The sequence below is a fragment of the Myxine glutinosa genome, unplaced genomic scaffold (genome assembly GCF_964187855.1).
Source record: "Myxine glutinosa unplaced genomic scaffold, kmMyxGlut1.1 SCAFFOLD_2222, whole genome shotgun sequence".
Lineage (NCBI taxonomy): Eukaryota > Metazoa > Chordata > Myxini > Myxiniformes > Myxinidae > Myxine > Myxine glutinosa.
In genome coordinates this window covers 11,392-77,325 of record NW_027618317.1, presented here as the reverse complement: position 1 = coordinate 77,325, position 65,934 = coordinate 11,392, and the positions used below count along the sequence as shown (strand labels likewise).

The 65,934-nt window shown below is 47.7% G+C and overlaps 1 protein-coding gene across 2 annotated transcripts; it reads left to right on the top strand.

The window, feature by feature from the left end:
* The first annotated feature begins 16,158 nt into the window (after positions 1-16,158).
* On the top strand, positions 16,159-47,733 carry LOC144889281 (uncharacterized). Of its 2 annotated transcripts, none has more exons than XR_013621682.1 (4): positions 16,159-16,362; positions 20,091-20,190; positions 44,661-44,804; positions 46,866-47,733. XR_013621682.1 is itself a non-coding variant. In XM_078769358.1 (4 exons), the coding sequence occupies exons 1-4, from the start codon at positions 19,675-19,677 to the stop codon at positions 46,889-46,891; spliced, it is 303 nt and encodes a 100-aa protein (XP_078625484.1). In that variant the 5' UTR covers positions 19,648-19,674; the 3' UTR covers positions 46,892-47,733. The 2 variants fall into 2 exon arrangements, 1 of the variants encoding a protein (XP_078625484.1); XM_078769358.1 differs by lacking the exon at positions 16,159-16,362 and adding an exon at positions 19,648-19,707.
* The last annotated feature ends 18,201 nt before the right edge of the window (positions 47,734-65,934 follow it).

Here is a 65,934-nt window from a genome sequence, read left to right as displayed (position 1 = left end):
AAGGTGTGGAGGTTGAAAGAGGTGACAGTAAGGGAGGCATTAAAAGAGAGGCTGAGTAGGGTCGAGGATGATGTGGTTGAGCTTGAAAGTGGTTGGATGTCAATGAAAGCTAGTCTGTTGGGAGCCGTTGGTGAGGTATGTGGATGGACAAAAGGACCACCAAGGCACTCGGAAACATGGTGGTGGGATGATGAAGTTGGAAAGACGATTGACAAGAAGAGGAAGAAGTTCAAGGAGTGGCAGAAGGCGAAGGGTACGGGAGCAGAAACAGCTGAGCATGAAAGTTATAAGGCAGCCAGGAAGGCTGCAAAGAAAGAGGTAGCAAAGGCGCAGGAGGCATGTAGGAAAATGTTCGGAGAACGCTTGGATTCGGAAGAGGGTCAGAGAGCGGTATTCAGGATTGCAAAGCAGATAGCGAAAGAGAGGTGTGATGTGATGGGGGTGAGCTGCTTGAAGGATGAAGTGGGACAAATCGTTGTCGACCCAGATGGAATTAAAGGAAGATGGAAAAGATATATGGAAATGCTGTTGAATACAGAGAATGAATGGGATGGCAACATAGAGAGTAACCCAGTTTTAGGACCGGCAGAGAAGATAACTGAGAAGGAAGTTGAGGAAGCGATAAAAGCAATGAAGGGTAGAAAAGCGGGAGGGCCGACGGGAGTTGTGGGAGATATGTTGAAGGCAGCAGGAAGTTGGGGTGTGAAGAGAATGACAGAGATCTGTAATCTGGTGGTGAAAGAAGGCCGCATTCCAGTGGATTGGGAACTGAGTACCCTCGTCCCTCTATACAAGGGGAAATGTGACCCTCTGGAGTGTGGCTCGTACCGAGCGATAAAGTTATTGGAGCATGGAATGAAGGTATTGGAAAGGGTGTTGTAGAGGAGGATAAGGAAGAAAGTGAAGATCGACGAAATGCAGTTTGGATTTATGCCAGGAAGAGGAACGACAGACGCGCTTTTCATTGTGAGGCAGTTGCAGGAGAAGTACATGGAGAAGAGGAAGAAGTTGTTTCTTGGGTTTGTTGATCTGGAGAAAGCATTCGATCGGGTTCCACGCAAAGTATTGACATGGGCATTGAGGAAGTTAGGAGTGGAGGAATGGTTGATCAGAGTAGTGATGGCAATGTACAAAAGAGCACGCACAGCTGTAAGGACGAAGGACGGGAACAGTGGTGAGTTTGAGGTGAAGGTGGGAGTGCATCAGGGGTCGGTACTAAGTCCACTACTATTTGTAGCTGTGATGGAGGTGCTGGCTCAGAACATAAAGGAGGGTTTACCGTGGGAGTTGTTGTATGCAGATGATCTGGTGTTGATTGCGGAAAGTATGGATGGACTGAAGGAAAAGATGAACACGTGGAAGGAATGTATGGAGACAAAAGGTCTGAAGGTGAATATCGGAAAGACGAAGGTGATGGCAAGTGGTAAAGCATGTGGTGAGGTGGAAAGAACTGGGAAGTGGCCCTGTGCTGTGTGTAGGAAGGGTGTCGGAGTGAACTCCATTCAGTGTACAATGTGCGCTGAGTGGGTTCATCAAAAATGTAGTGGTCTGAGAGGGTCATTAACCAGTGTGGCAGCTACATTCAAATGTAAGGTGTGCACAGAGGGAGCTGCAGATGGAGGAAATGTTGAGTTGGATCTTGGAGATGGCGTGAAGCTGGAAGGTGTGAAAACATTTTGCTACCTCGGAGACATGCTGAATGGAGAAGGTGGATCAGACTCGGCAACGGTTGCTCGAGTGAGATGTGCATGGAAGAAGTTTCGGGAATTGAGTGGCGTGCTGATGATGAGGGGAGTGTCGTTGAAGCTGAAGGGAAAGGTGTATGCTGCATGTGTGAGAAGTGTTATGATTTATGGGAGCGAGACATGGGTAATGAACGTAGAGCAGCAACGAAGGTTGGAAAGGGTGGAAATGCGAATGGTTCGACGGATGTGCGGAGTATCGTTGAGAGAGAGGAAGACAAATGATAAATTGCGAAAGATGATGGGAATAGAGCCTGTGATTGATGCTGTGAAGAGGAACAGGTTGAGATGGTTTGGTCATGTGTTGAGGAAGGATGAAAGTGACTGGTTGAGAAGAGTGATGGAAATGAATGTAGAAGGAAGTAGAAGACGGGGAAGACTGAGAAAGACTTGGCTAAAGATGGTGGAAGAAGAAATGCGGGCAAGGGGGTTAACAAGGAGAGATGCAGAAAATAGGGCAAAATGGAGAAGATTGTCATGGGGACCGCAAGGCTAACCCCCGCTCTAGCAGGGAAAATGGCCTTTAAAATGCATGTTGTGTTGTTGTTGTATGTCGGGAAGTTTGCCCGGCAAAAGCTATACCGGGCATGCCCGGGTATCAAGGGCGAGCCTTGGAAAGGTGAGTCTGGACCTGCCCGGGCGTGTTTGGCTGCGGCCTGGCAAGTCGAGGCTGGGCGTGCCCGGGCGCTCTGGACGAGCACTGGAAAGGCGATAGCGGGCATGCCCGGACGCTCTGGGCGAGCCCTGGAAAGGCGATAGCGGGCATGCCCGGACGCTCTGGGCGAGCCCTGGAAAGGCGATAGCGGGCATGCCCGGACGCTCTGGGCGAGCCCTGGAAAGGCGATAGCGGGCATGCCCGGACGCTCTGGGCGAGCCCTGGAAAGGCGAGAGCGGGCATGCCCGGGAAAGACGAGACCGGGCGTGCCCGGGAGGTTCGGGCGTGCCCGGGAACAGTGAGTCCGGGCATGCCCGGGAGAGGCGCGTCTGGCCGTGTTCTGGCCGGTGCAAGGCGAATGTGTGCATCCAGCGGTAACCGCTACAGAATAAGATATAACTATCGAACAGGGGTATTCTATTATTGGCTGACGTGTATGCTTGTGGACTAGTTATGGGACGCCCTTTTGACCTTTACACAGCTCCGGCGGAGGCAGGAGGCGCAGAATAACAATAATAATAATAATGATAAAGCACACAATCAAAAAAAAATACAGTCCTCATATCCGCAACAATATATATAAAACATCTTTCATGATGACAGAGTATTGTGATGCAGTTTCTGATTCAGGAGACCTTAAATCACCAGAAACCATTTAAAAACATTTTATGTGCACAACTTCATGTTGTTGGACTTAAATTATCTAACTTAAATTATATTATCTTAAATAACTTAAATTATCTAAAATATATGCATCTGGCAACTGGACTATGAAATGTTTTTCCCAGAATGCTTTGCCTCCATTCCCTTTGGATTTCCTCTCATCAAAACACAGTTAAATAGTTTATTCAGGACCTGAACCCCATGTTCACCGAGGCAGGTCCATACTTCACTCATATCTCCTCAGGTCCTCCTGATTTGCTAATTTTTATCACTCTTAAATCGGCTGTCTTGTCTTGCAGTACTTTTTTGTATAAATCAAAGATTCCAGGAGCAGCGTTTGAAAAGGAGTAGGTCAGTGAGTGTTGGTACACAGTTGAAATCCCACATCCAATCTTCCTTGTCTGACATTTAAATCGTTGCGATCCATCTTTGCCATGAGGATGTGATGAGGAATATAAAGAGATTTATGCTCAGTTGGAAACTTCAGGTTAACTTTCCCCACCAAGTGAAGTTAGAATTTGTCCTATCAAGGCAAAATCTTCTTCATGGTCGTGTCAACAACATGCATTTTAAAGGCCATTTTCCCTGCTAGAGCGGGGGTTAGCCTTGCAGTCCCCATGACAATCTTCTCCATTTTGCCCTATTTTCTGCATCTCTCCTTGTTAACCCCCTTGCCCGCATTTCTTCTTCCACCATCTTTAGCCAAGTCTTTCTCGGTCTTCCCCGTCCTCTGCTTCCTTCTACATTCATTTCCATCACTCTTCTCAACCAGTCACTTTCATCCTTCCTCAACACATGACCAAACCATCTCAACCTGTTCCTCTTCACAGCATCAATCACAGGCTCTATTCCCATCATCTTTCGCAATTCATCATTTGTCTTCCTCTCTCTCACCGATACTCCGCACATCCGTCGAACCATTCGCATTTCCACCCTTTCCAACCTTCGTTGCTGCTCGACGTTCATTACCCATGTCTCGCTCCCATAAATCACAACACTTCTCACACATGCAGCATACACCTTTCCCTTCAGCTTCAACGACACTCCCCTCATCATCAGCACGCCACTCAGTTCCCGAAACTTCTTCCATGCACATCTCACTCGAGCAACCGTTGCCGAGTCTGACCCACCTTCTCCATTCAGCATGTCTCCGAGGTAGCAAAATGTTTTCACACCTTCCAGCTTCACGCCGTCTCCAAGATCCAACTCAACATTTCCTCCATCTGCAGCTCCCTCTGTGCACACCTTACATTTGAATGTAGCTGCCACACTGGTTAATGACCCTCTCAGACCACTACATTTTTGATGAACCCACTCAGCGCACATTGTACATTGAATGGAGTTCACTCCGACACCCTTCCTACACACAGCACAGGGCCACTTCCCAGTTCTTTCCACCTCACCACATGCTTTACCACTTGCCATCACCTTCGTCTTTCCGATATTCACCTTCAGACCTTTTGTCTCCATACATTCCTTCCACGTGTTCATCTTTTCCTTCAGTCCATCCATACTTTCCGCAATCAACACCAGATCATCTGCATACAACAACTCCCATGGTAAACCCTCCTTTACGTTCTGAGCCAGCACCTCCATCACAGCTACAAATAGTAGTGGACTTAGTACCGACCCCTGATGCACTCCCACCTTCACCTCAAACTCACCACTGTTCCCGTCCTTCGTCCTTACAGCTGTGCGGCTCTTTTGTACATTGCCATCACTACTCTGATCAACCATTCCTCCACTCCTAACATCCTCAATGCCCATGTCAATACTTTGCGTGGAACCCGATCGAATGCTTTCTCCAGATCAACAAACCCAAGAAACAACTTCTTCCTCTTCTCCATGTACTTCTCCTGCAACTGCCTCACAATGAAAAGCGCGTCTGTCGTTCCTCTTCCTGGCATGAATCCAAACTGCATTTCGTCGATCTTCACTTTCTTCCTTATCCTCCTCTACAACACCCTTTCCAATACCTTCATTCCATGCTCCAATAACTTTTTCGCTCGGTACGAGCCACACTCCAGAGGGTCACCTTTCCCCTTGTATAGAGGGACGAAGGTACTCAGTTCCCAATCCACTGGAATGCAGCCTTCTTTCACCACCAGATTACAGATCTCTGTCATTCTCTTCACACCCCAACTTCCTGCTGCCTTCAACATATCTCCCACAACTCCCGTCGGCCCTCCGGCTTTTCTACCCTTCATTGCTTTTATCGCTTCCTCAACTTCCTTCTCAGTTATCTTCTCTGCCGGTCCTAAAACTGGGTTACTCTCTATGTTGCCATCCCATTCATTCTCTGTATTCAACAGCATTTCCATATATCTTTTCCATCTTCCTTTATTTCCATCTGGGTCGACAACGATTTGTCCCACTTCATCCTTCAAGCAACTCACCCCCATCACATCACACCTCTCTTTCGCCATCTGCTTTGCAATCCTGAATACTGCTTTCTGACCCTCTTCCGAATCCAAGCGTTCTCCGAACATTTTCCTACATGCCTCCTGCGCCTTTGCTACCTCTTTCTTTGCAGCCTTCCTGGCTGCCTTATAACTTTCATGCTCTGCTGTTTCTGCTCCCGTACCCTTTGCCTTCTGCCACTCCTTGAACTTCTTCCTCTTCTCGTCAATCCTCTTTCCAACTTCATCATCCCACTTCCAAAATGTTACTTCCAAATGTGCCCTTGGTCCAAACAATCGGCCCTCCAACATGGCCGTCTCATTACTTCCGGCTGTTTCAAAAGAGAGGCTTCATCGGCTCTCCAGATTGTATTTTTCACTCCGTGGGCAGCTGCGACCGGGCATAAATTTGACGAACTGACTTGTTGCAAAGGTGGCATCCTTTGACGGTGCCACGTTGAAAGTCACCGGGGATGGGGGGTTCGGGTCCGGGTTCAGGCTGAAGGCTAGCCCAATAGGAGTGGTCGGCGTTTGCCCAATGATTATGGTTCAAAAATATCGTAAACGTATCGATTGCATACGTTTGATTTGACAATAATTGATTGTCCTTTCTACAGGGGAAGAAGAGGTGAACAATCCAACCCATCCCGACTTTGTCCCGTCACCGTTTCTGCAGCCAGCTGACACAAGTGGACGTGCCGACCAATCTGCCGAGAAGATGCAACGCTGCGGGGGAGCATCCAGGCGGTCAAGTGCTTGTGGTGAGTGTTCTTTGTCACAATTTTAAGGAATGCAGACACGGCACTATGGCTCAGATTAGGCAGTGGCTCAGATTAGCTACAATAATTATGGTAAATTAAAGTGACCTGAAAAAATAACTCTTAGATGCCATTTCCTGGCACTTCGAGGCACACTCTGCAATACAATATTATTATTGGGTTTGTTGGCATGTAGGTATATTAATAGTGCTTTGAATGTCACGAAACAAATGTCAGTGATTGTGACCTTGGCAATGTGGGTGTCGGTGGATTATAGTCAGATTATAATATTGCTTGGGTTTCAGGCCAATACGCAGCTACGTTGTCCCGAGGGCCGAACGGCCGAGGTCAATATTCCGCCCTCGGGACAGCATAACGCGCATTGGCCAAAAACTCGAACAATATTTCCATTCTTATTATGATGGATGAAGGCAATGGTAATGGCTCCAATAATCGCAGACAAGCCTAAACTGCGCCACTCCCTTGTGGGAGTAGGCCTACATGACATGTATATGTGGTCGTGCACAGGCCACGCCCACGCGTGGCCAATATTTAGGGTGAATGTTGTTCGTATGGCGGCCATAGGCCATATTTTAAAACTTCGTTGCACCCACCCCCACCTTGTGTAAACCGACATCCCCAATAATTTCATTAAGTGCACCCATTTGGACCACATTAGGAGGGTTGTCAAGTTGTCGCGGTGTGCGGGGGTTTACGACAATGCGATTAATGTCTGCCGGTGTCAGGGTCCAAACGCGTTTTCTTGAATTCTTAAAATCACACATCACTCTGCCAATAATGGACATAGAGGGTCGTGTGAGGTGTCAAAATGATCAGAGTACTTCCATACAATATGGAAGCTGCAACCCAGCTGTCGGTGACATCTGCGGTTACCTCTGGGTCAAGAAATCTGTAAAAATGGTGAAATGTATATTTTGTCTTACATTTTGATACATCATAAATTGTCTTCATAACACAGAGAATAACGAAGGTATTGGTTTAATGTGTACTCTAAAAGTTTCCCAGTACACTGTGCAAAATAATGATACCACACAAATATATCTGATATTAATATTTCTGAGTTTAATACCGCAAAACCGAAGTGTACCCCCTTATTTTCTTCATGGTATATGCAATATGCATACAACATAAGTTTGGATACAGTCGATGTGATATTGGCAATTACTTCAGGTATAACATCGAGATAAATATCATGATTTTCGCGACTGCATTGCACATTATCAAGACTAAAGAGACCTGAATTAAAGATGCCTTAGATTATTTTGGCCACCTGTGGAATAATACACACAAACACAAAAATACACCATAAATGTTTCATTTGGAGATACAAATGTGTTTCATAATACTAAATGTTTGTCCAACAAAATCAGAATTCACTTGAATGTCCATCATATTTTCTATTCAGTTGAATGCCCATCATGTTCATGATTTAACTGAGATGTCGAGCAAAATAAAAGTTCACTTGAATGTCCATCTTGGTAACTATCCATTTTAATGTCTATCATGTTCACAATTCACTTAAATGTCCACCATACGGTAATTACAATGCATCTGAAAGTCCATCGGTTAGTCGAATCATCTGCTTCTGAATCAGATGTCTCATCACCAGCCAGAGAGTTTGCCGGCTTTGTGCATCTTGGTCCGCATTTACATGCACCAATGCATGGAGACGGACATGCTTTTACACGAGCATCTTGACGATGCACAACTTCTCTGGCATCCACAGCTTATTAACTCGCGGCAGGCATCTGGTACAGGTACGAGGCTCATTAGCTTTGGTACTAACTTCGCGCCATCGATGTGCTATCCACATTCCTCTGGTGGAGGAAGGTCAGGATATGCCTGTCCTGCATGTGTCCAGATCAGGGCTCGATAGGTAGCTCGCATGATGTCAAATGTCAGGGCATCTTTTGTTGGCGGTCGGTAGTCATTTTCTGAATGTTGCCAAATGATATTTCAGGATAAATGATGCAACATTCCCTGAAATATTGTTGTCGTCCTTGTCTTCCTTTCAGGTTGGGCAAGAACAGTGCTGTGGTGAAGTAGCTTGAATGGAGGCCTGATCTCGATTACCTTCGGGGTGATTGATTCGTTTTGGCAGTGCCAGGACCGGTGATGTCCTGGCACCACCTTGCCTGGTGTTCATGCTCATCCACCGATGGAAATGGAAAAATGAAATCCACCTCATTCAGCGGTTTTATACATCATGAATACGTCGAACGTCGATGTTATGATTGTTGCTTGACGTGTGATTCTTGAACAGCGGTTGTTCAAAACATTTTCGTCTTCAAGAAGAATCGAGGAAAAAAGGCATTAACCGAACTGTTACCTTTTCGCTCCGTTACCTTCAAAGTTATAAATGCTTGGGCAATGGGCATTCCGCCCGCCCGCCCGTGTCCATTTTTCTTGTGCTCCCCCCATAGTGTTCCGTCTTCCCCAATATGGTCGCTCCATTGACGAAGGGTCATTTGTTACAGCCTTGTGAAATAGTTTTAAAGCTGCAGTCATTGCAAACAAAATAATTGTACCTTTAACATTTCCCAATGAGAGAGAGCAAAGATTATTCATGAAAAAAGAAATCATTTGTGCAGAGAATGATCAGTTTTTGTTTTTACTCGTATAATAACGTTCTCAGTGACGCAATGAATGTGACATGTGACATGTGACATGGATATGGATATCACCCCAGGTATTTTCTATATGTGGTGTTTGCATTTTGTGAAGAGCTTTACATGAATGAACGAATGAATGATCGAATGATCAATAAATTAGAATTTATTCGAGAATGCCTCCACATATAAAATGGCAAAAGGAAAAGTAGTGTTTCAGGTTATTGGATGAATGTGCAATTGAACGTGAAATAAATAAAAAAATGTAAAAATACTTTTGAGTTTTTTTTAAATTTAATGTTGTACTCAAAAGTGTGGATATATTGGCGAAGGAAGGGTGCTTGATTTATTTATATATACTAGCGTCCAGCGTGCGTGACTCGGCGCGCCCCGCGCGCTTCACCGCACGTCGTATCGGAGGGGTCGGCATCTTTGACCATTTCGGGGTGCTTTGGGTCTTCGGGATGTTTTGGGCCTTCGGGGTCTTTTGGGGTATTGGTGGCCTGAAGGGTCTTGGCGGAATTAACGCAATTAGGAGGGTTAATGTAGAGTGTGGTCATTTTATTTGAAGAAGAAGAAGAAGACTTTTTTTTGTTTGTTTTGTTTTTTTATATACAGAATCGAGGCTCGTGAAAGAGCTAACATTTATCAAACAAAGTATATAAAAAGGGGACCGGTACACAAGATGGGGAGAGAAGGGGAGGAAGCACACAAACACAACATTTGAGAGCAGGGACATCGGGAGATGTGTGGGAGGGAGAGGGCTTGGGGGGAGGCAGGATCGGTATAAAATGCAAGGACACCAAGGACTTTCAGCAAAGAAGTTGGTATTTCAAAAAAGTGGATTTGGGGTGAAATTAGCGGGGGTAGAAAAGATCAAGGTTTTGGATTGGGGAAGATAAGAGATGGTGGCGAACAGCTGTTTTAAAGACCTGGAGGGAGGAGTGCGATTGAAGAGAGTGAGGGAGTTTGTTCCAGAGGCGGGACAAAAGAAGAATGAAGGAGTGAAGGTGAGCGGAGAGTCTTGATTTTGGCAGTTTAACCACAAGAGGGTTGCAGGCAGATCTTGTGCGACCTGTAGGAATATTTGGGGGACAGAGCACAGACAGGGCTGGGGGGTGAGGGGGCGGGCTACGCCGGAGATGAGTCGGTAGAAGACGGAAAGACCACCAACCTGCCTGCGGTGAGTAAGTGAAAGGCCCTCGGAGATGGCGTCATCGCGGGAGATTCCAATGATTCTGAACGCTTTGGTTTCAACAGCGTGAAGATGAGCTAGGTGTGAGGCAGGAGCACCGGCCCAGAGGGGAGAGCAATACTCCATTGAGCTGCGGACGAAAGCCTCGTATGTGGCGAGGAGCTCAGGTGTGCCAAGGAAGGACTTCGCACGACGGAGGATGCCCAGTCGGCGACTGGCTTTGGAGGCCGGCTTGGAAATGTGCTTTTTTTCCAGGAAAGATCATGGCACATAGTGAGACCCAACCCAAAAGCTTGAGTGACAGAACTTCTTGGAGAGGAATATTCAGAAAGTGGATGGGAGGGTTGTCCAGTCGGTCTTTTCGGAGAGACATCGTAAGAGTGTGAGATTTGTTTCGGATTGAAAGACACGTTCCACTTGTTTGCCCAGTCTGTGATTTTGTCCAGGTCTGCAGAGAGCGAGGAGGCTGCAGACTGCCGATCTGAGGGATGAGCAATGGAGCGGCACAACAGAGTGCAGTCGTCAGCAAAGAGTCAGAGAGATCATTGATGAAGACCAGAAAAAGCACAGGGCCCAGAACACTGCTTTGGGGAACTCCAGCCTGAACAGGAAGAGGAGGTGAGAGAAAGCCATTCAGGGCCACACGCTCACTACGACTAGAGAGGAAGTCCATGCGCCAGCCATGCGCGGATATTTCTATGGATACCAAAGGAGGAGAGTTTGGTGAGCGGAGCGGCGTGCCAGACCGTATCGAAGGCACGTCGTATGTCGAGGGAGACGCCTCTGATTTCCCGTTTGGCATTGAGGACCCCTCCCTCCCTCCATCCATTGTTGAGACAGCAGAAGCAGCATGTCCAGAGTGGAGTGACCTGGTCTGGAAGCAAATTGATGACCAGAGATCAAGCCATTGGAGAAGAGGAAACATTTCATATCCGAAGCAATGATGCATTCCAGGACTTTGCTGATAATAATTGGGAGAAGGCTGATTGGTCTGTAGTCGCTAGGATCTGTTTTTGTGCAAAGCGGTGATGTTGGCTGATTTCCAAGCAGATGGCAGTTGACCTTGAGCAAAAGAGAGGGTGAAGAGAACAGAGAGAGGGAGTGAAGGAGCGGAAGAACAGCATTTTCGGACCCGTGGGCTGATGCCGTCAGGTCCAGTTGCAGAATCGGAGTCGAGGGTTGACAGAAACTTTTCCACCTCGTCGGGCGGAAAGGACACGGAGCACCTGGGTACGACTGGGTACAGAGAGGGATGGGTGTGGCGCACAAGATTTAGAGGCAAACACAGAGTTGAGGCATTCAGCTTTTTCACGTGCGGAGGCAGCCGTGTAGCCGTTTGAGCTGAGGGGGGGGGATGGAGGGGGAACAAACACCAGAAACAGATTTGACCAGACGCCACCAGGATTCGGAAGAGGGAGACAGACAAGACAGTTCGGTATTGAGAACGGAGAGATATTGTTTCCTGGCTCTCCTGAGGGTGGACACACACTTGTTTCGGGCTTTGTGAAAGGAAATGACATTTCCTTCCGTTGGATTTGCTTTCCAGGAGACGAAGGCAAGTTGTTTCTGGGCAACAGCCTCACCGCAACATTCCGTGCTGCACCATGGACGGGAGGAAGCGTACGACAACTGAAGACGACATGGCATAAATCTGTGCATGAGAGAGAGAGAGAGAGAGCAATTTACTTTGGAAGAATTCCCAGGATGATGTCAGTTGCTGTCAGAGGTGGTAGAGATGGGAGACCAGTCCAGATGATTGATGGCTGCTTGAAGACCGTGCCAGTTGGCCTGAGTGAAATGCCAGACTCGTCGACGCTGAGCAGAGCTCCCTGAGAATGGTCAGAGAGATGTCCACTTTAACAAGCACATGATCAGAAGAGCCGATTGGAGCAGAAGAAGAGCAGCAGACATTTTCAGGTAAGTTAGTCATAACCAAGTCCAGAAGAGAAGATGCTCCGTTGACTGAGATCCGGGTGGGGAAATTGACAGATTGTGTCAGTCCCAGTGAGTCGCAGAAGTCCTTTGCTGAGGAGCCATGGCTGGTGAGAGAGGTACCCACACCCAGCCAACTGGCATGGTGACAATTTAAATCACCACATATGAGGAAGAGAGACTTGGGATGAGTGCATAGAAGTGGGTCCATATTATCAGACAGCGACATGTAGATGGAGTCATCACCGTTTGGTGGACGGTACAACACACATATGAACAAGAGGTGGGAGCGAAGGGGAAGCCGTAGCCACAGGTATTCCAGGGGGTGAGGTGGAGAGAGTGCAGTGCAGTGCATTGCAGTGCAGGGCGACTGAGGAAGAGAGTTTTTGATAAAGACAGCAACCCCGCCTCCAGGACGAGGCTCAGGTCTATCATACCGGAGGAGGGAGTAACCTGGGAGAGATACCAAGGAATCAGAGACATCATGAAGGAGGAAAGTTTCTGTTAAGCAGATCACGTCTGCTTTGTCAGAAGCAACCTGTATGGAGAGATCGGTCAAGTTTGAACGAAGGCCCCAGATGTTTGAGGTCCATACCGTTCGTTAATGAAGAGGAAGGGGGACCATCGGATACAGAACAGGGGGGACGAGGGGTCGGGTAAGATGTGCAAGAGGTAGGGAGAGCCGTTGAAGGTGTGTCAGAGATTTCAGAATAGCTTGGAGAAAGGGAAGGATGGGGCGGACAGTCTAACTCTAATGACTGACTCTTTCTAGTGGTGGACTCGTGCACTTTGACATCGACGGTGACGAGAGCTACCTGTAGGTCCCGTGATGACATTCTGGGGTGCTCGGAAGCTTATTTCAGCATCTTGCGGTCTGCTCTCGGGCTGAACTTGCCGGGGCGGCATGGCCCGAACAAGTTGGCAGTTGTTTGGAATCTTCTCCACCTGTAGATGATCTTCCGGACAGTCGAATGATTCGTTTCAAATTGTTTGGAGATCTTTTTAAATCCCTTCCCAGACTCGTAGGCATCTATAACCTTCTTTCTGAAGGCCGCAGACAGCTCTTTTGATCTTGGCATGGTGACGCCGCACACTTCAACAACAAAGAGCAAACCAAACGAAATGTCAGATTTAAATAAGACAGGTTCCTCCAAGATCCTCTCCAACGATGTTCTAATCATTTGCACCTCAGCTGGTGCACCTGATTCTAATTTTAGGTATTTGAAGTAGTAATAAATGTAGGGGTGTACTTACTTTTTCCACATGCGAAATTTGCATTTATGTTTATTTAAAATATACAATGGACTACAAAATGTAAATATTTCATGATATTTGTTTTATTATATCATCTTTAAATATCAATATTGTTGAAATGAAGATCAAATAGCTGTATCTAAACTCTCTGGTCACGCACAGTCAGTCATGGCTGTTGTCTACCGCCCTCCCAAACCACACCCATCATTCCTGTCTGACTTCTCCTACTTTCTGACCCAGCTATGTTCCCTCTCCCCCTCAATCGTCGTCGTCCTTGGTGATTTCAATATCCACATGGACCACTGACTTCACTGATTTACTCACCTGCTTTAACCTCACTCAACATGTCAACTTTCCTACCCATAACCGTGGTCACATTTCGGACCTTGTCTGCTCTACTGGATTGATTTTGCACCATCTCTCTGGCTCCGACCTCACCCTCTCTGACCACTTAGCCATCACTATGACCGTCAACGTTCCCACCCCAGCACCAAGGCATTATCGCACGATCAACTTCCGTAAGCTAAACGCTCTTTCACCTACCTCATTGTCATCCACCCTCTCTGAAAAAATGTCCACTTCTCCCTTCGTTGACCTCCACACCCCTTCTGACCTCACTGACTACTACAACCGCACTCTCTCCTGCCTTGACCAACTTGCGCCTATAAAAACCAAAACCGTTTATTTCACCCATTCTGTTCCCTGGTTTACCCCTGAACTCCGCCTGATGAAAACTCGTGCTCACCAACTTGAAAGACTCAGCAATAAAACAGGTCTCACAGTTCACTCCCAAGCCTACAAGGACCACCTACAACACTATAAAGATGCCCTCTCCCGCGCCCGCTCCGCCTACTACTCTCAACTTATCCACTCTGGCTCCGGAAAGCCAAAAGCACTCTTCTCTACAATAAATAAACTCCTCAGCCCCCTGAACACCGCCACCCAGTCATTCACAGTAGACAACTGCATCTCCTTCCTTTCATTCTTCCAACGCAAAATTGAAAACATCTACAACAGCTTGACCACCGCCGCACCTGCCCCCCCTTATCCTGCCATCCCCTGTCTCAATTCTCCCCAGTCTCCCCTACTGACCTCTCTGAACTCCTCATAGGAATGAAAACTGCCACCTGCACTCTTGACCCCATCCCCTCCAGCTTTGTCAAGGCCTCCCTTTGTGCTCTCTCTCTCTCCACTTATCATTGCAACAATAAACTCCTCCCTGTCTACAGGCATCGTCCCACCATCCCTCAAAATTGCTGCTGTTACCCCCATTCTGAAAAAACCTGGACTAAACCCTGACACCCTAAACAACTTCAGACCCATCTCCAACCTACCCTTTGTGTCGAAAGTTTTGGAACACGCTGTAGCCACTCAACTCAAACATCACCTCTCTGCCAATGACCTGTATGAAACATTCCAATCCGGATTCCGCTCCAACCACAGTACTGGAAACTGCTCTCCTCAAAATCACCAACGACCTTCTCCTCTCCTCTGACGCTGGCAACCTCAACATTCTCATCCTCCTCGACCTGAGCGCCGCGCCGCCTTTGACACTATCGATCACACCATCCTCCTCACCCGACTTGAAACCACCTTTAACGTTACCGGCACTGCCCTCTCTTGGATTAAATCATACCTCTCTGACAGACGCCAGTTCATCTCCATCAATAACTGCAAATCCCCCACTGCTCCCCTCCCCCAAGGTGTCCCCCAAGGTTCAGTCCTTGGCCCCCTCCTCTTCATCCTTTACCTGTCCCCCCTCGGTCACTTAATCCGCCGTCATGGTCTCCAATTCCACTGCTACGCCGATGACATCCAGCTTTTCATCTCCACCAAGTCCATCTGCACCGCCACCCACTCTATCCTGACAAATTGCATCACTGAAATAAAATCCTGGCTTCAAATCAACTTCCTCAAACTTAACTATGATAAATCTGAAATAATCATCATTGGCCCAAAAACGCTCATAAAATCCACCCATAACTTTGCCCTCAACATCGACGGTATCCCAGTATCCACGTCCCCTCACATCCGGAATCTTGGCATAATCTTTGACCAATCCCTCTCCTTCGACAAATACACTAAACAGATCACAAAGACAGCCTTCTTTCACCTGAAAAACATCGCCCGTCTCCGTCCATCCCTCTCCTCCACGGCTGCAGAAACCCTCATCCACGCCTTCATCACCTCCCGTCTGGACTACTGCAATAGCCTCCTCTATGGTTCACCCTCAACAATCACCAATAAACTCCAATACATTCAGAACTCCGCTGCCCGTCTACTCACCCATTCCCGGACCCGTGACCACATCACCCCCCCCGATGGCTCCCCATCTCCCAGAGAATCCAGTACAAAATCCTCCTCTTGACCTACAAAGCCCTCCATGACCTGGCCCCATCCCCATCCTACCTGGCTGACCTCCTCTCCAGACACACTCCCACCCCCATCCGGACCAAATTCAGATCCTGGGGGGACAGGGCCTTCTCCATCGCTGCTCCCACCCTCTGGAACTCACTACCTCACACCATCAGAGACTCGTCCTCCTCCTCCTCACTCACCACATTCAAAACATCACTCAAGACCCACCTGTTCAACACTGCATTCAACATTTAACCCACAGCATTTAACCCCTGACTATCTGTTGTCCTTCTCCCTCCTTTTTGCTTTGAATATTTCCCTGTTGATTCTTGTCTTTTTTGCAATTGTTTTTATGTTTTACACTCTGTCAAAGCGTCTTTGGGCTTCCTGAAAAGCGCTATATAAAATAAATGCATTATTATTATTATTATTATTATTATTATTATTATCTATATAATAATACCGTAAGGACTCGACTTTGTTATCCCTTTTACGCCGCACCCAGTGACCCAATGCCCCGGCACTAATGGATTTACGATCTACGAACCGCGCTCTTTGTTTATCACCTACAGCCATACTCGAAAAATCTGAATTAGCCGACGTTGGGGCCCAAAAGCATCCGATTAACGGCCGATACGACGCCATCTTACGACTCCATCGTATTGGCGTCTGCTGGGTGAAGGCGCAACAAGCCGTCCGCTGATTGGACAATCCTGATCATGCATTCCGCCATTTGTGCCGGTGTCGTCGATCGCGCTGTACGCTAACCTCATCAGGTGGGTTTACCATAATGTCTTCCATATACTGTGATTACAACGAAGTGAAACTGATCAGCAGCCCATCAGTATCATATAAAGCAATAAATACCAAGGCTTCAGCTTCTGAAAGCTTAAAACAAAGTGTACTTCGCCGAGTGACGAAACGTAGGCGTAGGCCTCGGCCCTACCTATCCAGTTGTTGTTTCCGTTGTGTAAGGGGGGGAAAAAACAAACATTTTGGCCTCAGACCTTTGAGAGTACGTCGTTCCGTGAACTTTTTGAACGGGCCTCGTATGCCATGCTTCGTCAACGTTGGGTTGTTTTTAAATGATTTGAAGGATTAACTTAAGCACCTTGAATAGAGCAGTTTATTGTTCCTCAAAGACCAGTGTGTAAGTTGACTCAATATGATGGTAACTTTGCAATTCCTGCGTTGTCTCTGAATCAGCTGGCTGAGTCATATTGGCGTAGGGTCGGTCATGATCAGCCCCCCCCCTCCCCCTCCCTTTCGTTTCACCAACTCCTGCATCTGCCACCGTTCATGATTATCAAAGTAGGCTTTACCCTGTTCACGATAAGGTAGAAATCAGAGTTGTATACGAAGAGATAAAAGGATGCCATTGACTTCGAGACGGTACGTGATATTTTCAAAAGTATATCGTAGCGTTGTCATTTAATTAGCTTGCAATAAATACGTTGTTCATATACGCACTCTTCATTCTCATCTTTCTTCCTAACTCTTACTCGGACAAGCAAATCCCCTATGCCATCCATAATGGTACACTCTATCCATACACCACATCCTCCCTTCCGTGGATGTTCCACGGGTTTCGGCTAGTTATTATTATTATTATTATTATTACGTTGAAATACGTTGAAAAAGTCAAAACTTCACATGGGGTGTAGGGGAAGGCGGGGCAAGTTGAGCCAGTTTTTGTTCTTGGAATGTTAGGACTGAACTTACTGATGATCTTGCACAAATGAGTATCTTGCCTTCTAATTTAATCCTTGGGAAACATTTTGTAGCTGGTTCTTACTTTCTATCCCCACACTGAAAGTCACTGTGACATTTTGAAAAAACGGAGGCAAAATGGCTCAACTTGCCCGCCTGAGGGGTAAGTTGATCCAACCTCTGGGGTAAGTTGTACCACATAGGGGTAAGTTGATCATTGCCCCAAATAAAGATAACTAAAGTAGAAAAGCATTGTTTTGCCAGAAAAAAATATTTAATGTTGTAAAATTCTACAACACTGAACGAAATGATTACCTTGTGTTCATGGTTATAGTAATCAGTTACGAACAAATTGAGTCACTCTCATAGAAAAACAAGATTGTCAACTGTGGTAAGAAAAGTCAACTCGATCCACCTGTCACAGTTTCAAGTCACAATAAAAGAAAAGTGTCCCAAATACACCCAGAAAGGCCAACAGTCAGACTGTGGCAATTAAGGCACAATATCTTGCTCATCAATGCCAGCTTCATCATTTGGATCTGCAACTAAAAGTAAAACATGTCAGAAATCAAGTCAATTAAGCTGCCAAACTGACAAGTCACAATAATTGAACACAAGCTGTCCAGAACAACGGGCAGAACTGCCAACGCACTTAGGCTGTGGCAGCTTACGCACGATGTCTTGCAGTTCAAATCCTGCTTCATCCTTTGGGTTTGGAACAAACACTGGGTTGTCAGATCCAACTTTTCCAGCAACTTTCTGCAGGAAGACACCTTCAAACTGAAATTCCTCTCCATTCAGTACATCAACCCGAGCAATGTAATGCACAAATCTTGATTTGCCAGCACATTTGACAACTACAAAGTCACCTTCAATGATATCCTATTCACTGTCCACATCTGATTCGTCATCATACTCAACTTCTGAATCACCATCTGTCTCACTGGAACTAGGGGTGTTTGATCTTGGGGGACATGTCTTTTTCCCATTAGCTTTGAACAAGCATCTCTTTGATTTCTTGGCTGATGGCTTCCGTTTGCGATTTTCAGATAGGGCTGCAAGCTCCTGGCATACTGGGGTGTGGAGATGGTACACCCAGTGTGGTGCAGGCTCGCAATGTATCCAATGACCGGGGTACGGTAATAATATGGTATTCTGTAAGCGCTTTGAGCCTTTGGGGAAAAGCGCATTATAAATGCTAATTATTATTATCTCCACCAACATGAGTTGGCAAGTTGAGCCATGGCTCGATTTGCCCCGTAGGGTCTGGCTCAACTTACCCCAGTCTGAACTTTCTGAGATGTCTCCACATACACACATCTTCTATGCATCCATCGTATTAAAGTCTACGACAAGAATGGAGACACATACCTGGACTAACAATAATTGTCATCTGATATCCATATTATCTCCATGCTGCATATGGAAGAAACGTGAACTTACCTGTTTTACACCTTTTTACTTTTATGGCTGAAAATTGGATTTTTCCCTCTGCAACACTGGTTTCCGTTTCAATTTCAATTTAGAAAACAATATGGCACAACGTGGACTTATGCAATGGGGCATCTATACTATAGATGGCGCCACCACAAAGTCTGACTCATTCATAAATGGCTGGGAGGTGGTGCCTCACTTCAACTTACCCCGATGCTCAACTTGCCCCGCCTTCCCCTACTTACTCTTTCACGTGACTGTACAATGCATTTAGGATCGGAGGCAAGAAATAAATATACCGTACAGTGTTTTTCACCTTTTTATTGGACAAAAACCAATTATGTATATATTTCAACAAGGAGGCTCACTTTCATTTCATCACATGCAGTGTTATTTGTAAAAGTTTATGCATGCCTGCCTGCATAATAAATCTTACGCTTCCATGTAATAAGAATAATAATAATTAGTAATATAATACCGAGTGTTTAGACAATACTCAATAGTCAATACAAATGTGTTCTACTTGTGACTCGGCGCACCTCTCATATATCTAACAGTAACATGTACGCAACTACAAGGATGTAATATTGTAATGACAATATACCATCAGAACAGACAACATGTTGTTGTTGTTCAAGGAATATTATTAATATTATTGTCCAGCAATTTATGTATTTACGATTTTAGTCCAACTCCAATAGCTGATGATTTATTGGCATAAATGTGTTGCTCGATATTAATATTAATATTGTAGCGACCCATTGGTCCCCCAAGCGAGACCAGCAGCAGAATCGCCTTGCTCCAGCCGGTGACGTAACCTTGCTCCAGCCGGTGACGTAACTAGATCAATCACATGGGGGTTAAATGCATGTTCCAAGTGAGCTCCAATCGGTGGAGGCGTCGTGGTGCACCGGGCTAAGGCGGGCCACGATGACGTATCAACGATGAGATCGAGAGCTGCAAGCAAACTGCTAAAGGTTCGAACCCTCGATCCTGGGCCCCCGCAGGTGTTGCGCCGCGGAAAATGAGCCTTCAAGCCAAAGACGTCCGGACGGACGCCCCGGGCACCCGGGCCTCCACCCTTTTGAATCTAAACCAATTAATCAATAATTAATCACTGAAAAGCTAATTAATGCATTTGAAATCGTCCACCGTTCCTTGTCGTGACGTCACATTCAACCGACCGTAAAATGAAATGTTGTTGTTTTTTTGAAAGATATTTAAATAATCTCGTTGACCCTTAAGGACTTATATATATATATATATAAAACCCTTCGGTTTATAATTATATATAAAATCGATGGACCATCCACAGGGTAAAGGAAAGAATAAAAGAAAAAAATATCACTTCCCGTTCCAGATCCAGGAAGTTGACCCCCAGAGGAAGAAGAAGAAGAACAACCACCCTCCGGCTCGTCACTCGTCACTCGTCACTCGTCGTCCTCGGGCACACTGCAACTGTAAGTTGAAGGTGCAGGTAGTTGCACAGTCTCTGTGGTACGCTGCTTGTAGGTGCAGGTAGTTGGACAGTCTCTGTGGTACGCTGCTTGTTGGTTTCGGCAGTTGCACAGTCGCTGTGGTACGCTGCTTGTTGGTGTAGGTAGTTGCACAGTCTCTGTGGTGCGCTGCTTGTTGGTTTCGGCAGTTGCACAGTCTCTGTGGTACGCTGCTTGTAGGTGTAGGTAGTTGCACAGTCTCTGTGGTATGCTGCTTGTATGTGTAGGTAGTTGCACAGTCTCTGTGGTATGCTGCTTGTTGGTGTAGGTAGTTGGACATTCTTTGTGGTATGCTGCTTGTATGTGTAGGTAGTTGCACAGTCTCTGTGGTATGCTGCTTGTAGGTGTAGGTAGTTGCACAGTCGCTGTGTTGTGCTGCTTGTAGGTGTAGGTCGTTGCACAGTCTCTGTGGTATTCTGCTTGTAGGTGTAGGTAGTTGCACAGTCGCTGTGGTATGCTGTTTGTTGGTTTCGGTAGTTGCACAGTCTCTGTGGGATGCTGCTTGTCGGTGTTGGTCGTTGCACAGTCTCTGCGTTATGCTGCTTGTAGGTGGAGGTAGTGGGACAGTCTTTGTCGTATGCTGCTTGTAGGTGTAGGTAGTTGCACAGTCTCTGTGGTATGCTGCTTGTAGGTGTAGGTAGTTGCACAGTCTCTGTGGTATGCTGCTTGAAGGTGTAGGTAGTTGCACAGTCTCTGTTGGATGCTGCTTGTCGGTGAACATAGTTGCACAGTCGCTGTGGTGTGCTGCTTGTAGGTGGAGGTAGTGGGACAGTCTTTGTCGTATGCTGCTTGTAGGTGTACATAGTTGCACAGTCGCTGTGGTATACTGCTTGTAGGTGTAGGTAGTTGCACAGTCTCTGTGGTATGCTGCTTGTAGGTGTAGGTAGTTGCACAGTCTCTGTTGGATGCTGCTTGTCGGTGAACATAGTTGCACAGTCGCTGTGGTGTGCTGCTTGTAGGTGTAGGTCGTTGCACAGTCTCTGTGGTATGCTGCTTGTAGGTGAAGGTAGTTGCACAGTCCTGTGGTATGCTGCTTGTAGGTGTACATAGTTGCACAGTCGCTGTGGTATGCTGCTTGTAGGTGTAGGTAGTTGCACAGTCTGTGTGGTATGCTGCTTGTAGGTGGAGGTAGTTGCACAGTCTCTGTGGTATACTGCTTGTAGGTGTAGGTAGTTGCATAGTCTCTGTGGGATGCTGCTTGTAGGTGCAGGTAGTTGCACAGTCTCTGTGGTACGCTGCTTGTAGGTGTAGGTAGTTGCACAGTCTCTGTGGTGCGCTGCTTGTTGGTTTCGGCAGTTGCACAGTCTCTGTGGTATGCTGCTTGTAGGTGAAGGTAGTTGCACAGTCTCTGTGGTACGCTGCTTGTAGGTGCAGGTAGTTGGACAGTCTCTGTGGTGCGCTGCTTGTAGGTGCAGGTAGTTGCACAGTCTCTGTGGTACGCTGCTTGTAGGTGCAGGTAGTTGCACAGTCTCTGTGGTGCGCTGCTTGTTGGTTTCGGCAGTTGCACAGTCTCTGTGGTACGCTGCTTGTAGGTGCAGGTAGTTGGACAGTCTCTGTGGTACGCTGCTTGTTGGTTTCGGCAGTTGCACAGTCTCTGTGGTACGTTGCTTGTTGGTGTAGGTAGTTGCACAGTCTCTGTGGTGCGCTGCTTGTTGGTTTCGGCAGTTGCACAGTCTCTGTCGTACGCTGCTTGTTGTTGTATCTAGTTGGACAGTCTCTGTGGTATGCTGCTTGAAGGTGGAGGTAGTTGGACAGTGTCTGTGGTATGCTGCTTGTCGGTGTACATAGCTGCACAGTCGCTGTGGTATGCTGCTTGTAGGTGCAGGTAGTTGCACAGTCTCTGTGGTGCGCTGCTTGTAGGTGCAGGTAGTTGCACAGTCTCTGTGGTACGCTGCTTGTAGGTGCAGGTAGTTGCACAGTCTCTGTGGTGCGCTGCTTGTTGGTTTCGGCAGTTGCACAGTCTCTGTGGTACGCTGCTTGTAGGTGCAGGTAGTTGGACAGTCTCTGTGGTACGCTGCTTGTTGGTGTCGGCAGTTGCACAGTCTCTGTGGTACGTTGCTTGTTGGTGTAGGTAGTTGCACAGTCTCTGTGGTGCGCTGCTTGTTGGTTTCGGCAGTTGCACAGTCTCTGTCGTACGCTGCTTGTTGTTGTATCTAGTTGGACAGTCTCTGTGGTATGCTGCTTGGAGGTGGAGGTAGTTGGACAGTCTCTGTGGTATGCTGCTTGTCGGTGTACATAGTTGCACAGTCGCTGTGGTATGCTGCTTGTAGGTGTAGGTAGTTGCACAGTCGCTGTGGTATGCTGCTTGTAGGTGCAGGTAGTTGCACAGTCTCTGTGGTGCGCTGCTTGTTGGTTTCGGCAGTTGCACAGTCTCTGTGGTACACTGCTTGTAGGTGCAGGTAGTTGCACAGTCTCTGTGGTACGCTGCTTGTAGGTGCAGGTAGTTGCACAGGCTCTGTGGTGCGCTGCTTGTTGGTTTCGGCAGTTGCACAGTCTCTGTGGTACGCTGCTTGTAGGTGCAGGTAGTTGGACAGTCTCTGTGGTACGCTGCTTGTTGTTGTATCTCGTTGGACAGTCTCTGTGGTATGCTGCTTGGAGGTGGAGGTAGTTGGACAGTCTCTGTGGTATGCTGCTTGTCGGTGTACATAGTTGCACAGTCGCTGTGGTATGCTGCTTGTAGGTGTAGGTAGTTGCACAGTCGCTGTGGTACACTGCTTGTAGGTGCAGGTAGTTGCACAGTCTCTGTGGTGCGCTGCTTGTTGGTTTCGGCAGTTGCACAGTCTCTGTGGTACGCTGCTTGTTGTTGTATCTAGTTGGACAGTCTCTGTGGTATGCTGCTTGGAGGTGGAGGTAGTTGGACAGTCTCTGTGGTATGCTGCTTGTCAGTGTACATAGTTGCACAGTCGCTGTGGTATGCTGCTTGTAGGTGTAGGTAGTTGCACAGTCGCTGTGGTATGCTGCTTGTAGGTGTAGGTAGTTGCACAGTCTCTGTGGTATGCTGCTTGTAGGTGTAGGTAGTTGCACAGTCTGTGGGATGCTGCTTGTAGGTGTAGGTAGTTGCACAGTCGCTGTGGTATGCTGCTTGTTGGTGTACGTAGTTGCACAGTCGCTGTGGTATGCTGCTTGTATGTGTATGTAGTTGGACAGTCGCTGTGGCATGCTGCTTGTATGTGTAGGTAGTTGCACATTCGCTGTGGTATGCTGCTTGTATGTGTAGGTAGTTGTAGTGTCGCTGTGGTATGCTGCTTGTTGGTGTAGGTAGTTGCACAGTCGCTGTGGTATGCTCCTTGTATGTGTAGGTTGTTGCACAGTCGCTGTGGTATGCTGCTTGTCGGTGTACGTAGTTGCACAGTCTCTGTGGGATGCTGCTTGTAGGTGTAGGTAGTTGCACAGTCTCTGTGGTATGCTGCTGGAAGGTGTAGGTAGTTGCACACTGCACAGTCTGTGGTATGCTGCTTGTAGGTGTACATAGTTGCACAGTCGCTGTGGTATACTGCTTGTAGGTGTAGGTAGTTGCACAGTCTCTGTGGTACGCTGCTTGTTGGTGAACATAGTTGCACAGTCGCAGTGGTGTGCTGCTTGTAGGTGTAGGTCGTTGCACAGTCTCTGTGGTATGCTGCTTGTAGGTGAAGGTAGTTGCACAGTCCTGTGGTATGCTGCTTGTAGGTGTACATAGTTGCACAGTCGCTGTGGTATGCTGCTTGTAGGTGTAGGTAGTTGCACAGTCTCTGTGGTATACTGCTTGTAGGTGTAGGTAGTTGCATAGTCTCTGTGGGATGCTGCTTGTAGGTGCAGGTAGTTGCACAGTCTCTGTGGTACGCTGCTTGTAGGTGCAGGTAGTTGCACAGTCTCTGTGGTGCGCTGCTTGTTGGTTTCGGCAGTTGCACAGTCTCTGTGGTACGCTGCTTGTAGGTGCAGGTAGTTGGACAGTCTCTGTGGTGCGCTGCTTGTAGGTGCAGGTAGTTGCACAGTCTCTGTGGTACGCTGCTTGTAGGTGCAGGTAGTTGCACAGTCTCTGTGGTGCGCTGCTTGTTGGTTTCGGCAGTTGCACAGTCTCTGTGGTACGCTGCTTGTAGGTGCAGGTAGTTGGACAGTCTCTGTGGTACGCTGCTTGTTGGTTTCGGCAGTTGCACAGTCTCTGTGGTACGTTGCTTGTTGGTGTAGGTAGTTGCACAGTCTCTGTGGTGCGCTGCTTGTTGGTTTCGGCAGTTGCACAGTCTCTGTCGTACGCTGCTTGTTGTTGTATCTAGTTGGACAGTCTCTGTAGTATGCTGCTTGAAGGTGGAGGTAGTTGGACAGTGTCTGTGGTATGCTGCTTGTCGGTGTACATAGCTGCACAGTCGCTGTGGTATGCTGGTTGTAGGTGTAGGTAGTTGCACAGTCGCTGTGGTATTCTGCTTGTAGGTGCAGGTAGTTGCACAGTCTCTGTGGTGCGCTGCTTGTAGGTGCAGGTAGTTGCACAGTCTCTGTGGTACGCTGCTTGTAGGTGCATGTGGTTGCACAGTCTCTGTGGTGCGCTGCTTGTTGGTTTCGGCAGTTGCACATTCTCTGTGGTACGCTGCTTGTAGGTGCAGGTAGTTGGACAGTCTCTGTGGTACGCTGCTTGTTGGTGTCGGCAGTTGCACAGTCTCTGTGGTACGTTGCTTGTTGGTGTAGGTAGTTGCACAGTCTCTGTGGTGCGCTGCTTGTTGGTTTCGGCAGTTGCACAGTCTCTGTCGTACGCTGCTTGTTGTTGTATCTAGTTGGACAGTCTCTGTGGTATGCTGCTTGGAGGTGGAGGTAGTTGGACAGTCTCTGTGGTATGCTGCTTGTCGGTGTACATAGTTGCACAGTCGCTGTGGTATGCTGCTTGTAGGTGTAGGTAGTTGCACAGTCGCTGTGGTATGCTGCTTGTAGGTGCAGGTAGTTGCACAGTCTCTGTGGTGCGCTGCTTGTTGGTTTCGGCAGTTGCACAGTCTCTGTGGTACACTGCTTGTAGGTGCAGGTAGTTGCACAGTCTCTGTGGTACGCTGCTTGTAGGTGCAGGTAGTTGCACAGTCTCTGTGGTGCGCTGCTTGTTGGTTTCGGCAGTTGCACAGTCTCTGTGGTATGCTGCTTGTAGGTGCAGGTAGTTGGACAGTCTCTGTGGTACGCTGCTTGTTGGTTTCGGCAGTTGCACAGTCTCTGTCGTACGCTGCTTGTTGTTGTATCTAGTTGGACAGTCTCTGTGGTATGCTGCTTGGAGGTGGAGGTAGTTGGACAGTCTCTGTGGTATGCTGCTTGTCGGTGTACATAGTTGCACAGTCGCTGTGGTATGCTGCTTGTAGGTGTAGGTAGCTGCACAGTCGCTGTGGTATGCTGCTTGTAGGTGCAGGTAGTTGCACAGTCTCTGTGGTATGCTGCTTGTAGGTGCAGGTAGTTGCACAGTCTCTGTGGTGCGCTGCTTGTTGGTTTCGGCAGTTGCACAGTCTCTGTGGTACACTGCTTGTAGGTGCAGGTAGTTGCACAGTCTCTGTGGTACGCTGCTTGTAGGTGCAGGTAGTTGCACAGTCTCTGTGGTGCGCTGCTTGTTGGTTTCGGCAGTTGCACAGTCTCTGTGGTACGCTGCTTGTTCTTGTATCTAGTTGGACAGTCTCTGTGGTATGCTGCTTGGAGGTGGAGGTAGTTGGACAGTCTCTGTGGTATGCTGCTTGTCAGTGTACATAGTTGCACAGTCGCTGTGGTATGCTGCTTGTAGGTGTAGGTAGTTGCACAGTCGCTGTGGTATGCTGCTTGTAGGTGTAGGTAGTTGCACAGTCTGTGGGATGCTGCTTGTAGGTGTAGGTAGTTGCACAGTCGCTGTGGTATGCTGCTTGTTGGTGTACGTAGTTGCACAGTCGCTGTGGTATGCTGCTTGTATGTGTATGTAGTTGGACAGTCGCTGTGGCATGCTGCTTGTTGGTGTAGGTAGTTGCACATTCGCTGTGGTATTTTGCTTGTATGTGTAGGTAGTTGCACAGTCGCTGTGGTATGCTGCTTGTATGTGTAGGTAGTTGCACATTCGCTGTGGTATGCTGCTTGTATGTGTAGGTAGTTGTAGTGTCGCTGTGGTATGCTGCTTGTTGGTGTAGGTAGTTGCACAGTCGCTGTGGTATGCTCCTTGTATGTGTAGGTTGTTGCACAGTCGCTGTGGTATGCTGCTTGTAGGTGTACGTAGTTGCACAGTCTCTGTGGGATGCTGCTTGTAGGTGTAGGTAGTTGCACAGTCTCTGTGGTATGCTGCTGGAAGGTGTAGGTAGTTGCACACTGCACAGTCTCTGTGGTATGCTGCTTGTAGGTGTACATAGTTGCACAGTCGCTGTGGTATACTGCTTGTAGGTGTACGTAGTTGCACAGTCTCTGTGGGATGCTGCTTGTATGTGTATGTAGTTGGACAGTCGCTGTGGCATGCTGCTTGTTGGTGTAGGTAGTTGCACATTCGCTGTGGTATGCTGCTTGTATGTGAAGGTAGTTGCACAGGCGCTGTGGTATGCTGCTTGTATGTGTAGGTAGTTGCACATTCGCTGTGGTATGCTGCTTGTATGTGTAGGTAGTTGCAGTGTCGCTGTGGTATGCTGCTTGTTGGTGTAGGTAGTTGCACAGTCTCTGTGGTATGCTGCTTGTAGGTGAAGGTAGTTGCACAGTCTCTGTGGTATTCTGCTTGGAGGTGTACATAGTTGCACAGTCGCTGTGGTATGCTGCTTGTAGGTGTAGGTAGTTGCACAGTCGCTGTGGTATGCTGCTTGTAGGTGTACATAGTTGCACAGTCCCTGTGGTATGCTGCTTGTAGGTGTAGGTAGTTGCACAGTGTCTGTGGTATACTGCTTGTAGGTGTAGGTAGTTGCACAGTCTCTGGTATGCTGCTTGTAGGTGTAGGTAGTTGCAGTCCCTGTGGGATGCTGCTTGTAGGTGTATGTAGTTGGACAGTCGCTGTGATATGCTGCTTGTTGGTGTAGGTAGTTGCACATTCGCTTTGGTATGCTGCTTGTATGTGTAGGTAGTTGCTCAGTCGCTGTGGTATGCTGCTTGTATGTGTAGGTAGTTTCACAGTGTCTGTGGGATGCTGCTTGGAGGTGTGTGTAGTTGTACAGTCTCTGTGTTATGCTGCTTGTATGTGTAGGTAGTTGTACAGTCGCTGTGGTATGCTGCTTGTATGTGTAGGTAGTTTCACAGTGTCTGTGGTACGCTGCTTGGAGGTGTGTGTAGTTGCACAGTCTCTGTGGGATGCTGCTTGGAGGTGTAGGTAGTTGCACAGTCTCTGTGGGATGCTGCTTGGAGGTGTAGGTAGTTGCACAGTCTCTGTGGGATGCTGCTTGGAGGTGTAGGTAGTTGGACAGTTTTTGTGGGATGCTGCTTGGAGGTGTGTGTAGTTGCACAGTCTCTGTGGGATGCTGCTTGGAGTGCAGGTAGTTGGACAGTTTTTGTGATTTGGTGTTTGGAGATGTAGGTAGTTGGACAGTTTTTGTGGGATGCTGCTTGGAGGTGTGTGTAGTTGCACAGTCTCTGTGGGATGCTGCTTGGAGTGCAGGTAGTTGGACAGTTTTTGTGATTTGGTGTTTGGAGATGTAGGTAGTTGGACAGTTTTTGGTGTTTGGAGATGTAGGTAGTTGGACTGTCGCTGGTATTGTAAAGTCATATCTGGATTTTGATCAAGTTTTATTTCTCAGGTGATATGATTGTTGCCTGCCCTTGCCTTCTCTCAGCTACAACACCTTTTATTATCTCTGGGCATGCATGGTGAGGGCTTTGGTCAGTTTGCTGTTTGGAAATGTTCACCCAGATTCGAACATGGCAGCAGGTCGCATGTAAAACTAGACCGGCACTCGGTAGAGCGCATACCCCTGCCAGGCTGAACAGTTTACGTTTTGTATCCACTGACAGGTCGGATCTAGACCTGGACCTGAACTCAAAGCTAATCGGCTTGTTCTTGTCACTTACCAAACTCATCCACCAAGTTTTGTCATAAATCATCCACACCTTTTTGAAATATGATGCTGCATATCTTTTGGTCCAATCACTCAATGGTGAAGAATCACTTAAAATTTTCAAAAATTCTCGTATCCGGATTCGTATCTTCACCAAAATCGAATCGATTCGACTTCATCACACACTCAACCTGTCCACAATTTTTTGTCCGAATCTGGCCACAAACTTTTGAGATATCCTGTTCACAAACAGATACAGACCTCCATCCACCTTCGATGGCAGAGGTAGAAAGTCCAAGCGAGGGTGTGCAACCAAGAAACTCATTTTGCAATAAATGTTCGTTTCCCATTAATCGTACACTTTCTAAAATCAAATCTCACCCCTCTCCTCCAAATCTTCCCCATAACCCCTCCCCTCCAAATCTTCCCCATCACCCATCCCTTTCAAATCTCCCCCCTTGCCCCTCCCTCCTAAACTACCCCCTCACCCCTCCCCTCCTAGACTCCTCCCTCACCCCTCCCCTCCAAATCTCCCCCATATCCCATCCCTTTCAAATCCCTCCCCTTGTCCCTTCCCTCCCAAACTCCCCCCTCGCCCCTCCCCTTCAAATCTCCCCACCCTCATTTCTTCTCAATTTCCGCCCTCTCACTCCCCCTCCTCAAAGCGTCCTCCCCGATTCTTCCCCCTTCCAACTCTCACCTCCATCTCCCCCAACCTTCTGCCTCGCTCTTCCCCCTCCTCAAATAACACCTCATTGTGCCTCACCCAATCACCATCAAACCTTTTGTCCGCCCCATCCTTCTCTTTCTCCGAGCTATTCTGAAATCTCTGACACACCTTCAACAGCTCTCCCTACCTCTTCCACCTCTTCCACATCTTACCCTGCCCCTCCTCCCCCCTGTTCTGTATCCGATGCTCCCCCTTCCTCTTCATTAACGGTATGGACCTCAAACATCCGGGGTCTTCGTTCAAACTTAACTGATCTCTCCATACAGGTTGCTTCTGTCAAACCAGACATGATCTGCTTAACAGAAACTTTCCTCCTTCATGATGTCTCTGATTCCTTAGTATCTCTCCCGGGTTACTCCCTCCTCCGGTATGATAGACCTGAGCCTCGTCCTGGAGGTGGGGTTGCTATCTTTATCAAAAACTCTCGTCCTCACTCGCCCTGCACTGTACTCTCTCCACCTCACCCCCAGGAATACCTCTGGCTACGGCTTCCCCTTTGCTCCCACCTCTTGTTCATATGTGTGTTGTACCGTCCACCAAACAGTGATGACTCCATCTACATCTCGCTGTCTGATAATATGGACCAACTTCTATCTACTCATCCCAACTCTCTCTTCCTCATATGTGGTGATTTCAACTGTCGTCATTCCAGTTGGCTGGGTGTGGGTACCTCCCTCACCAGCCATGGCTCCTCAGCAAAGGACGTCTGCGACTCACTGGGACTGACACAATCTGTCAATTTCCCGACCCGGATCTCAGTCAACGGAGCGTCTTCTCTTCTCGACTTGGTACTGACTAACTTCCCTGAAAATGTCTGCTGCTCCTCTTCTGCACCAATCGGATCATCTGATCATGTCCTTGTTAAAGTGGACATCTCTCTGACCATTCTCGGGGAGCCTGCTCAGCGTCGACGAGTCTGGCATTTCACTCAGGCCAACTGGCACGGTCTTCAAGCAGCCATCAATCATCTGGACTGGTCTCCCATCTCTACCACCTCTGACATCAACTCATCCTGGGAATTCTTCCAAAGTAAATTGCTCTCCCTCATGCACAGATTTATCCCATCTCGTCTTCAGTTGTCATACCCTTCCTCCCGTCCATGGTACACGGAATCTTGTGGTGAGGCTGTTGCCCAGAAACAACTTGCCTTCGTCTCCTGGAAAGCAAATCCAACGGAAGGAAATCTCATTTCCTTTCACAAAGCCCGAAACAAGTGTGTGTCCACCCTCATGAGAGCCAGGAAACAATATCTCTCCGTTCTCAAGACCGAACTCTCTTATCTGTCTCCCTCTTCCAAAACCTGGTGGTGTCTGGTCAAATCCGTTTCTGGTGTTTGTTCCTCCTCCATCCCCTCCCTTACCTCAAACGGCTACACAGCTGACTCCGCACGTGAAAAAGCTGAATGCCTCAACTCTGTGTTTGCCTCTAAATCTTGTGTCCCAAACCCATCCCTCTCTGTACCCACCATACCCAGTCGTACCCAGCTGCTCCTGGACTCCGTGTCCTTTCCTCCTGACAAGGTGGAAAAGTTTGTCAACCCTCGACTCTGATTCTGCAACTGGACCCGACGGCATCAGCCCACGGGTCCTAAAATCCTGCTCTGCCGCTCTATCTCACCCTCTCTCTGTTCTCTTCACCCTCTCTTTTGCTCAAGGTCAACTGCCATCTGCTTGGAAATCGGCCAACATCACCGCTTTGCACAAAAAAGGTGCAAAAACAGATCCTAGCAACGACAGACCAATCAGCCTTCTCCCAATTATCAGCAAAGTCATGGAATCCATCATTGCTTCGGATATGAAATCTTTCCTCTTCTCCAATGGCTTGATCTCTGAGCATCAATTTGGTTTCAGACCAGGTCACGCTACTCTGGACATGCTGCTTCTGCTGTCTCAACAATGGATGGAGGTCCTCAATGCCAAACAGGAAATTAGAGCTGTCTCCCTCGACATATCACGTGCCTTCGATACGGTCTGGCACCCCGCTCTGCTCACCAAACTCTCCTCCTTTGGTATCCATGGAAATCTCCACGTATGGCTGGCTGACTTCCTCTCTAGTCATCGTCAACGTGTGGCCCTGAATGGGGTTCTCTCATCTCCTCTTCCTGTTCAGGCTGGAGTGCCCCAAGGCAGTGTTCTGGGCCCTGTGCTTTTTCTGGTCTTCATCAATGATCTCTCTGACTCACTTGAAAATCCTCTCTATCTTTTTGCTGATGACTCCACTCTCTGCCGCTCCATTGCTCTTCCCTCAGATCGGCAGTCTGCAGCCTCCTCACTCTCTGAAGACTTGGACAAAATCACAGACTGGTCAAACAAGTGGAACATGTCTTTCAATCCTGACAAATCCCACACTCTTACTATGTCTCTCCGAAAAGATCGACTGGACAACCCTCCCATCTACTTTCTCAACAATCCTCTCCAAGAAGTTCTGTCGCTCAAGCTTTTGGGTCTCACTATCTGCCATGATCTTTCTTGGGAAAACCACATTTCCAAGCTGGCCTCCAAAGCCAGTCGCCGACTGGGCATCCTCCGTCGTGCGAAGTCCTTCCTCGGCACACCTGAGCTCCTCACCACATACAAGGCTTTCATCCGCAGCTCAATGGAATACTGTTCTCCCCTATGGGCCGGGCCGGTGCTCTTGCCTCACACCTAGCTCGGCTTCACGCTGTTGAAACCAAAGCTTTCAGAATTATTGGAATCTCCCGCGATGAAGCTATCTCTGAGGGCCTTTCACTCACTCACCGCAAGCAGGTAGGTGGTCTTTCTGTCTTCTACCGACTCCTCTCCGGCCTTGCACCCCCAGCTCTCTCTGTGCTCTGTCCTCCAAATATTCCTACAGGTCGCACAAGATCTGCCAGCAACCCTCTGATGGTTAAACTGCCGAAATCTCGGCTCTCTGCTCACCTTCACTCTTTCATTCCTCTTTTCTCCCGCCTCTGGAACAAACTCCCTCACTCCCTTCAATCCCACTCCTCCCTCCAGGTCTTTAAAACAGCTGTTCACCACCATCTCTTATCTTCCCCCATCCAAAACCTTGATCTTTTCTACCCCCGCTAATTCACCCCAGATCCACCTTGTTTGAAATTCCAACTTCTTTCCTGGAAGTCCTGGCCGTGTCCATATGTTTTATACCTCTCCCACCCCCCCTCCCCCTTCCCATGCCCTCCCCCAAAGCCCTCGCCCTCTCTCAGATCTCTCGATGTCTCCATGTCTCTCGGTCCCTGCTCTCAAATGTTGTGATTGTGTCCTTCCCCCTCTCTCCCCATCTTGTCTACCGCTCCCGATGTTATATGTTTGTGTGTCGGTTTGTCTTTCTGTGTGATTAATGTTCGCTCTTTCACGAGCCTCGATCTTGCAAACAAACAAAAAAAAAATAAAAAAATACAGACCTCCATCCACCTTCGATGGCAGAGGTAGAAAGTCCAAGCGAGGGTGTGCAACCATTAATTGCTCTTTCTCGTTCTGTATGTTTTTGAACGGATAGAAATGTGTTTATCCAAAATGGTTGATGAAAAGTATACGATGGACCACACGACCCTGGATCACAGCTCAACGTTGGTGGGCGGGCATCGCGAAAATGCACCCTTCCCTTAGCTGGCTCACCCGAGAAGGTTCAGTGAGGCTGCCTCTGCTCAACCCCTACCCCATCTCACAGGATGTAAGGAGGAGTATGACCCGGAGGGAACTCTGCAGATGTGTGAAGTCACATGAGATCACCAGCCAAGGGAAGGGAAGAGATGGCCCCCAGTGCCACGATCCACCACCATGAGAGCAATACCCCTTGCCCTCAACATATCCACTGACCTTGGTCGTTGTGCTCACCCCAACCACTGACGGGAACCTCAAGAACCCATAAAATTCATGCTGGACCAAAGAGTAAAACTTCAAGAAAGGAATCCAGCAATTTAGAGAACACGACCCTGCACGTGATCCACTCTCACCCTCATGGATCTTTCGGTCCTACAATCGCCGGTCGAGACCTACCAAATCGCCCAAACGTCCAAACTCTATTCAAACATGACGGTCGGATCCACTAAAGGAACCCGCTTCGCTTTCCGTCTTGTGCGCAAGTGGTCAGGAGTACGCTGGCCCATCAAATGCAGACTGAATTCACGAGAACGGCACTCAGTATAGAGCATACCTCTGCCAGGTGGATAGTTTACGTTTTGTATCCCAGAGTAGACCAGAAAATCACAATACAGAATCACATTTAATCAAAATCATCCGTCCACAACTTTTGGAGATTTCCTGCTGTATCGTTTTTCCCATTAATCGTTTTTGTCGTTTTTGGCAAATCGTTTGTGAAACAAAATCGTTTTTGGCCCAATCTCCCATTGGTGACGAATCACTTTAAAAAATGTGACTCGTCGGATCCGGATCTTCAGCAAAATTGAATCGATTCTTCCTTGTCACACACACAACCTGTGCAATCTGTTTCGTCAAAATCCGTCCATAACTTTTTGAGATATCCTGCTATGTACCGTTTCTGACCCTATCTCTCAATGATGAAGGATCACGTAAAACATTCTCGTAGCCGAATCCGGATCTTTACCAAAATCTAATCATTTCGTCTTTGTCACATACACTACCTCACTGCCAAATTTTGTCCGAATCCGTCCACAACTTTTTGAGATATCGTGTTCACAAACAAACAAACAGGGGTAAAAACATAACCCCCATCCACCTTTGGTGGCGGAGGTAACAAAGAAAGAAAATTCTTCACGATTTGACCGAATCATTTACAAGTGCAATCTTAGACGAAAGTACTTTCACCGAGGATGGAGCGGGTCAAGACCCAATGCATGTAAAATATTTCATTGATAAGTTACATTGATTTGTTTTGCAATATTTGTCAACACATGTATTTAACTTTCATTGAAATCAATGGGAAATTCCCATAACAGGTGTATAACCACAATTGACGTTATTTACTTAGTTATTGACAATAATTTGCACCCCATGTCCACTCTTGATCCAATATTCCCCAATAACATCTCACAAGAACTGAATTGATTATCTTCCTCGTACGTTCAATAACAAGCAGGGCTCCACAAGAATTAATTTGAGCGTCCTTAAATAGGACAAGTTGATCGATTTGTGGGATAAATGTTACAAACCTGTATTTGTTCAAAGAACAATAATCAAAATACATTTATCGGAGTAAAAATAGTTATTCTCTTACATCAACAGCAACTTGATCAGGATTCCTTTCTTTTCAATGTGGAATATTTTGGGGGTTTTCCCACATCTCAGAATGAGGCATTCCTGGAAATCTCCTCTGAGGTTTCTCAGAAAGGTGAGTGTCCAGGTGTACCATTTGGTAGATGGAGGGGTACGGGGTAATGTTATTGTCGTGTCTGCCCTGTCGTGAACACCGCAGGGCGACACAGATGACCAAACGAGCTTTAACTCCAAGGCGTTCAAACCTATGGCGCACCTTCATTATACGCACGGGGGAAGAGTGGGTGGTGGGGCTGGGGGGGAGAGGGGGGGGAAGTCGGGGTCCACCAGCAGTCTTTGAACCTGCAACAATTAACTCAAACCGACACACAATTAAAATGTTCAAAATATACAGGTTTATTGAAAATAAATGCCAGCAACAAAAAAATTCACGTTAAACTAATATCCTAAATGGGACGTCCCCAGACAGACTCAAATACACACATAGGGAAATATAAAAGAACGAAAGTAAAAAATGTGTGTTTGTTTAGTGGGCACATAGCTCCGATCTGCTCTTAAACCTCGTTAGGAATCGTCCAAACCCCCGCGTCCTTGGCGGGAACAGCACGCTTTGTCGTGCAGCACGCGAGCAGGAACCAGGCCTCCGTGCACAGTTCACCCCTCTAGCTGTCGAGTGCGCAGCGAGCAGGCCGCGCCCGTTCACTCGTCTCTGCTCCACACAGCACCGCCGCCTCTCCGGTTCACTCGGCATGGCCCTCAGCCATCACAAAGCCACGGCCAAGCGTGCCAGAGTCCACAAGCCACGACCGCCTTTCCTCACGATCGTCAAAACCCAAAGTTACGGATATGAAATGCTGACTGCACAGCACCAATGCCCAACGCAAGAGAGCAAAAATGCCACCGTTCGCTATGATCTCCCGGGTGTAAGGGGCAGAAAATGTCGGAACAACGTCTTTTGTCTTCTAGAGGGACAGCAAAGAGGAAAAAATGTCGGGGAGAGCGTTATTTTAAACTCAATGCTCTGACTTCATCCGTGCCTACTCCACCAATCACTAATCCCATCTTAGCAGTCCTTGCGCCAATCAATCCCGGACCAATCACTGCTCTTCAGGGCGTCGCCTCCCGGACCTCCTGTGCCTGTGTGCTCACCAGGTCGGTGGTATCAGTGGTAGTTTTCAATGTCCTGCTTCCAGTTGGTTTTTATTTAGTGTTATAAATGCGTGATTGCCTGGCTATCTGTGTGTGTTGCTGGTGTCATAAGAAACAGAGGAAAATAACAGAGGCCATTACATACAAGGGATTAATTACCCATAGTCCTTCACCAATTAACATAACCCCACCCCTCGTGATGGGAACGAAAATACGCTCTTGCACGACATACGGTCTACCGGATCCCTACTTATGATACATGGGGCTTCTTCTTCTTCATGACAATCAGAGCACACTATCTATGCAAATCTACCTGGGCTAAGGTATTGCCTACTGCCCACCCTCCCCCCACAAACGTAACATTATTTTCAAAATAAACTTTTCAAGAATTTTACCAAAACAAATTTTTTTTAACACAATGTTGGGCTTCTGCCAATTTAGATGACCTTTTGACCTCTGTCGACAGAAATTAAATTTATTGCGAAGCTATTATTTTTCTACTTTGTGCTTATACAACTTATTTCGCACGAAGATTGTTAATAAAGGAGTATAAGTTGTGGGTGGAATGGTGCCAAACTTCATTTCCTCTACTCCTGAAAAAGGAGACGTCTTAAGACTCGATCCCGGTATTTTTAAAATATCTATATATATATATTGTTACGGGTCGCGGACAAGATGTTACTTTGGGCCGAGCGGATGGTCAACCGCGACCGTTGCAGGATCCCCGATTGGCCCGACTTCCTGAACGTTGACCAGATCGCGCCACAGGTATTCAATCGGGAAACCTCTAAAGCGACCGAATGTAAAGAGGAAGAGAGAAGAAAACAGAGTACGGAGGAATAACAGGATTTATTATACACACAAGCAAAAAGAAAGCAGTCACGTTTATTTACAACACATAAGACGCAGGTGACACAGTGCAAATACTAGCTTACCTACAGTCTTAATTAACCCAGGACAGAACAAACAAAAGACAGACTCACGCGGGGAATGACAGGAATGGCAGGAGGTGGATGGCTGGAGGTGAACGCTTGGTGGAGCCAACGCGGAGCTTGGTGGAGCCTTGGTGGAGGTGAACGCTTGGTGGAGCCAACGCGGAGCTTGGTGGAGCCTTGGTGGAGGTGAACGCTTGGTGGAGCCAACACAGAGCTTGGTGGAGCCTTGGTGGAGGTGAACGCTTGGTGGAGCCAACACGGAACTTGGTGGAGCCTTGGTGGAGGTGAACGCTTGGTGGAGCCAACGCGGAGCTTGGTGGAGCCTTGGTGGAGGTGAACGCTTGGTGGAGCCAACGCGGAGCTTGGTGGAGGGTTGGTGTGACGGGTTCTCTCTCCTTCCCTCACAAGCTTCAGGACTCTTTCTCTCTCTTTCTTAGTCCCACCCAGTCCAACAACTTCCTCTCTTGCTTAGTCCAACTCAAGGCCTTCCTGTCTTCTGATCTCCTCCCTCCTCGACTCTACTCAAAGCGCATCTCTTTTCGGAAACGCCCCGCCGTGGGTTATATAGGCCCCGCCCCTCAACCTTTGCGAACCTCCCCCAAACGTTCTCTCTCCGCCCTCTCAAGCCAAACCCCTTGTTCATGGTTGGTCGAGTGGGGCTGGCTCACTCCTCCCCTCTATGACGAGGTGGAGGCACGCCTTTCTTCCCCAACCCTGCCTCGTGGTCAATGGCGGATGAAGGGAAAACCGCCCAAAATGCAGTTGGCAATTGGAAGGGAGGTAATTGGCAATGGGAATGGAAGTTTTGGGAGTGGGAATGAAGGGAATCTATCTCTTTCACTGGTGCAATGGAGTATTTCTATTAATGGGAGACACAGCCTTACCCTAAAACACAGAATTGAAGGAGCTGTGCTCCAACGCGAGTTGAAAGAATTGACGCGACCAAAGATGGAAATTCGTCCGAGTAGGTTTAATAAATGTATCACACTCGGGTACTCTCAAAAGCCCGTTTATCGGGCAGCAATATATATACACATTTATGTCGGGAAGTTTGTTCCCAATCGTGAAGTTCCCAAATCCGCTTCCGGTCCCTCGAGCGACGGGGCTTGCTTTGATCTCTCCACGGCATCAAAGTTTGAGTGTTTTCCCGTTCGTTTCTTTGTCAAATTTCCGCTGCGTATTTTGTTGTGTATGTGTTATTGTGTGTTTCTATTTGGTTTTGGTTTTGTAGTTGTTGCAAATTTGTGTGTAATTAGTCGTTTCTTTGTCCGCGCCTCGTGCGGCCTGGTGTCTCGTGCGGCCTCCTCGTCTCGACTTGTGCCCCGCCCCCTATATTCTCGTTTGTTCTTTCACCTCTGCTCCTGCTTTCTCAAATCCACGTTCTCACTTAGAGACTTTTCCCAGATTGTTTTCATGGTTTTGTTGAAATATTTCTTTAAATATGTTTAAACCGCAGCGGTGATCCCCCCCCCCCCCCCCCCCCAGGATTTCCATGTTTTAAACGTTTCCCAGTGTGTACCCTGGATAAGAATAGGTACGCCGTATCCCTGCGTGTCGTAGGAGGCGACTAAGTGGGTTGGCGTCGGGAAAGGCATCCGGCCATAAAAAAAAAAAACATTGCCTCAAAAAGAGAACCATGACAATTACAACTACATGTGGGCAGGGTACAGCCCGAAGTGGAGATCGGTTTCTGAGGTTTGGGACATGGAATGTAGGGACAATGACAGGGAGATCAGGAGAAGTGGTGGAAATATTGGTCAGAAGAAGAGTGGACATATGTTGTGTGCAAGAGACGAGATGGAAGGGAAGTGGTGTGAGAATGGTGAAGGGTAGGCAGGGACAGAAATACAAGTTTGTGTGGCAAGGGTGCCTGGAGGGCATGAATGGTGTTGGTGTCCTGTTTTCTGAGGAGTTTGTAGACAGTGTGGTGAGTGTGACTAGAGTGAGTGATAGGTTGATGATGGTGAAAATGATGATTGGAAAGCTCTTGGTGAACGTCATCTCGGGATATGCTCCGCAGGTTGGTCGGAGCGATGAAGAGAAGGACATGTTCTGGTGTGCGATAGAGAAGCTGATGGAAAACGTGAAAGATGAGGAAGTTGTTGTGGTAGGAGGAGACCTAAATGGACATGTGGGAAGGAGTATGGATGGTTTTGAAGGAGTTCATGGGGGTTACGGAGGATTTTGGAGTTTGCTGATGGAGCTGATTTGTTGATTTGTAATACTCAGTTCCAGAAAGAGGATAATAAGCTTGTTACATACACGTCAGGTGGGTCGACGACAACCGTTGACTACCTGATGGTGCGTAGGCGAGATAGGGGGCACCTCCGAGACACAAAGGTGATCCCGGGGGAGGAGGCTGTTTCACAGCACCACTTGGTTGTCTGCGACGTAAGGGTGAAAGGTGCGAGGAGAGCTCGGCGGGTGAAGTACCAACCGAGAATGAAGGTGTGGAGGTTGAAAGAGGTGACAGTAAGGGAGGCATTAAAAGAGAGGCTGAGTAGGGTCGAGGATGATGTGGTTGAGCTTGAAAGTGGTTGGATGTCAATGAAAGCTAGTCTGTTGGGAGCCGTTGGTGAGGTATGTGGATGGACAAAAGGACCACCAAGGCACTCGGAAACATGGTGGTGGGATGATGAAGTTGGAAAGACGATTGACAAGAAGAGGAAGAAGTTCAAGGAGTGGCAGAAGGCGAAGGGTACGGGAGCAGAAACAGCTGAGCATGAAAGTTATAAGGCAGCCAGGAAGGCTGCAAAGAAAGAGGTAGCAAAGGCGCAGGAGGCATGTAGGAAAATGTTCGGAGAACGCTTGGATTCGGAAGAGGGTCAGAGAGCGGTATTCAGGATTGCAAAGCAGATAGCGAAAGAGAGGTGTGATGTGATGGGGGTGAGCTGCTTGAAGGATGAAGTGGGACAAATCGTTGTCGACCCAGATGGAATTAAAGGAAGATGGAAAAGATATATGGAAATGCTGTTGAATACAGAGAATGAATGGGATGGCAACATAGAGAGTAACCCAGTTTTAGGACCGGCAGAGAAGATAACTGAGAAGGAAGTTGAGGAAGCGATAAAAGCAATGAAGGGTAGAAAAGCGGGAGGGCCGACGGGAGTTGTGGGAGATATGTTGAAGGCAGCAGGAAGTTGGGGTGTGAAGAGAATGACAGAGATCTGTAATCTGGTGGTGAAAGAAGGCCGCATTCCAGTGGATTGGGAACTGAGTACCCTCGTCCCTCTATACAAGGGGAAATGTGACCCTCTGGAGTGTGGCTCGTACCGAGCGATAAAGTTATTGGAGCATGGAATGAAGGTATTGGAAAGGGTGTTGTAGAGGAGGATAAGGAAGAAAGTGAAGATCGACGAAATGCAGTTTGGATTTATGCCAGGAAGAGGAACGACAGACACGCTTTTCATTGTGAGGCAGTTGCAGGAGAAGTACATGGAGAAGAGGAAGAAGTTGTTTCTTGGGTTTGTTGATCTGGAGAAAGCATTCGATCGGGTTCCACGCAAAGTATTGACATGGGCATTGAGGAAGTTAGGAGTGGAGGAATGGTTGATCAGAGTAGTGATGGCAATGTACAAAAGAGCACGCACAGCTGTAAGGACGAAGGACGGGAACAGTGGTGAGTTTGAGGTGAAGGTGGGAGTGCATCAGGGGTCGGTACTAAGTCCACTACTATTTGTAGCTGTGATGGAGGTGCTGGCTCAGAACATAAAGGAGGGTTTACCGTGGGAGTTGTTGTATGCAGATGATCTGGTGTTGATTGCGGAAAGTATGGATGGACTGAAGGAAAAGATGAACACGTGGAAGGAATGTATGGAGACAAAAGGTCTGAAGGTGAATATCGGAAAGACGAAGGTGATGGCAAGTGGTAAAGCATGTGGTGAGGTGGAAAGAACTGGGAAGTGGCCCTGTGCTGTGTGTAGGAAGGGTGTCGGAGTGAACTCCATTCAGTGTACAATGTGCGCTGAGTGGGTTCATCAAAAATGTAGTGGTCTGAGAGGGTCATTAACCAGTGTGGCAGCTACATTCAAATGTAAGGTGTGCACAGAGGGAGCTGCAGATGGAGGAAATGTTGAGTTGGATCTTGGAGATGGCGTGAAGCTGGAAGGTGTGAAAACATTTTGCTACCTCGGAGACATGCTGAATGGAGAAGGTGGATCAGACTCGGCAACGGTTGCTCGAGTGAGATGTGCATGGAAGAAGTTTCGGGAATTGAGTGGCGTGCTGATGATGAGGGGAGTGTCGTTGAAGCTGAAGGGAAAGGTGTATGCTGCATGTGTGAGAAGTGTTATGATTTATGGGAGCGAGACATGGGTAATGAACGTAGAGCAGCAACGAAGGTTGGAAAGGGTGGAAATGCGAATGGTTCGACGGATGTGCGGAGTATCGTTGAGAGAGAGGAAGACAAATGATAAATTGCGAAAGATGATGGGAATAGAGCCTGTGATTGATGCTGTGAAGAGGAACAGGTTGAGATGGTTTGGTCATGTGTTGAGGAAGGATGAAAGTGACTGGTTGAGAAGAGTGATGGAAATGAATGTAGAAGGAAGTAGAAGACGGGGAAGACTGAGAAAGACTTGGCTAAAGATGGTGGAAGAAGAAATGCGGGCAAGGGGGTTAACAAGGAGAGATGCAGAAAATAGGGCAAAATGGAGAAGATTGTCATGGGGACCGCAAGGCTAACCCCCGCTCTAGCAGGGAAAATGGCCTTTAAAATGCATGTTGTGTTGTTGTTGTATGTCGGGAAGTTTGCCCGGCAAAAGCTATACCGGGCATGCCCGGGTATCAAGGGCGAGCCTTGGAAAGGTGAGTCTGGACCTGCCCGGGCGTGTTTGGCTGCGGCCTGGCAAGTCGAGGCTGGGCGTGCCCGGGCGCTCTGGACGAGCACTGGAAAGGCGATAGCGGGCATGCCCGGACGCTCTGGGCGAGCCCTGGAAAGGCGATAGCGGGCATGCCCGGACGCTCTGGGCGAGCCCTGGAAAGGCGATAGCGGGCATGCCCGGACGCTCTGGGCGAGCCCTGGAAAGGCGATAGCGGGCATGCCCGGACGCTCTGGGCGAGCCCTGGAAAGGCGAGAGCGGGCATGCCCGGGAAAGACGAGACCGGGCGTGCCCGGGAGGTTCGGGCGTGCCCGGGAACAGTGAGTCCGGGCATGCCCGGGAGAGGCGCGTCTGGCCGTGTTCTGGCCGGTGCAAGGCGAATGTGTGCATCCAGCGGTAACCGCTACAGAATAAGATATAACTATCGAACAGGGGTATTCTATTATTGGCTGACGTGTATGCTTGTGGACTAGTTATGGGACGCCCTTTTGACCTTTACACAGCTCCGGCGGAGGCAGGAGGCGCAGAATAACAATAATAATAATAATGATAAAGCACACAATCAAAAAAAAATACAGTCCTCATATCCGCAACAATATATATAAAACATCTTTCATGATGACAGAGTATTGTGATGCAGTTTCTGATTCAGGAGACCTTAAATCACCAGAAACCATTTAAAAACATTTTATGTGCACAACTTCATGTTGTTGGACTTAAATTATCTAACTTAAATTATATTATCTTAAATAACTTAAATTATCTAAAATATATGCATCTGGCAACTGGACTATGAAATGTTTTTCCCAGAATGCTTTGCCTCCATTCCCTTTGGATTTCCTCTCATCAAAACACAGTTAAATAGTTTATTCAGGACCTGAACCCCATGTTCACCGAGGCAGGTCCATACTTCACTCATATCTCCTCAGGTCCTCCTGATTTGCTAATTTTTATCACTCTTAAATCGGCTGTCTTGTCTTGCAGTACTTTTTTGTATAAATCAAAGATTCCAGGAGCAGCGTTTGAAAAGGAGTAGGTCAGTGAGTGTTGGTACACAGTTGAAATCCCACATCCAATCTTCCTTGTCTGACATTTAAATCGTTGCGATCCATCTTTGCCATGAGGATGTGATGAGGAATATAAAGAGATTTATGCTCAGTTGGAAACTTCAGGTTAACTTTCCCCACCAAGTGAAGTTAGAATTTGTCCTATCAAGGCAAAATCTTCTTCATGGTCGTGTCAACAACATGCATTTTAAAGGCCATTTTCCCTGCTAGAGCGGGGGTTAGCCTTGCAGTCCCCATGACAATCTTCTCCATTTTGCCCTATTTTCTGCATCTCTCCTTGTTAACCCCCTTGCCCGCATTTCTTCTTCCACCATCTTTAGCCAAGTCTTTCTCGGTCTTCCCCGTCCTCTGCTTCCTTCTACATTCATTTCCATCACTCTTCTCAACCAGTCACTTTCATCCTTCCTCAACACATGACCAAACCATCTCAACCTGTTCCTCTTCACAGCATCAATCACAGGCTCTATTCCCATCATCTTTCGCAATTCATCATTTGTCTTCCTCTCTCTCACCGATACTCCGCACATCCGTCGAACCATTCGCATTTCCACCCTTTCCAACCTTCGTTGCTGCTCGACGTTCATTACCCATGTCTCGCTCCCATAAATCACAACACTTCTCACACATGCAGCATACACCTTTCCCTTCAGCTTCAACGACACTCCCCTCATCATCAGCACGCCACTCAGTTCCCGAAACTTCTTCCATGCACATCTCACTCGAGCAACCGTTGCCGAGTCTGACCCACCTTCTCCATTCAGCATGTCTCCGAGGTAGCAAAATGTTTTCACACCTTCCAGCTTCACGCCGTCTCCAAGATCCAACTCAACATTTCCTCCATCTGCAGCTCCCTCTGTGCACACCTTACATTTGAATGTAGCTGCCACACTGGTTAATGACCCTCTCAGACCACTACATTTTTGATGAACCCACTCAGCGCACATTGTACATTGAATGGAGTTCACTCCGACACCCTTCCTACACACAGCACAGGGCCACTTCCCAGTTCTTTCCACCTCACCACATGCTTTGCCACTTGCCATCACCTTCGTCTTTCCGATATTCACCTTCAGACCTTTTGTCTCCATACATTCCTTCCACGTGTTCATCTTTTCCTTCAGTCCATCCATACTTTCCGCAATCAACACCAGATCATCTGCATACAACAACTCCCATGGTAAACCCTCCTTTACGTTCTGAGCCAGCACCTCCATCACAGCTACAAATAGTAGTGGACTTAGTACCGACCCCTGATGCACTCCCACCTTCACCTCAAACTCACCACTGTTCCCGTCCTTCGTCCTTACAGCTGTGCGGCTCTTTTGTACATTGCCATCACTACTCTGATCAACCATTCCTCCACTCCTAACATCCTCAATGCCCATGTCAATACTTTGCGTGGAACCCGATCGAATGCTTTCTCCAGATCAACAAACCCAAGAAACAACTTATTCCTCTTCTCCATGTACTTCTCCTGCAACTGCCTCACAATGAAAAGCGCGTCTGTCGTTCCTCTTCCTGGCATGAATCCAAACTGCATTTCGTCGATCTTCACTTTCTTCCTTATCCTCCTCTACAACACCCTTTCCAATACCTTCATTCCATGCTCCAATAACTTTTTCGCTCGGTACGAGCCACACTCCAGAGGGTCACCTTTCCCCTTGTATAGAGGGACGAAGGTACTCAGTTCCCAATCCACTGGAATGCAGCCTTCTTTCACCACCAGATTACAGATCTCTGTCATTCTCTTCACACCCCAACTTCCTGCTGCCTTCAACATATCTCCCACAACTCCCGTCGGCCCTCCGGCTTTTCTACCCTTCATTGCTTTTATCGCTTCCTCAACTTCCTTCTCAGTTATCTTCTCTGCCGGTCCTAAAACTGGGTTACTCTCTATGTTGCCATCCCATTCATTCTCTGTATTCAACAGCATTTCCATATATCTTTTCCATCTTCCTTTATTTCCATCTGGGTCGACAACGATTTGTCCCACTTCATCCTTCAAGCAACTCACCCCCATCACATCACACCTCTCTTTCGCCATCTGCTTTGCAATCCTGAATACTGCTTTCTGACCCTCTTCCGAATCCAAGCGTTCTCCGAACATTTTCCTACATGCCTCCTGCGCCTTTGCTACCTCTTTCTTTGCAGCCTTCCTGGCTGCCTTATAACTTTCATGCTCTGCTGTTTCTGCTCCCGTACCCTTTGCCTTCTGCCACTCCTTGAACTTCTTCCTCTTCTCGTCAATCCTCTTTCCAACTTCATCATCCCACTTCCAAAATGTTACTTCCAAATGTGCCCTTGGTCCAAACAATCGGCCCTCCAACATGGCCGTCTCATTACTTCCGGCTGTTTCAAAAGAGAGGCTTCATCGGCTCTCCAGATTGTATTTTTCACTCCGTGGGCAGCTGCGACCGGGCATAAATTTGACGAACTGACTTGTTGCAAAGGTGGCATCCTTTGACGGTGCCACGTTGAAAGTCACCGGGGATGGGGGGTTCGGGTCCGGGTTCAGGCTGAAGGCTAGCCCAATAGGAGTGGTCGGCGTTTGCCCAATGATTATGGTTCAAAAATATCGTAAACGTATCGATTGCATACGTTTGATTTGACAATAATTGATTGTCCTTTCTACAGGGGAAGAAGAGGTGAACAATCCAACCCATCCCGACTTTGTCCCGTCACCGTTTCTGCAGCCAGCTGACACAAGTGGACGTGCCGACCAATCTGCCGAGAAGATGCAACGCTGCGGGGGAGCATCCAGGCGGTCAAGTGCTTGTGGTGAGTGTTCTTTGTCACAATTTTAAGGAATGCAGACACGGCACTATGGCTCAGATTAGGCAGTGGCTCAGATTAGCTACAATAATTATGGTAAATTAAAGTGACCTGAAAAAATAACTCTTAGATGCCATTTCCTGGCACTTCGAGGCACACTCTGCAATACAATATTATTATTGGGTTTGTTGGCATGTAGGTATATTAATAGTGCTTTGAATGTCACGAAACAAATGTCAGTGATTGTGACCTTGGCAATGTGGGTGTCGGTGGATTATAGTCAGATTATAATATTGCTTGGGTTTCAGGCCAATACGCAGCTACGTTGTCCCGAGGGCCGAACGGCCGAGGTCAATATTCCGCCCTCGGGACAGCATAACGCGCATTGGCCAAAAACTCGAACAATATTTCCATTCTTATTATGATGGATGAAGGCAATGGTAATGGCTCCAATAATCGCAGACAAGCCTAAACTGCGCCACTCCCTTGTGGGAGTAGGCCTACATGACATGTATATGTGGTCGTGCACAGGCCACGCCCACGCGTGGCCAATATTTAGGGTGAATGTTGTTCGTATGGCGGCCATAGGCCATATTTTAAAACTTCGTTGCACCCACCCCCACCTTGTGTAAACCGACATCCCCAATAATTTCATTAAGTGCACCCATTTGGACCACATTAGGAGGGTTGTCAAGTTGTCGCGGTGTGCGGGGGTTTACGACAATGCGATTAATGTCTGCCGGTGTCAGGGTCCAAACGCGTTTTCTTGAATTCTTAAAATCACACATCACTCTGCCAATAATGGACATAGAGGGTCGTGTGAGGTGTCAAAATGATCAGAGTACTTCCATACAATATGGAAGCTGCAACCCAGCTGTCGGTGACATCTGCGGTTACCTCTGGGTCAAGAAATCTGTAAAAATGGTGAAATGTATATTTTGTCTTACATTTTGATACATCATAAATTGTCTTCATAACACAGAGAATAACGAAGGTATTGGTTTAATGTGTACTCTAAAAGTTTCCCAGTACACTGTGCAAAATAATGATACCACACAAATATATCTGATATTAATATTTCTGAGTTTAATACCGCAAAACCGAAGTGTACCCCCTTATTTTCTTCATGGTATATGCAATATGCATACAACATAAGTTTGGATACAGTCGATGTGATATTGGCAATTACTTCAGGTATAACATCGAGATAAATATCATGATTTTCGCGACTGCATTGCACATTATCAAGACTAAAGAGACCTGAATTAAAGATGCCTTAGATTATTTTGGCCACCTGTGGAATAATACACACAAACACAAAAATACACCATAAATGTTTCATTTGGAGATACAAATGTGTTTCATAATACTAAATGTTTGTCCAACAAAATCAGAATTCACTTGAATGTCCATCATATTTTCTATTCAGTTGAATGCCCATCATATTTTCTATTCAGTTGAATGCCCATCATGTTCATGATTTAACTGAGATGTCGAGCAAAATAAAAGTTCACTTGAATGTCCATCTTGGTAACTATCCATTTTAATGTCTATCATGTTCACAATTCACTTAAATGTCCACCATACGGTAATTACAATGCATCTGAAAGTCCATCGGTTAGTCGAATCATCTGCTTCTGAATCAGATGTCTCATCACCAGCCAGAGAGTTTGCCGGCTTTGTGCATCTTGGTCCGCATTTACATGCACCAATGCATGGAGACGGACATGCTTTTACACGAGCATCTTGACGATGCACAACTTCTCTGGCATCCACAGCTTATTAACTCGCGGCAGGCATCTGGTACAGGTACGAGGCTCATTAGCTTTGGTACTAACTTCGCGCCATCGATGTGCTATCCACATTCCTCTGGTGGAGGAAGGTCAGGATATGCCTGTCCTGCATGTGTCCAGATCAGGGCTCGATAGGTAGCTCGCATGATGTCAAATGTCAGGGCATCTTTTGTTGGCGGTCGGTAGTCATTTTCTGAATGTTGCCAAATGATATTTCAGGATAAATGATGCAACATTCCCTGAAATATTGTTGTCGTCCTTGTCTTCCTTTCAGGTTGGGCAAGAACAGTGCTGTGGTGAAGTAGCTTGAATGGAGGCCTGATCTCGATTACCTTCGGGGTGATTGATTCGTTTTGGCAGTGCCAGGACCGGTGATGTCCTGGCACCACCTTGCCTGGTGTTCATGCTCATCCACCGATGGAAATGGAAAAATGAAATCCACCTCATTCAGCGGTTTTATACATCATGAATACGTCGAACGTCGATGTTATGATTGTTGCTTGACGTGTGATTCTTGAACAGCGGTTGTTCAAAACATTTTCGTCTTCAAGAAGAATCGAGGAAAAAAGGCATTAACCGAACTGTTACCTTTTCGCTCCGTTACCTTCAAAGTTATAAATGCTTGGGCAATGGGCATTCCGCCCGCCCGCCCGTGTCCATTTTTCTTGTGCTCCCCCCATAGTGTTCCGTCTTCCCCAATATGGTCGCTCCATTGACGAAGGGTCATTTGTTACAGCCTTGTGAAATAGTTTTAAAGCTGCAGTCATTGCAAACAAAATAATTGTACCTTTAACATTTCCCAATGAGAGAGAGCAAAGATTATTCATGAAAAAAGAAATCATTTGTGCAGAGAATGATCAGTTTTTGTTTTTACTCGTATAATAACGTTCTCAGTGACGCAATGAATGTGACATGTGACATGTGACATGGATATGGATATCACCCCAGGTATTTTCTATATGTGGTGTTTGCATTTTGTGAAGAGCTTTACATGAATGAACGAATGAATGATCGAATGATCAATAAATTAGAATTTATTCGAGAATGCCTCCACATATAAAATGGCAAAAGGAAAAGTAGTGTTTCAGGTTATTGGATGAATGTGCAATTGAACGTGAAATAAATCAAAAAATGTAAAAATACTTTTGAGTTTTTTTTAAATTTAATGTTGTACTCAAAAGTGTGGATATATTGGCGAAGGAAGGGTGCTTGATTTATTTATATATACTAGCGTCCAGCGTGCGTGACTCGGCGCGCCCCGCGCGCTTCACCGCACGTCGTATCGGAGGGGTCGGCATCTTTGACCATTTCGGGGTGCTTTGGGTCTTCGGGATGTTTTGGGCCTTCGGGGTCTTTTGGGGTATTGGTGGCCTGAAGGGTCTTGGCGGAATTAACGCAATTAAGAGGGTTAATGTAGAGTGTGGTCATTTTATTTGAAGAAGAAGAAGAAGACTTTTTTTTGTTTGTTTTGTTTTTTTATATACAGAATCGAGGCTCGTGAAAGAGCTAACATTTATCAAACAAAGTATATAAAAAGGGGACCGGTACACAAGATGGGGAGAGAAGGGGAGGAAGCACACAAACACAACATTTGAGAGCAGGGACATCGGGAGATGTGTGGGAGGGAGAGGGCTTGGGGGGAGGCAGGATCGGTATAAAATGCAAGGACACCAAGGACTTTCAGCAAAGAAGTTGGTATTTCAAAAAAGTGGATTTGGGGTGAAATTAGCGGGGGTAGAAAAGATCAAGGTTTTGGATTGGGGAAGATAAAAGATGGTGGCGAACAGCTGTTTTAAAGACCTGGAGGGAGGAGTGCGATTGAAGAGAGTGAGGGAGTTTGTTCCAGAGGCGGGACAAAAGAAGAATGAAGGAGTGAAGGTGAGCGGAGAGTCTTGATTTTGGCAGTTTAACCACAAGAGGGTTGCAGGCAGATCTTGTGCGACCTGTAGGAATATTTGGGGGACAGAGCACAGACAGGGCTGGGGGGTGAGGGGGCGGGCTACGCCGGAGATGAGTCGGTAGAAGACGGAAAGACCACCAACCTGCCTGCGGTGAGTAAGTGAAAGGCCCTCGGAGATGGCGTCATCGCGGGAGATTCCAATGATTCTGAACGCTTTGGTTTCAACAGCGTGAAGATGAGCTAGGTGTGAGGCAGGAGCACCGGCCCAGAGGGGAGAGCAATACTCCATTGAGCTGCGGACGAAAGCCTCGTATGTGGCGAGGAGCTCAGGTGTGCCAAGGAAGGACTTCGCACGACGGAGGATGCCCAGTCGGCGACTGGCTTTGGAGGCCGGCTTGGAAATGTGCTTTTTTTCCAGGAAAGATCATGGCACATAGTGAGACCCAACCCAAAAGCTTGAGTGACAGAACTTCTTGGAGAGGAATATTCAGAAAGTGGATGGGAGGGTTGTCCAGTCGGTCTTTTCGGAGAGACATCGTAAGAGTGTGAGATTTGTTTCGGATTGAAAGACACGTTCCACTTGTTTGCCCAGTCTGTGATTTTGTCCAGGTCTGCAGAGAGCGAGGACGCTGCAGACTGCCGATCTGAGGGATGAGCAATGGAGCGGCACAACAGAGTGCAGTCGTCAGCAAAGAGTCAGAGAGATCATTGATGAAGACCAGAAAAAGCACAGGGCCCAGAACACTGCTTTGGGGAACTCCAGCCTGAACAGGAAGAGGAGGTGAGAGAAAGCCATTCAGGGCCACACGCTCACTACGACTAGAGAGGAAGTCCATGCGCCAGCCATGCGCGGATATTTCTATGGATACCAAAGGAGGAGAGTTTGGTGAGCGGAGCGGCGTGCCAGACCGTATCGAAGGCACGTCGTATGTCGAGGGAGACGCCTCTGATTTCCCGTTTGGCATTGAGGACCCCTCCCTCCCTCCATCCATTGTTGAGACAGCAGAAGCAGCATGTCCAGAGTGGAGTGACCTGGTCTGGAAGCAAATTGATGACCAGAGATCAAGCCATTGGAGAAGAGGAAACATTTCATATCCGAAGCAATGATGCATTCCAGGACTTTGCTGATAATAATTGGGAGAAGGCTGATTGGTCTGTAGTCGCTAGGATCTGTTTTTGTGCAAAGCGGTGATGTTGGCTGATTTCCAAGCAGATGGCAGTTGACCTTGAGCAAAAGAGAGGGTGAAGAGAACAGAGAGAGGGAGTGAAGGAGCGGAAGAACAGCATTTTCGGACCCGTGGGCTGATGCCGTCAGGTCCAGTTGCAGAATCGGAGTCGAGGGTTGACAGAAACTTTTCCACCTCGTCGGGCGGAAAGGACACGGAGCACCTGGGTACGACTGGGTACAGAGAGGGATGGGTGTGGCGCACAAGATTTAGAGGCAAACACAGAGTTGAGGCATTCAGCTTTTTCACGTGCGGAGGCAGCCGTGTAGCCGTTTGAGCTGAGGGGGGGGATGGAGGGGGAACAAACACCAGAAACAGATTTGACCAGACGCCACCAGGATTCGGAAGAGGGAGACAGACAAGACAGTTCGGTATTGAGAACGGAGAGATATTGTTTCCTGGCTCTCCTGAGGGTGGACACACACTTGTTTCGGGCTTTGTGAAAGGAAATGACATTTCCTTCCGTTGGATTTGCTTTCCAGGAGACGAAGGCAAGTTGTTTCTGGGCAACAGCCTCACCGCAACATTCCGTGCTGCACCATGGACGGGAGGAAGCGTACGACAACTGAAGACGACATGGCATAAATCTGTGCATGAGAGAGAGAGAGAGAGAGCAATTTACTTTGGAAGAATTCCCAGGATGATGTCAGTTGCTGTCAGAGGTGGTAGAGATGGGAGACCAGTCCAGATGATTGATGGCTGCTTGAAGACCGTGCCAGTTGGCCTGAGTGAAATGCCAGACTCGTCGACGCTGAGCAGAGCTCCCTGAGAATGGTCAGAGAGATGTCCACTTTAACAAGCACATGATCAGAAGAGCCGATTGGAGCAGAAGAAGAGCAGCAGACATTTTCAGGTAAGTTAGTCATAACCAAGTCCAGAAGAGAAGATGCTCCGTTGACTGAGATCCGGGTGGGGAAATTGACAGATTGTGTCAGTCCCAGTGAGTCGCAGAAGTCCTTTGCTGAGGAGCCATGGCTGGTGAGAGAGGTACCCACACCCAGCCAACTGGCATGGTGACAATTTAAATCACCACATATGAGGAAGAGAGACTTGGGATGAGTGCATAGAAGTGGGTCCATATTATCAGACAGCGACATGTAGATGGAGTCATCACCGTTTGGTGGACGGTACAACACACATATGAACAAGAGGTGGGAGCGAAGGGGAAGCCGTAGCCACAGGTATTCCAGGGGGTGAGGTGGAGAGAGTGCAGTGCAGTGCATTGCAGTGCAGGGCGACTGAGGAAGAGAGTTTTTGATAAAGACAGCAACCCCGCCTCCAGGACGAGGCTCAGGTCTATCATACCGGAGGAGGGAGTAACCTGGGAGAGATACCAAGGAATCAGAGACATCATGAAGGAGGAAAGTTTCTGTTAAGCAGATCACGTCTGCTTTGTCAGAAGCAACCTGTATGGAGAGATCGGTCAAGTTTGAACGAAGGCCCCAGATGTTTGAGGTCCATACCGTTCGTTAATGAAGAGGAAGGGGGACCATCGGATACAGAACAGGGGGGACGAGGGGTCGGGTAAGATGTGCAAGAGGTAGGGAGAGCCGTTGAAGGTGTGTCAGAGATTTCAGAATAGCTTGGAGAAAGGGAAGGATGGGGCGGACAGTCTAACTCTAATGACTGACTCTTTCTAGTGGTGGACTCGTGCACTTTGACATCGACGGTGACGAGAGCTACCTGTAGGTCCCGTGATGACATTCTGGGGTGCTCGGAAGCTTATTTCAGCATCTTGAGGTCTGCTCTCGGGCTGAACTTGCCGGGGCGGCATGGCCCGAACAAGTTGGCAGTTGTTTGGAATCTTCTCCACCTGTAGATGATCTTCCGGACAGTCGAATGATTCGTTTCAAATTGTTTGGAGATCTTTTTAAATCCCTTCCCAGACTCGTAGGCATCTATAACCTTCTTTCTGAAGGCCGCAGACAGCTCTTTTGATCTTGGCATGGTGACGCCGCACACTTCAACAACAAAGAGCAAACCAAACGAAATGTCAGATTTAAATAAGACAGGTTCCTCCAAGATCCTCTCCAACGATGTTCTAATCATTTGCACCTCAGCTGGTGCACCTGATTCTAATTTTAGGTATTTGAAGTAGTAATAAATGGAGGGGTGTACTTACTTTTTCCACATGCGAAATTTGCATTTATGTTTATTTAAAATATACAATGGACTACAAAATGTAAATATTTCATGATATTTGTTTTATTATATCATCTTTAAATATCAATATTGTTGAAATGAAGATCAAATAGCTGTATCTAAACTCTCTGGTCACGCACAGTCAGTCATGGCTGTTGTCTACCGCCCTCCCAAACCACACCCATCATTCCTGTCTGACTTCTCCTACTTTCTGACCCAGCTATGTTCCCTCTCCCCCTCAATCGTCGTCGTCCTTGGTGATTTCAATATCCACATGGACTCCACTGACTTCACTGATTTACTCACCTGCTTTAACCTCACTCAACATGTCAACTTTCCTACCCATAACCGTGGTCACATTTCGGACCTTGTCTGCTCTACTGGATTGATTTTGCACCATCTCTCTGGCTCCGACCTCACCCTCTCTGACCACTTAGCCATCACTATGACCGTCAACGTTCCCACCCCAGCACCAAGGCATTATCGCACGATCAACTTCCGTAAGCTAAACGCTCTTTCACCTACCTCATTGTCATCCACCCTCTCTGAAAAAATGTCCACTTCTCCCTTCGTTGACCTCCACACCCCTTCTGACCTCACTGACTACTACAACCGCACTCTCTCCTGCCTTGACCAACTTGCGCCTATAAAAACCAAAACCGTTTATTTCACCCATTCTGTTCCCTGGTTTACCCCTGAACTCCGCCTGATGAAAACTCGTGCTCACCAACTTGAAAGACTCAGCAATAAAACAGGTCTCACAGTTCACTCCCAAGCCTACAAGGACCACCTACAACACTATAAAGATGCCCTCTCCCGCGCCCGCTCCGCCTACTACTCTCAACTTATCCACTCTGGCTCCGGAAAGCCAAAAGCACTCTTCTCTACAATAAATAAACTCCTCAGCCCCCTGAACACCGCCACCCAGTCATTCACAGTAGACAACTGCATCTCCTTCCTTTCATTCTTCCAACGCAAAATTGAAAACATCTACAACAGCTTGACCACCGCCGCACCTGCCCCCCCTTATCCTGCCATCCCCTGTCTCAATTCTCCCCAGTCTCCCCTACTGACCTCTCTGAACTCCTCATAGGAATGAAAACTGCCACCTGCACTCTTGACCCCATCCCCTCCAGCTTTGTCAAGGCCTCCCTTTGTGCTCTCTCTCTCTCCACTTATCATTGCAACAATAAACTCCTCCCTGTCTACAGGCATCGTCCCACCATCCCTCAAAATTGCTGCTGTTACCCCCATTCTGAAAAAACCTGGACTAAACCCTGACACCCTAAACAACTTCAGACCCATCTCCAACCTACCCTTTGTGTCGAAAGTTTTGGAACACGCTGTAGCCACTCAACTCAAACATCACCTCTCTGCCAATGACCTGTATGAAACATTCCAATCCGGATTCCGCTCCAACCACAGTACTGGAAACTGCTCTCCTCAAAATCACCAACGACCTTCTCCTCTCCTCTGACGCTGGCAACCTCAACATTCTCATCCTCCTCGACCTGAGCGCCGCGCCGCCTTTGACACTATCGATCACACCATCCTCCTCACCCGACTTGAAACCACCTTTAACGTTACCGGCACTGCCCTCTCTTGGATTAAATCATACCTCTCTGACAGACGCCAGTTCATCTCCATCAATAACTGCAAATCCCCCACTGCTCCCCTCCCCCAAGGTGTCCCCCAAGGTTCAGTCCTTGGCCCCCTCCTCTTCATCCTTTACCTGTCCCCCCTCGGTCACTTAATCCGCCGTCATGGTCTCCAATTCCACTGCTACGCCGATGACATCCAGCTTTTCATCTCCACCAAGTCCATCTGCACCGCCACCCACTCTATCCTGACAAATTGCATCACTGAAATAAAATCCTGGCTTCAAATCAACTTCCTCAAACTTAACTATGATAAATCTGAAATAATCATCATTGGCCCAAAAACGCTCATAAAATCCACCCATAACTTTGCCCTCAACATCGACGGTATCCCAGTATCCACGTCCCCTCACATCCGGAATCTTGGCATAATCTTTGACCAATCCCTCTCCTTCGACAAATACACTAAACAGATCACAAAGACAGCCTTCTTTCACCTGAAAAACATCGCCCGTCTCCGTCCATCCCTCTCCTCCACGGCTGCAGAAACCCTCATCCACGCCTTCATCACCTCCCGTCTGGACTACTGCAATAGCCTCCTCTATGGTTCACCCTCAACAATCACCAATAAACTCCAATACATTCAGAACTCCGCTGCCCGTCTACTCACCCATTCCCGGACCCGTGACCACATCACCCCCCCCCCCCCGATGGCTCCCCATCTCCCAGAGAATCCAGTACAAAATCCTCCTCTTGACCTACAAAGCCCTCCATGACCTGGCCCCATCCCCATCCTACCTGGCTGACCTCCTCTCCAGACACACTCCCACCCCCATCCGGACCAAATTCAGATCCTGGGGGGACAGGGCCTTCTCCATCGCTGCTCCCACCCTCTGGAACTCACTACCTCACACCATCAGAGACTCGTCCTCCTCCTCCTCACTCACCACATTCAAAACATCACTCAAGACCCACCTGTTCAACACTGCATTCAACATTTAACCCACAGCATTTAACCCCTGACTATCTGTTGTCCTTCTCCCTCCTTTTTGCTTTGAATATTTCCCTGTTGATTCTTGTCTTTTTTGCAATTGTTTTTATGTTTTACACTCTGTCAAAGCGTCTTTGGGCTTCCTGAAAAGCGCTATATAAAATAAATGCATTATTATTATTATTATTATTATTATTATTATTATCTATATAATAATACCGTAAGGACTCGACTTTGTTATCCCTTTTACGCCGCACCCAGTGACCCAATGCCCCGGCACTAATGGATTTACGATCTACGAACCGCGCTCTTTGTTTATCACCTACAGCCATACTCGAAAAATCTGAATTAGCCGACGTTGGGGCCCAAAAGCATCCGATTAACGGCCGATACGACGCCATCTTACGACTCCATCGTATTGGCGTCTGCTGGGTGAAGGCGCAACAAGCCGTCCGCTGATTGGACAATCCTGATCATGCATTCCGCCATTTGTGCCGGTGTCGTCGATCGCGCTGTACGCTAACCTCATCAGGTGGGTTTACCATAATGTCTTCCATATACTGTGATTACAACGAAGTGAAACTGATCAGCAGCCCATCAGTATCATATAAAGCAATAAATACCAAGGCTTCAGCTTCTGAAAGCTTAAAACAAAGTGTACTTCGCCGAGTGACGAAACGTAGGCGTAGGCCTCGGCCCTACCTATCCAGTTGTTGTTTCCGTTGTGTAAGGGGGGGAAAAAACAAACATTTTGGCCTCAGACCTTTGAGAGTACGTCGTTCCGTGAACTTTTTGAACGGGCCTCGTATGCCATGCTTCGTCAACGTTGGGTTGTTTTTAAATGATTTGAAGGATTAACTTAAGCACCTTGAATAGAGCAGTTTATTGTTCCTCAAAGACCAGTGTGTAAGTTGACTCAATATGATGGTAACTTTGCAATTCCTGCGTTGTCTCTGAATCAGCTGGCTGAGTCATATTGTCGTAGGGTCGGTCATGATCAGCCCCCCCCCCTCCCCCTCCCTTTCGTTTCACCAACTCCTGCATCTGCCACCGTTCATGATTATCAAAGTAGGCTTTACCCTGTTCACGATAAGGTAGAAATCAGAGTTGTATACGAAGAGATAAAAGGATGCCATTGACTTCGAGACGGTACGTGATATTTTCAAAAGTATATCGTAGCGTTGTCATTTAATTAGCTTGCAATAAATACGTTGTTCATATACGCACTCTTCATTCTCATCTTTCTTCCTAACTCTTACTCGGACAAGCAAATCCCCTATGCCATCCATAATGGTACACTCTATCCATACACCACATCCTCCCTTCCGTGGATGTTCCACGGGTTTCGGCTAGTTATTATTATTATTATTATTATTACGTTGAAATACGTTGAAAAAGTCAAAACTTCACATGGGGTGTAGGGGAAGGCGGGGCAAGTTGAGCCAGTTTTTGTTCTTGGAATGTTAGGACTGAACTTACTGATGATCTTGCACAAATGAGTATCTTGCCTTCTAATTTAATCCTTGGGAAACATTTTGTAGCTGGTTCTTACTTTCTATCCCCACACTGAAAGTCACTGTGACATTTTGAAAAAACGGAGGCAAAATGGCTCAACTTGCCCGCCTGAGGGGTAAGTTGATCCAACCTCTGGGGTAAGTTGTACCACATAGGGGTAAGTTGATCATTGCCCCAAATAAAGATAACTAAAGTAGAAAAGCATTGTTTTGCCAGAAAAAAATATTTAATGTTGTAAAATTCTACAACACTGAACGAAATGATTACCTTGTGTTCATGGTTATAGTAATCAGTTACGAACAAATTGAGTCACTCTCATAGAAAAACAAGATTGTCAACTGTGGTAAGAAAAGTCAACTCGATCCACCTGTCACAGTTTCAAGTCACAATAAAAGAAAAGTGTCCCAAATACACCCAGAAAGGCCAACAGTCAGACTGTGGCAATTAAGGCACAATATCTTGCTCATCAATGCCAGCTTCATCATTTGGATCTGCAACTAAAAGTAAAACATGTCAGAAATCAAGTCAATTAAGCTGCCAAACTGACAAGTCACAATAATTGAACACAAGCTGTCCAGAACAACGGGCAGAACTGCCAACGCACTTAGGCTGTGGCAGCTTACGCACGATGTCTTGCAGTTCAAATCCTGCTTCATCCTTTGGGTTTGGAACAAACACTGGGTTGTCAGATCCAACTTTTCCAGCAACTTTCTGCAGGAAGACACCTTCAAACTGAAATTCCTCTCCATTCAGTACATCAACCCGAGCAATGTAATGCACAAATCTTGATTTGCCAGCACATTTGACAACTACAAAGTCACCTTCAATGATATCCTATTCACTGTCCACATCTGATTCGTCATCATACTCAACTTCTGAATCACCATCTGTCTCACTGGAACTAGGGGTGTTTGATCTTGGGGGACATGTCTTTTTCCCATTAGCTTTGAACAAGCATCTCTTTGATTTCTTGGCTGATGGCTTCCGTTTGCGATTTTCAGATAGGGCTGCAAGCTCCTGGCATACTGGGGTGTGGAGATGGTACACCCAGTGTGGTGCAGGCTCGCAATGTATCCAATGACCGGGGTACGGTAATAATATGGTATTCTGTAAGCGCTTTGAGCCTTTGGGGAAAAGCGCATTATAAATGCTAATTATTATTATCTCCACCAACATGAGTTGGCAAGTTGAGCCATGGCTCGATTTGCCCCGTAGGGTCTGGCTCAACTTACCCCAGTCTGAACTTTCTGAGATGTCTCCACATACACACATCTTCTATGCATCCATCGTATTAAAGTCTACGACAAGAATGGAGACACATACCTGGACTAACAATAATTGTCATCTGATATCCATATTATCTCCATGCTGCATATGGAAGAAACGTGAACTTACCTGTTTTACACCTTTTTACTTTTATGGCTGAAAATTGGATTTTTCCCTCTGCAACACTGGTTTCCGTTTCAATTTCAATTTAGAAAACAATATGGCACAACGTGGACTTATGCAATGGGGCATCTATACTATAGATGGCGCCACCACAAAGTCTGACTCATTCATAAATGGCTGGGAGGTGGTGCCTCACTTCAACTTACCCCGATGCTCAACTTGCCCCGCCTTCCCCTACTTACTCTTTCACGTGACTGTACAATGCATTTAGGATCGGAGGCAAGAAATAAATATACCGTACAGTGTTTTTCACCTTTTTATTGGACAAAAACCAATTATGTATATATTTCAACAAGGAGGCTCACTTTCATTTCATCACATGCAGTGTTATTTGTAAAAGTTTATGCATGCCTGCCTGCATAATAAATCTTACGCTTCCATGTAATAAGAATAATAATAATTAGTAATATAATACCGAGTGTTTAGACAATACTCAATAGTCAATACAAATGTGTTCTACTTGTGACTCGGCGCACCTCTCATATATCTAACAGTAACATGTACGCAACTACAAGGATGTAATATTGTAATGACAATATACCATCAGAACAGACAACATGTTGTTGTTGTTCAAGGAATATTATTAATATTATTGTCCAGCAATTTATGTATTTACGATTTTAGTCCAACTCCAATAGCTGATGATTTATTGGCATAAATGTGTTGCTCGATATTAATATTAATATTGTAGCGACCCATTGGTCCCCCAAGCGAGACCAGCAGCAGAATCGCCTTGCTCCAGCCGGTGACGTAACCTTGCTCCAGCCGGTGACGTAACTAGATCAATCACATGGGGGTTAAATGCATGTTCCAAGTGAGCTCCAATCGGTGGAGGCGTCGTGGTGCACCGGGCTAAGGCGGGCCACGATGACGTATCAACGATGAGATCGAGAGCTGCAAGCAAACTGCTAAAGGTTCGAACCCTCGATCCTGGGCCCCCGCAGGTGTTGCGCCGCGGAAAATGAGCCTTCAAGCCAAAGACGTCCGGACGGACGCCCCGGGCACCCGGGCCTCCACCCTTTTGAATCTAAACCAATTAATCAATAATTAATCACTGAAAAGCTAATTAATGCATTTGAAATCGTCCACCGTTCCTTGTCGTGACGTCACATTCAACCGACCATAAAATGAAATGTTGTTGTTTTTTTGAAAGATATTTAAATAATCTCGTTGACCCTTAAGGACTTATATATATATATATATAAAACCCTTCGGTTTATAATTATATATAAAATCGATGGACCATCCACAGGGTAAAGGAAAGAATAAAAGAAAAAAATATCACTTCCCGTTCCAGATCCAGGAAGTTGACCCCCAGAGGAAGAAGAAGAAGAACAACCACCCTCCGGCTCGTCACTCGTCACTCGTCACTCGTCGTCCTCGGGCACACTGCAACTGTAAGTTGTAGGTGCAGGTAGTTGCACAGTCTCTGTGGTACGCTGCTTGTAGGTGCAGGTAGTTGGACAGTCTCTGTGGTACGCTGCTTGTTGGTTTCGGCAGTTGCACAGTCGCTGTGGTACGCTGCTTGTTGGTGTAGGTAGTTGCACAGTCTCTGTGGTGCGCTGCTTGTTGGTTTCGGCAGTTGCACAGTCTCTGTGGTACGCTGCTTGTAGGTGTAGGTAGTTGCACAGTCTCTGTGGTATGCTGCTTGTATGTGTAGGTAGTTGCACAGTCTCTGTGGTATGCTGCTTGTTGGTGTAGGTAGTTGGACATTCTTTGTGGTATGCTGCTTGTATGTGTAGGTAGTTGCACAGTCTCTGTGGTATGCTGCTTGTAGGTGTAGGTAGTTGCACAGTCGCTGTGTTATGCTGCTTGTAGGTGTAGGTCGTTGCACAGTCTCTGTGGTATTCTGCTTGTAGGTGTAGGTAGTTGCACAGTCGCTGTGGTATGCTGTTTGTTGGTTTCGGTAGTTGCACAGTCTCTGTGGGATGCTGCTTGTCGGTGTTGGTCGTTGCACAGTCTCTGCGTTATGCTGCTTGTAGGTGGAGGTAGTGGGACAGTCTTTGTCGTATGCTGCTTGTAGGTGTAGGTAGTTGCACAGTCTCTGTGGTATGCTGCTTGTAGGTGTAGGTAGTTGCACAGTCTCTGTGGTATGCTGCTTGAAGGTGTAGGTAGTTGCACAGTCTCTGTTGGATGCTGCTTGTCGGTGAACATAGTTGCACAGTCGCTGTGGTGTGCTGCTTGTAGGTGGAGGTAGTGGGACAGTCTTTGTCGTATGCTGCTTGTAGGTGTACATAGTTGCACAGTCGCTGTGGTATACTGCTTGTAGGTGTAGGTAGTTGCACAGTCTCTGTGGTATGCTGCTTGTAGGTGTAGGTAGTTGCACAGTCTCTGTTGGATGCTGCTTGTCGGTGAACATAGTTGCACAGTCGCTGTGGTGTGCTGCTTGTAGGTGTAGGTCGTTGCACAGTCTCTGTGGTATGCTGCTTGTAGGTGAAGGTAGTTGCACAGTCCTGTGGTATGCTGCTTGTAGGTGTACATAGTTGCACAGTCGCTGTGGTATGCTGCTTGTAGGTGTAGGTAGTTGCACAGTCTGTGTGGTATGCTGCTTGTAGGTGGAGGTAGTTGCACAGTCTCTGTGGTATACTGCTTGTAGGTGTAGGTAGTTGCATAGTCTCTGTGGGATGCTGCTTGTAGGTGCAGGTAGTTGCACAGTCTCTGTGGTACGCTGCTTGTAGGTGTAGGTAGTTGCACAGTCTCTGTGGTGCGCTGCTTGTTGGTTTCGGCAGTTGCACAGTCTCTGTGGTATGCTGCTTGTAGGTGAAGGTAGTTGCACAGTCTCTGTGGTACGCTGCTTGTAGGTGCAGGTAGTTGGACAGTCTCTGTGGTGCGCTGCTTGTAGGTGCAGGTAGTTGCACAGTCTCTGTGGTACGCTGCTTGTAGGTGCAGGTAGTTGCACAGTCTCTGTGGTGCGCTGCTTGTTGGTTTCGGCAGTTGCACAGTCTCTGTGGTACGCTGCTTGTAGGTGCAGGTAGTTGGACAGTCTCTGTGGTACGCTGCTTGTTGGTTTCGGCAGTTGCACAGTCTCTGTGGTACGTTGCTTGTTGGTGTAGGTAGTTGCACAGTCTCTGTGGTGCGCTGCTTGTTGGTTTCGGCAGTTGCACAGTCTCTGTCGTACGCTGCTTGTTGTTGTATCTAGTTGGACAGTCTCTGTGGTATGCTGCTTGAAGGTGGAGGTAGTTGGACAGTGTCTGTGGTATGCTGGTTGTAGGTGTAGGTAGTTGCACAGTCGCTGTGGTATGCTGCTTGTAGGTGCAGGTAGTTGCACAGTCTCTGTGGTGCGCTGCTTGTAGGTGCAGGTAGTTGCACAGTCTCTGTGGTACGCTGCTTGTAGGTGCAGGTAGTTGCACAGTCTCTGTGGTGCGCTGCTTGTTGGTTTCGGCAGTTGCACAGTCTCTGTGGTACGCTGCTTGTAGGTGCAGGTAGTTGGACAGTCTCTGTGGTACGCTGCTTGTTGGTGTCGGCAGTTGCACAGTCTCTGTGGTACGTTGCTTGTTGGTGTAGGTAGTTGCACAGTCTCTGTGGTGCGCTGCTTGTTGGTTTCGGCAGTTGCACAGTCGCTGTCGTACGCTGCTTGTTGTTGTATCTAGTTGGACAGTCTCTGTGGTATGCTGCTTGGAGGTGGAGGTAGTTGGACAGTCTCTGTGGTATGCTGCTTGTCGGTGTACATAGTTGCACAGTCGCTGTGGTATGCTGCTTGTAGGTGTAGGTAGTTGCACAGTCGCTGTGGTATGCTGCTTGTAGGTGCAGGTAGTTGCACAGTCTCTGTGGTGCGCTGCTTGTTGGTTTCGGCAGTTGCACAGTCTCTGTGGTACACTGCTTGTAGGTGCAGGTAGTTGCACAGTCTCTGTGGTACGCTGCTTGTAGGTGCAGGTAGTTGCACAGTCTCTGTGGTGCGCTGCTTGTTGGTTTCGGCAGTTGCACAGTCTCTGTGGTACGCTGCTTGTAGGTGCAGGTAGTTGGACAGTCTCTGTGGTACGCTGCTTGTTGTTGTATCTAGTTGGACAGTCTCTGTGGTATGCTGCTTGGAGGTGGAGGTAGTTGGACAGTCTCTGTGGTATGCTGCTTGTCGGTGTACATAGTTGCACAGTCGCTGTGGTATGCTGCTTGTAGGTGTAGGTAGTTGCACAGTCGCTGTGGTACACTGCTTGTAGGTGCAGGTAGTTGCACAGTCTCTGTGGTGCGCTGCTTGTTGGTTTCGGCAGTTGCACAGTCTCTGTGGTACGCTGCTTGTTGTTGTATCTAGTTGGACAGTCTCTGTGGTATGCTGCTTGGAGGTGGAGGTAGTTGGACAGTCTCTGTGGTATGCTGCTTGTCAGTGTACATAGTTGCACAGTCGCTGTGGTATGCTGCTTGTAGGTGTAGGTAGTTGCACAGTCGCTGTGGTATGCTGCTTGTAGGTGTAGGTAGTTGCACAGTCTCTGTGGTATGCTGCTTGTAGGTGTAGGTAGTTGCACAGTCTGTGGGATGCTGCTTGTAGGTGTAGGTAGTTGCACAGTCGCTGTGGTATGCTGCTTGTTGGTGTACGTAGTTGCACAGTCGCTGTGGTATGCTGCTTGTATGTGTATGTAGTTGGACAGTCGCTGTGGCATGCTGCTTGTTGGTGTAGGTAGTTGCACATTCGCTGTGGTATTCTGCTTGTATGTGTAGGTAGTTGCACAGTCGCTGTGGTATGCTGCTTGTATGTGTAGGTAGTTGCACATTCGCTGTGGTATGCTGCTTGTATGTGTAGGTAGTTGTAGTGTCGCTGTGGTATGCTGCTTGTTGGTGTAGGTAGTTGCACAGTCGCTGTGGTATGCTCCTTGTATGTGTAGGTTGTTGCACAGTCGCTGTGGTATGCTGCTTGTCGGTGTACGTAGTTGCACAGTCTCTGTGGGATGCTGCTTGTAGGTGTAGGTAGTTGCACAGTCTCTGTGGTATGCTGCTGGAAGGTGTAGGTAGTTGCACACTGCACAGTCTGTGGTATGCTGCTTGTAGGTGTACATAGTTGCACAGTCGCTGTGGTATACTGCTTGTAGGTGTAGGTAGTTGCACAGTCTCTGTGGTACGCTGCTTGTTGGTGAACATAGTTGCACAGTCGCAGTGGTGTGCTGCTTGTAGGTGTAGGTCGTTGCACAGTCTCTGTGGTATGCTGCTTGTAGGTGAAGGTAGTTGCACAGTCCTGTGGTATGCTGCTTGTAGGTGTACATAGTTGCACAGTCGCTGTGGTATGCTGCTTGTAGGTGTAGGTAGTTGCACAGTCTCTGTGGTATACTGCTTGTAGGTGTAGGTAGTTGCATAGTCTCTGTGGGATGCTGCTTGTAGGTGCAGGTAGTTGCACAGTCTCTGTGGTACGCTGCTTGTAGGTGCAGGTAGTTGCACAGTCTCTGTGGTGCGCTGCTTGTTGGTTTCGGCAGTTGCACAGTCTCTGTGGTACGCTGCTTGTAGGTGCAGGTAGTTGGACAGTCTCTGTGGTGCGCTGCTTGTAGGTGCAGGTAGTTGCACAGTCTCTGTGGTACGCTGCTTGTAGGTGCAGGTAGTTGCACAGTCTCTGTGGTGCGCTGCTTGTTGGTTTCGGCAGTTGCACAGTCTCTGTGGTACGCTGCTTGTAGGTGCAGGTAGTTGGACAGTCTCTGTGGTACGCTGCTTGTTGGTTTCGGCAGTTGCACAGTCTCTGTGGTACGTTGCTTGTTGGTGTAGGTAGTTGCACAGTCTCTGTGGTGCGCTGCTTGTTGGTTTCGGCAGTTGCACAGTCTCTGTCGTACGCTGCTTGTTGTTGTATCTAGTTGGACAGTCTCTGTAGTATGCTGCTTGAAGGTGGAGGTAGTTGGACAGTGTCTGTGGTATGCTGCTTGTCGGTGTACATAGCTGCACAGTCGCTGTGGTATGCTGGTTGTAGGTGTAGGTAGTTGCACAGTCGCTGTGGTATTCTGCTTGTAGGTGCAGGTAGTTGCACAGTCTCTGTGGTGCGCTGCTTGTAGGTGCAGGTAGTTGCACAGTCTCTGTGGTACGCTGCTTGTAGGTGCATGTGGTTGCACAGTCTCTGTGGTGCGCTGCTTGTTGGTTTCGGCAGTTGCACATTCTCTGTGGTACGCTGCTTGTAGGTGCAGGTAGTTGGACAGTCTCTGTGGTACGCTGCTTGTTGGTTTCGGCAGTTGCACAGTCTCTGTGGTACGTTGCTTGTTGGTGTAGGTAGTTGCACAGTCTCTGTGGTGCGCTGCTTGTTGGATTCGGCAGTTGCACAGTCTCTGTCGTACGCTGCTTGTTGTTGTATCTAGTTGGACAGTCTCTGTGGTATGCTGCTTGGAGGTGGAGGTAGTTGGACAGTCTCTGTGGTATGCTGCTTGTCGGTGTACATAGTTGCACAGTCGCTGTGGTATGCTGCTTGTAGGTGTAGGTAGTTGCACAGTCGCTGTGGTATGCTGCTTGTAGGTGCAGGTAGTTGCACAGTCTCTGTGGTGCGCTGCTTGTTGGTTTCGGCAGTTGCACAGTCTCTGTGGTACACTGCTTGTAGGTGCAGGTAGTTGCACAGTCTCTGTGGTACGCTGCTTGTAGGTGCAGGTAGTTGCACAGTCTCTGTGGTGCGCTGCTTGTTGGTTTCGGCAGTTACACAGTCTCTGTGGTATGCTGCTTGTAGGTGCAGGTAGTTGGACAGTCTCTGTGGTACGCTGCTTGTTGGTTTCGGCAGTTGCACAGTCTCTGTCGTACGCTGCTTGTTGTTGTATCTAGTTGGACAGTCTCTGTGGTATGCTGCTTGGAGGTGGAGGTAGTTGGACAGTCTCTGTGGTATGCTGCTTGTCGGTGTACATAGTTGCACAGTCGCTGTGGTATGCTGCTTGTAGGTGTAGGTAGCTGCACAGTCGCTGTGGTATGCTGCTTGTAGGTGCAGGTAGTTGCACAGTCTCTGTGGTATGCTGCTTGTAGGTGCAGGTAGTTGCACAGTCTCTGTGGTGCGCTGCTTGTTGGTTTCGGCAGTTGCACAGTCTCTGTGGTACACTGCTTGTAGGTGCAGGTAGTTGCACAGTCTCTGTGGTACGCTGCTTGTAGGTGCAGGTAGTTGCACAGTCTCTGTGGTGCGCTGCTTGTTGGTTTCGGCAGTTGCACAGTCTCTGTGGTACGCTGCTTGTTCTTGTATCTAGTTGGACAGTCTCTGTGGTATGCTGCTTGGAGGTGGAGGTAGTTGGACAGTCTCTGTGGTATGCTGCTTGTCAGTGTACATAGTTGCACAGTCGCTGTGGTATGCTGCTTGTAGGTGTAGGTAGTTGCACAGTCGCTGTGGTATGCTGCTTGTAGGTGTAGGTAGTTGCACAGTCTGTGGGATGCTGCTTGTAGGTGTAGGTAGTTGCACAGTCGCTGTGGTATGCTGCTTGTTGGTGTACGTAGTTGCACAGTCGCTGTGGTATGCTGCTTGTATGTGTATGTAGTTGGACAGTCGCTGTGGCATGCTGCTTGTTGGTGTAGGTAGTTGCACATTCGCTGTGGTATTCTGCTTGTATGTGTAGGTAGTTGCACAGTCGCTGTGGTATGCTGCTTGTATGTGTAGGTAGTTGCACATTCGCTGTGGTATGCTGCTTGTATGTGTAGGTAGTTGTAGTGTCGCTGTGGTATGCTGCTTGTTGGTGTAGGTAGTTGCACAGTCGCTGTGGTATGCTCCTTGTATGTGTAGGTTGTTGCACAGTCGCTGTGGTATGCTGCTTGTAGGTGTACGTAGTTGCACAGTCTCTGTGGGATGCTGCTTGTAGGTGTAGGTAGTTGCACAGTCTCTGTGGTATGCTGCTGGAAGGTGTAGGTAGTTGCACACTGCACAGTCTCTGTGGTATGCTGCTTGTAGGTGTACATAGTTGCACAGTCGCTGTGGTATACTGCTTGTAGGTGTACGTAGTTGCACAGTCTCTGTGGGATGCTGCTTGTATGTGTATGTAGTTGGACAGTCGCTGTGGCATGCTGCTTGTTGGTGTAGGTAGTTGCACATTCGCTGTGGTATGCTGCTTGTATGTGAAGGTAGTTGCACAGGCGCTGTGGTATGCTGCTTGTATGTGTAGGTAGTTGCACATTCGCTGTGGTATGCTGCTTGTATGTGTAGGTAGTTGCAGTGTCGCTGTGGTATGCTGCTTGTTGGTGTAGGTAGTTGCACAGTCTCTGTGGTATGCTGCTTGTAGGTGAAGGTAGTTGCACAGTCTCTGTGGTATTCTGCTTGGAGGTGTACATAGTTGCACAGTCGCTGTGGTATGCTGCTTGTAGGTGTAGGTAGTTGCACAGTCGCTGTGGTATGCTGCTTGTAGGTGTACATAGTTGCACAGTCCCTGTGGTATGCTGCTTGTAGGTGTAGGTAGTTGCACAGTGTCTGTGGTATACTGCTTGTAGGTGTAGGTAGTTGCACAGTCTCTGGTATGCTGCTTGTAGGTGTAGGTAGTTGCAGTCCCTGTGGGATGCTGCTTGTAGGTGTATGTAGTTGGACAGTCGCTGTGATATGCTGCTTGTTGGTGTAGGTAGTTGCACATTCGCTTTGGTATGCTGCTTGTATGTGTAGGTAGTTGCTCAGT

What these genes read in the sequence shown, in the direction of transcription:
- LOC144889281 (XM_078769358.1), top strand. Translation starts at nt 19,675, where the DNA reads ATGAGATCGAGAGCTGCAAGCAAACTGCTAAAG. An exon ending in TCCTCGGGCACACTGCAACT is followed by an intron (nt 20,191 to 44,660) that starts GTAAGTTGAAGG and finishes TCCTTTCTACAG; the next exon opens with GGGAAGAAGAGGTGAACAAT. An exon ending in CAGGCGGTCAAGTGCTTGTG is followed by an intron (nt 44,805 to 46,865) that starts GTGAGTGTTCTT and finishes TCTTCCTTTCAG; the next exon opens with GTTGGGCAAGAACAGTGCTG.